The 71,910-nt window shown below is 37.9% G+C and overlaps 2 protein-coding genes across 3 annotated transcripts; one reads left to right on the forward strand and one right to left on the reverse strand.

Moving 5' to 3' along the window:
• The first annotated feature begins 2,618 nt into the window (after positions 1-2,618).
• RPRD1A (regulation of nuclear pre-mRNA domain containing 1A) lies at positions 2,619-45,735 on the forward strand. The gene is made up of 7 exons (XM_042869020.1): positions 2,619-2,815; positions 15,012-15,141; positions 15,832-15,938; positions 16,021-16,115; positions 17,509-17,635; positions 17,733-17,908; positions 43,624-45,735. Exons 1-7 carry the CDS (start codon positions 2,665-2,667, stop codon positions 43,771-43,773), a joined length of 936 nt encoding a protein of 311 aa, XP_042724954.1. The 5' UTR covers positions 2,619-2,664; the 3' UTR covers positions 43,774-45,735.
• Positions 45,736-51,694: 5,959 nt separating this feature from the next.
• Positions 51,695-56,638, reverse strand: CUNH18orf21 (chromosome unknown C18orf21 homolog). Of its 2 annotated transcripts, XM_042870197.1 has the most exons (5): positions 56,560-56,638; positions 56,455-56,477; positions 55,260-55,459; positions 52,322-52,530; positions 51,695-51,914 (listed from the first exon to the last, which is right to left on the reverse strand). In XM_042870197.1, the coding sequence occupies exons 1-5, from the start codon at positions 56,628-56,630 to the stop codon at positions 51,761-51,763; spliced, it is 657 nt and encodes a 218-aa protein (XP_042726131.1). In that variant the 5' UTR covers positions 56,631-56,638; the 3' UTR covers positions 51,695-51,760. The 2 variants fall into 2 exon arrangements, with proteins under 2 accessions (XP_042726131.1, XP_042726130.1); XM_042870196.1 differs by lacking the exons at positions 56,455-56,477; positions 56,560-56,638 and adding an exon at positions 56,245-56,448.
• Positions 56,639-71,910: the final 15,272 nt, after the last annotated feature.

The raw sequence follows: 71,910 nt of genomic DNA on the forward strand, positions 1-71,910 counted from the left end.
GCTGAGATTTTCAAAACTCCACAGCAAACCAACCTGTAAATACTGCCTGTCTGAGATTCACTTTACTTTGTGTAAATCTCATGGCAAATTTCCATGCACTGTCTGGGTAAGCATGGCTTTCAAAATTAGATTACTGATGCAAGCATTTATGATTACAAATTTAATATGTGCTATGAAGATTTATGAGGAAATTAAAATCTCAGCTTTGCTGTACAGTACAAGTTATATCATGAACAGATTATAAATCACTCCCTTGGCGTTTAAATATATTCATTCACAGAATAAATACCTATCTCCGGGGATTCATTCCTGTTTTTTTTTTTCTTATCTTTCCTGCTTTAACTTCTAAATTTTACAGTTTGTTGCCAAGTACTTTTTAAACCAGTCTTGTAGGTGAGAAAAATGCTTCTTGTTCCATAGTCATCCAAAAGTTTTTCCATTAATGTCAGAATACATGCCTCTCAAAAGCCATATTTGAATGGTAGGTACTAAATTACCATTCATATTTCATTTTTCTAATGCATGCACCTCTGTTAGCTCTGTATTAATTTTACTTCACTGGCCAGTTCTACTTGACCAGAGTGTCCTCTGCTGTACATTGCAAAAATAGCAGTGTATTAGAATTTCTTCCATTATTGGTGATCAAGATGAAGTAAACTGAGAGAATATGAGGCTAATTGGAGATCTCTCATCACTTAACTTTCTTTAAGTGCATTTCTTTAAAATTCCTCCTAGTTCCTCAGTCATCCATGCCACAGATACATCTGGTTTTTCTTTGTGGACAGAATTAATGTGAAAACCTCCTAACACCCCCCATTCACAATTATTTTGTTGTTGTTGTTGTTGTTGTTTGAAATGGAATATTTCACCAAGAACCAATATTAGGAAAATTACCTGAAAGCAATCGTCTGGGCCATCGTCTGAATGTCAGACATGAGATAGAGAGAAAATCTTGTTAAATTTTAAAATATAGGATTTATTTTTTTTTTAACTAGCTTTCTGCTGTTTAGTGATGACAAACTGGATGTGTGAAAGGAACATTCTGTTTAAAGAGTGGTGTCCCAATAGTAAGTTATATGCATGTTAAACATGTATGAGCTTAAGTGCATTACTGCTCTTAGAAGAAACTTTTCCTAATATCCAACCTGAATCTCTCCTGGTGCAACTTAAGGCCATTACCTCTCATTCCATCACTGTTACCAGGGAGAAGAGTCTGACCCCCACCTCATCACAACCTCCTATCAGGTTATTGTAGAGAGTGCTAAGGTCTCCACTGAGTCTCCTCTTCTTCAGACTCAACAATCCCAGTTTCCTCAGCAGCTCCCTATAAGACTTATGCTCCAGACCTTTCACAGCTTCACTGCCTTTATCTGGATGTGCTCCAGGGCCTCAGTGTCTTTCTTGTAGTGAGAGGCCCAAAACTGAGCACAGTACTGACGGTGCAGCCTCACCAGTCCAGAGTACAGACGGATGATTGCTTCCATGCTCCTGCTGGCACCGCTGTTTCTGATACAAGCTAGGATGCCATGGGTCTTCTTGGCCATGTGGAAACAATGATTCCATTGGAACCCGGAAGCAGCTGGCTGTTGACTAACACCCCAGATCTTTTTTCCCCATATAGCTTTCCAACTGCTCTGCTCCAAGCCTGTTGCAATGCATGGGGTCATTGTGGCTGAAGTGCAGGACTCCGTACTTGTTAAAGCTCATACATTTGGACTCAGCCCATTGATCCAGACTGTCCAAATCCTTGCTGGGCCTTCCTACGCTCAGGCAAATCACACCCTGGTGTCACCCCACACACTATGTGTGCACTCAAACTCCTTGTCCATGCCGTCAATAAAGATATTCGACAGGACTGGCCCCAGTACCAACCCCCCAGTGGAACACCACTAGTGACCGGCTGTCAGCTGCATTTGGATAGTGGAATCCCATCAGAAGATAGTTAATGCCAGAGACTTATACAAAATAAAACAACGCACACAAGAAAGAAGCCACAAAATTTTAAAGCGTGAGGCCAGACTGATTTGTGAAGGCTGTATTGCAAACACGAAATACTATGTGCCCTGCATCACAACGAGCTTCTTAACCTGTGAGGTTTAAGAAGCTGGTATGTCCAGTTTGCCTCGGGCCTTATTTGGGTCAGTTTTTTGTTATTTCCCAGAACCAAAAGAAGACCTTCCCAACTTTTTTTTTTTTTTTTTTTTCACTCCTTTGCTTTCCACATGTCAGAGCCCTCAGGCCTTGTCAGAACATCTCCCTAAAAGAGACCACTCAGCCACGCAAGGAACCCAGCCTCGCTGGAGAAAGTCCACGGGCAGCGGCGGTCCCGCACTGAAGCTGCTCGAAAAGCTCGGTCAGCCATCACGATCCGAGAGGGGCGGGAGCTGCTCAGCGCCCACCCCCAACAGCCGCCTCTCGGACCTCTGCCGGAAGTGAGGGAAGAAGGAGAAGGGGGGCGGAACCGGGCGGCTCTCCGGGAGGTTCAGCCGCCGCCATTTTGCAGCGCCGGGCCGTCGGACCGCGCGGAAGTGGCGGCCGGCGAGGCGGGAAGGGACGGGGCTCGGCCGGCTCCTCCCCCGCTGGGGCGGAGAGGCGGGGACTGAGCGGGGCCGGGCAGCGCCGCAGCCGCGCTGGTGGGGGTGGCAGGGCCGAGCGGGGCTCGGAATGTCGGCGTTCTCGGAGGCGGCGCTGGAGCGGAAGCTGTCGGAGCTGAGCAACTCGCAGCAGAGCGTGCAGACCCTGAGCCTGTGGCTCATCCATCATCGCAAGCACTCGGCGCTCATCGTCAGCGTGTGGGAGCGGGAGCTGCGAAAAGGTGAGGCTCCGCTGCGGGGTGGGGCCTCCCCCGGGGAGGCGGCTGTGGAAGGAGCGGGCCGGCCTCGGGGCGCGGCTGCCCGGGGAGGGAGTCGGGCTGCATCGGCCCTCGAGCCCGGGATGGAGGCACGGGGAGAGAAAGGGCGGGCCCGGTGTCTGGGGAGAGCGGAGCTGCAGGGGCGGGTGTGAGCCTCGGGGTGTCAGCGTGCTGGGAGGTGCTGCTCCTCTCTTTTTTCTTCCCCTCCCTTTCCTCCTCCCTCCCTCGGCGAGTTGTTTCTTAGGAGGCCGATGGTTGGCTTCCTCCTCTTACAGAGCAATAGAAGGCAGTGAGAAAAGGGAAAAAGGTGGTATGCGAGGGGTTTAAATACTGGTAGTTAAGGTGCCAGGTCTTGAGTACTCTTTCATCATTAATAACGCCGGTAACTACTGTCTCTTCGTCCCCTTACACCAGCAACTATTCATGTCGGGTAGATGAAGATGGATGTAGCAGTTTAATGTGTCCTAAAGGATACTTTATTGCCAGCTGGATAGTACTGATGCTAACCTAATAGATGTGTTTATTTCTTTAACTGTATTAAATATTTGGTGTCCAGCGTGCAGCCTTAGTTATTTTAATGGTTTTCGTTTTAACAGCAGAGAGCTTTCCGTTCTTTCTGGGGTTGAAATGAAAAAATTGCATGGGAGGCCATTGACCCTCCTAGAAAATAACTTGATCTCAGTTCCTTTAAATATAAGTAAGTCACTTGCAAGAAGCGTGCCTGGCTTTAGAAGATGTTACTGTCTTCCAGTAGCTCACCTTGGATTCTGTTGTTATATAGATCTTTAAAGGGAAAAGTAGGTGGGTAGGTTTTCAAGTAAAGAGGAAAAATAAAGCAAAGTCACAATAGAACTTATGGAAAAGAAACCACTACCTTAGTTTTGAGCATCTAACAGGGCTGATTGACCTGCAGAAATGATATGTATTAGAATACAAAAAGTGGCTGGTTCATCATTACTTCTCATTTAGAGCACGTAACTTCATAGCAGAGTAACTGAACTACCCTTAAAATAATATCTTGAGTATGCAGCAATACTTAACTTTGGAATATAGTATGGAAATAGATTATTATCAGTTCTGTAGGTTTTCAAATGGCTACTGTATTCTTATTTAGGATAGGCTTTTCTGATGAAATGTTGCTTTTTTGAGTTTTTAATCCTGCATTTTTTTTTTCTGTTGTGTTACTGGATATCTTAATCCATAAATTGAATTATTTGAGTCTGTTACAAATGAATTCCTGAAAAGAAATGCATATTTGTTGGAAGAAAAAAAAAACATTTTCAGTGTTTCACTTCGGAAGTGTTTTCTTCATGTTCTGAGAACAAATGAATGAATCTTACATTTCCCAGGGGTCTAGACAAACAGTTTCAATGTCTGGTGCTCTAAAAGATACCAAAAATGTGCCTTAAACTAATCAGCATTCAGCTAGAGGTTTCATTGTTTGTCTTGATAGTGTGCACAGTACTAGCTCATAAAATGCTCCACTCTCAACTTCAGCATTAGTATGATTTTCCTGTTATTTGTGTGATTGAAGAAACAAAATGCTCAGAACATGGCTAAATGCTTAGAGATGTCATTAAGAGACAAGATAACGATCTTCTTAAAGCAAAGTATTCCCGTGAGCTCTTTTCTTAGCTTTCAGTATCTGGCTTCTACTTGTAAGTCTGTTTTGAAGATGTAGGTCAGGAGCTTCAGAGATGCATAGCTGCTATGAGGGCTGTTCCAAAAGCAGCGCCTCCAACTGCATTATGTTGGCCCACAGCGTCAGAGGTGGATGTTGATAGTATGGCAGTAGATGTTGAACCTTCCCACCAATGTTCTGTTAAACTTAATTGCTGTATGACAGATGGCAGCAGAGGGGCAGTCTGAGAAAATGGTGTCTGTAATGGAAGTGCACCTGAAGCAAAGATGCGTCCTTGTATTCCTCCACATGGACAGAATTGCACCTACTAACATTCATTGGCACTTGCTGAACATTGATGGAGACCATTCTGTAGATGTGAGCGCAGTGAGGCAGAGGGTGGTACGTTTCAGTAGTGGCATCAGTGATGTGAAAGACAAGCCACACGCAGCTGTCACACCACAAATGAAGAGCATCTTGGTCAGCTCATCCATGCAAATCAACAGATTACAACCAGGGAACTGTGAACAAAGCTGAATATCAGCTTCAATGTATTAGAGGTGGCAGTGTTGGAATATTGTGAAGTTTGTGCCTAGTGGGTCCCTTGAATGCTCAGTTTCCTACATTGCATCATTACCGGTGAGGTGACGTGGTGTCACCTCCATGAGCTGGAGTCAAAATGGCAATTGATGGCGACATGGAATTCCGCATCAAAGAAGTAGTTAAAGATGCAGCTCTTAGCAGGTGAAGTGATTTGTACCATTTTTTGGGATGGGAAAGGTGTGATACTTTTGAATTTCATGGAACCTGGACGGACTATCAAATCTGACTGCTACATTGTGATGCTGTTTAAGGGAGAAGGCACCAACTTCTAGAGCCTGGCCAGAGGAGAAGACAACCTTTTTGTTGCAACCAATTTGAAGATTGTGGAGCATGTTGCCAGTCTTGGCTGGGCTGTCCTGTCGCACCCACAATATCATCTGGATTTGGCGCCTTCCGACTTTCATCTATTTGGGCTAATGAAACATGGGCTGCATATGGAGAATGGAGAACTTTCCTAGCAATGACACCATCATAGCAGCTGTGAAACAGTGGGTCGCCTCCACTGGTGCAGATTTTTACAAGTGTGGCACTTTGCTGGCAAAAATGCATAGCTAATGGTGATGGCTGTGTTGAAAAATAGTGTTTTGTAGGTGAAAGTTTTCTCTGTCAGTTACTGTTATCATGCTCTATTTATCTGTTGTAGTTCCCATGGAAATAAATAGGAGGCATTACTTTTGAAGCGACCTATGTATAGTTATCTTTATCGTCCATTTGCTGAAGTGTCATTCAGCTTTTGCTGCTTCAAACACAATTTTTCTGATGATTTCTTTGGAAGCCAGCCTTCATGGGTGTGTGAAAAGCATGTCATAACCTTGCTCTGCAGAAAAAAGCTCCTTTCAAGGTCCTGGTCATCTTCTGTGCCATTAAGCTGTATGTAAAGTGTTTCTTTCATATGTTTCACACTCATGTGAAGCTAGCTTGGCTAAAGCATCACAAAGTTGAGTGCTGGCAGTGATGCCATGAGTAAGTTTAATGCTCCTGACTTGCCCATTCTTCAAGTCATAGAAGTGTGCTTTCTGTCCTATCAGAGTAAGTTGGGCTCTATGTGGGGAACGTGAACACAGATAATTGGTATTGTCTGTTACTGTTGTCACTGTTTTGTCCTGGATGTGAAAGTCAGACCTTGCCTTTTTTGGATTTTATTTCCTTCAGTTGTATCACCTTTTTTAAATTACTGCTCCCTTCTTCAGATCTGCCTTCAAGTCTGTCTCCTTTCAGGCTGGAGAAAGATCATACTACAACATTGCACAGTTGACTGTATTGAACAGAATACAGTGCATTAGTTATTTTTTCCAGATGCTTTCATTTTGTTTAGAAGTCCTTGTTTCAGATGAGATTGCTTGAACTTCTTTAAGATACTCATTAAAACAACTACTAGGTTCATCATTCTTTCATTCCTAAAATTTGGTGCTAATTTTTTTACTTTCAAAACAGTTGTTGCCTTTACATCATGTTGCAGTGGAGGTGAAGAGATGGCATTTCTAATGTGCATCTAACTTAGGCAACACAGATGCTGGACAACCCTCTGCTAAATCATGTCCCTGTGCACCATATCCAAACGGTTTTTAAACACATCCAGGGATGGTGACTCAACCACCTCTCTGGAAGAGCCTATTCCAGTGCTTAACAATCCTTTTGTGTAAAGAAATGTTTTCTAATATCCAACCTAAACTTACCCTGGCACAATTTGAGGCTATTTCCCCTCATCCTGTCACCAGTGAGAAGAGACCAACCCCGCTCTCACTCTAAGCACCTGTCAGATATTTGAAGAGAGCAATAAAGTCTCCCCTCAGCCTCCTCTTCCCTAGTTTCCAAGGCCTTAATGTAGGGGGTGGGGCATTGCTGTTTAATGGCTGACTTCTAATGTATGCTAATGAAAGTAACTTTGTCACTTAGAATGAAGCTGTGGCAGAGCTGCTGCCCAGCCTGAGATACTAAGTACTCCTGATTCTTCATCTGCTTGAAACTACTCAGGTGTGACTCTGGGTACAATGCATTTTAGTACAGGAGTGCCCACCTTCTTGCTTCCCTGGACCATATTGAGTGAAGAGGAATTAGGCTGCATATGAAATATATGATATAGTTAATGTATATAATGTATATGGTTGGACTGATCTTGTAAGTCTTTTCCAACCTTGGTGTTTCTGTGATTCTGTGTGATACAAGTAACAACTTTTATTTTTTGTATTTATTATTAAAAGATAACAAAAAGAAGGCAACAAAAAACATAAAACTTGGTGAGTTGGACGTGCGTATTTTAGTGTATGTAGTGTTTCTTTTTTCTTTCCAGCTATGCAGTGTATTAACTGTCTTATTTTTGTGGTTAATGGAAGATAGATCCTTTAGTTCATTGACAAATAAAATAATAAGTATACACCAAATGTGTTTGACTTTAATTACAACTGTTACAACAAAGATTTTTCCTATTTTGACAGAAAGCAGGGGTCTTCAGACAACAGTTTTTCTTCTCTGCTAGTGGTTAAACTTTGTTTAATTTTTGTTGAAGGTTTCATGCACCGTGTGGCTTTCCTGTGCTCAAGATGTAACAAAAACACTAATTTACTTCTAAATAGGTAACTTCCCTGGAAAGCTGGTGGCCACGCAAGTGATACTGAGGATCGTATCACAACTTCAGGCTTTTGGCTGTTAGCACTGGATTACTCTGCTAGACTGGATCATGAGTCTGAATTGTTTTGAATTTCATTGTTGATTTATGTAATAAACATATTGATGATGAGGATACTTTTCCAGTACTGCGTTTCTGACATGTTTTACTGATGTCAAAATCTGTTACGCAGTTTGGATTTCTATTGCAGATTATTCTTTGTCCCCTATACCTCACCACCCTCTCTATAAAAGACTTTTTTCCTTGTGTCCAACTTAAATCTACCCTCTTAAAAATGGCTTGAAGCCATTTCTCCTTGTTCTCCACAGACCCTGCTGAAGAGTCTGTCCTCTTCTTTCCTGTGGCCCTCCCTTTAGATACTGAAAGGCCACTATCTTGACAGTTGAATTTAGTTGAGTCTTAAGCTTGCTTTTAGTTATGTAGGACTAGTTAATTATAATTATATTAATCATAATGTGAATGCATCAACCAAAACTGAAATGCAAATAATGGACCCGTTAAACCTGTAGATGTTATGTGCTCTTAAAGGGATTGTCTTACAGGATGTTGTTTAACTACATAGTGGCAATGCACATATACTACTGTTGTTTAAGCCTGCAGCTACTGATTGCCTGCTGAAAAAACCCCTAGGAGCATTTTAAAGAGGCTCTTCTGAATGGGAGACAAAAACTTTTTTTTTTTTGTATTTGCAGATCAGATATATTTTCTTGTATCAGTTCTTTCCAGATTTCAGGATTCTTGGCACCTGTAGATGGTTGGTTGTATGGTTATTATTATTATTTTTTTTTTTAATTGGAACTTCAATTCCATAATTCAGTATCAGGTTTCTAGGGAGTGGTAAGTACTTGTTCAGTACGCTCGCTCTCGTGCTTGTGGAAATTGCTAAAGGTTTGACTTTGGAGGAAACAACCATGGTGCTTCTTATTTCATGCTCCAGTTAGTTACATTTAATACCTTCTTTACTGTAAACTCATTTTCTTTTAGCTTTTCTAAGTTCAGTTATGTCACACTCGATATTTACATCCTAATGATTTCTTAATAGATTTGTTGCATATTGTCCTTAATTTCACGTTCAGATATCTGTTTCCTGAGAGCGAGAGCCTGACAGGGCATCTCTTAGATCAGTCAATCTCAGAAATAGGTGCTGAAACTTCACATTAGCAACTGATTTTTTGTTTTGGCTGTCAGCTCTTTCACAACCTGATCTTTGTCTTCACTGCAAAGCTTATCCAGGTTCTAAGAACCATTGTATATCTTCTTTGAGACAGCTGAAGCTTATGCTGGTACGTAGGGTTATATTTTTATCATTTGAACAGCAGGTAAAATGATAGTCAAGTTATGTTATATAGTTATATAACTCAAGATAGTTATGCTCAAGCTCTTTTCTGTGTGTGCGATGAAGTCGTTCAGTGGTGTAAGAAGCAAATATTTTTGCTTATTTCTAATTTTTACTTTTGTATTTGTCTGCAGCTGCTGCTAGGACATATGCTTGTGTTCGGACCCTCGCTCGTTCTAGCTGTTGGCATTGATGCAGTGTATTTTTCTGAACCTTGTATCTGTTGTAGCAGTTGCTCAATGCTCCAGAAAATTGTAAGGTAGAAGATCATGGTGTGCAGATTGAGAAGGCCGAGCAACACTGAAAGTATGTTTGAAGGTTGTGCTATATCTGCATTGCTGCGATACTGCTTTGGAGCAGGAGCACAAGTGAAAGTGATGAAAATGCGTTGCCTTGCAGAGGTGAAGTAAACTTCAGTAAACAGGTTCCTGATTTTAAGGTTGTTATTTTCTATAGTAGGTAATATAGTTTTTCTTCCAAAAGAGGGAATCTTCTGATGGCTTTGAAGGTGTTTTACTTAATGGTGGCATTGTTGTCATCAGTTAATGTAGCACCCCTAAGAAAATAAACAGATTTCTTTTTTTCTTTCTGTTTAAAAAAAAAAAAAAAAATCAAAAAACAAAGCATTATGGCTGGCTGATTTTACTAGTTTAATAGGTGTTTTTGAGAAGGATAATAAGATATTTAAGGTGGGATACTTGTGGGAATCCAAACAAAGCTTCTCTTCTTTACAAAAAGGATCAGAGATTGGCTAGAAGCAGATATTCAAGGTGAATGCATGTTGCTAAGTTAGAAAATGGTATTTGCTACGTATGTGCTTTATAAAAATAATGTGTTCATGTGCAGTAGATTGGTAGTGTAGGAAGCTTTCTCATATTTCGTTGTATAATGCAACTTGTCTGGCTGAATATCTTCTACTAGCATTTAAGAATGTAATGTGTACAAGCATATATTTACAACTGCACCATTTGTATCCTGATATCTTCACTGAACCTGCCTGGCTTTTGTAATTCTGGTTCTGAATATGTAATTTCAGTGATTAAAAAAAAATAAAATAAAATAAAAATATGAATTTCCCTATCCTAAAACTGTTGATTTACCTCCATTTTGACATTGTCCCAGCCAGGCAGTGAAGGAATTAACTTGATTCTTATATTCAGGCAATTCAAGATATACAAAGTGCTACAGGAACATTTCTGCAGAATGACTGTGTTGGAATGGTTTATTTGGTTTGTGACTGTCTCTCTTGTGTCTCTGTTGTAATTGAATGCTGGTGGCCTCTTTCCCAGCTATGACTGTAGGCTGTTTCCTTTCACTATTAGCCTCCAAACCCAAAACTAGATACCTGGACCATCAAACCTTGGACATGCATTGTGTAGGTAATATCCACTTAGAAAAGGAAGGACAATGATTCTTAAACCTTGATCATGTTCAACAGGAGAATTATATGAGTTTGCAGTATTGCACACTTGCTTAAACTTTTTCATTATAATGAATTTTCAGTTTATGCGCTGGTCTTATAACAGCACTTCTGTGGGTTACCTTATCTTTAAATGTTCTTTTCTGATGATGGCCTCTTGAATTACTTTTTACAGATGTGCATTCAATCATGGCTCCAGAAAGTGCTGCCTTAGTCAGCTTGCTTGAATACTCAGGTTAGTTCACAGTGAGGTTGCACTCAAGTTTCAGTGCTGTTTAATTTGAAAAGATAAGCTGGTACAAAAAGCTTGAATGATTGTCAGGTATGTAGGAAGATGTCATTCATACTCTCATGAAAAGATACAAAGTATGTTATGACACAGGAAATGACCTGGGGATTTGGGGAGAAGTGCTGACATTGTTACACTCTGCTGCATATCTGTGGACTAACGTAATTCAAAAGAAATTAAATGAAATTCTTATCTAAAACTGTATTAGAGGACTTCAGAAAAAAAAAAAAAAAAGTGGCTAGAGCTGTTAATTGATGTGGGCTTTTAGCTTACTGTTTCTCTTTTTCTCAAAACCTCTTGTTAAATATTATTTTCAGTTGAGGTCAGTTGACATAGCAAAACCATTAACGTTTTCAGATGGGTCAGTGGTCCATTAACTTGTAATGCATTTTAAGTGAAAATCTGTGCTGCCTACATGCTTTTTCTTTTTTTTTTTTTTTTTTTTTTTTCTTTTTTTTTTTTTTATTATTATTTGGATATTTTTTTCTGATATGTCTGGGGCGGCACATACTGATGGATGTACTGGAAGGAGTCCAGTAGGGTGCCATCAAGGTGATCAGGGGAGTGAACACCTTCCCTGGGTGTAGAGAGTGAGGGAGTTGGGACTGTTCAGCTTGAGAAGAGGAGCCTCAGGGAATTCCATCAGTGTCTAAAAGGCCTAAAGGGGCTGGTGCATGGAAGATGGAGCCAGGCTCTTTTAAGTGGTGCCCCGCACCAGGAGAAGAGACAACAGGTAGAAATTGAAACACATGAGGTTCTCTCTGAGCATGAGGCACTTCTGTGCTGTGTGGGTGCCATAGCACTGGCACAGGTTTCCCAGAGAGGCTGTAGATTCTCCTCCTTGAAGATTTTCAGAAGTATCCTGGACATGGGCCTGATCACTGTGCTCTGGATAGCCCTGCTAGAGCAGAGGTTGGAGCAGGTGGACCCAGAGGGCCCTGCCAACCTCAGCCATGCTGTGAGTCTCTGAAGTATCTTTCAGTTCTAGGGAAGCAGGGGTAAAACAGCATGAAACAAATGGGTCTGTTTCTAGTAATCTTCATTGGAGCTCAGTTTCCAGTGCTGGAAGGTAAACCTGGAGAAGACAGATAAGTGTAATTATTGATGACCAGAGTTAACCTAAGTGGACGTGGCCATCATACTGCCTTACTGGGTAAATTCCTTCCCAGAGTACTGGTTTCTTGCACTGAAGTGATGGCTCTTGGGCATCACAGTTCTCCGTATTGTGGGCTCAAGCATGCAATGCCAGGGGATCTTTGTTGAACTGGAAGAGAGCCAGGAGACCCTAAGCAAGATTAAGAAGTACGTGTTCCTAAGAGGCATAGATCACCCAAAGTTAAAACTTGGTAATGAAGATGCAAAGTCTCTCTGGGGTTGCTGCCTTATTATCTTAGTTGCAGGTGAAATATCATGAGTATCTGCAGAGTATTCAGTGCAATTAAGTGTAAGGTATATTTTTGAAGCAGGCTGCCAGGTGTTGACTCTCATAAGTGTCATTATGAATGCTTTAAGAGAAATCTACTCTTATACCAGCCAGCGCTATGGGCCTGTTAAAAGATATCAGAATCTGGTGCTTCTGTGAGCTGCTTTGGTGACTGTGGAAGGGGGAAGGTGTTAAATCTGAGATAAGTAGAAGAGTTATGTGAACACTGCACAGAGTTTCTGAAAATTGCAATCAGTCCAACCTGCATTCATAATAATTTAATGTTTGCAGACTGTACTGTTAGTGTACCAATGACTCTATGGGCTAGTTACTTTTAGCACTGTATAGTCTAGCATTATATACCATGCAGTCCTCCCTTAGCCTAAGATCATACACAGCTTTCTTTCATTTCCTTTTAACAGTGCTTTTTTCTACTAACTTTGCCTGGCACTGAGGACGCTTCTTTTTGTTTAAATATGCAAACTGCTCTGTGATCCATCTTGGTATATCAAGTCCCAGGGTGTAAAGTTATCATCACTGTTGCTGAAGAGAGATGCTTTAAACAGAATTTTTTAGAATAGGTCTAGTCTGGGATTTAATTTTGTATTTTAGGCTTCAGTAGTTGATTTACTGTCATGGTAGCAATAGAACACCTTGTTTTTCTCAGCTGAGAATTGTCAACCCCATTTGCGTATTTGTGTGTGAGGCAGAGTGATAGTAGGCCAGTATGTAACTCCTGAAGATTTAGAAGTTGAAAGGAACCCTTCTAGAGGTAGGTATACATTTTAAGCCTTCAGTTTTGTACATAGCATTCTTACAACAGGAAGAATTAGATTTTACTTTGCAATACTTCTTATGAACGTAAAGGTGGAATTCATAAAGGCTGGGTTTCTATGCAAAGCCAGAGCAGGCTTAACAGTGTTTTAAGGATCTTTGTTTACTTAATATATATCTGTTACAATTAAGCAGCAGAGAGAGACTGAAAAAGTAACTAGAGGAAACAAACTTGAAAGTGAAATTGAGTTTTAGCATGCTCTTTGCAAACACTATGCACTGGTCTGCTTATTGTAGAGAACAAAGTATGGTCTTTTTGAGAATTGCAGCCACTTGATTTCAAAGCACTGCATGCATCTCCAGTCTTTCTTTCATGACTCAGGTGATTTGGTTACTTGCTGAAGGCAAGAAGGTGAGATCTGTCACAAATAAGTTGCAACACTGAGGACTGAAACATCGTTTTTTCTATGAAAGGGGCAGACAAGGTCCTAACCTTCCTGCAGTTCAGAGCTTGTAGTATATGGTGAGCTATCTCCTTCATTAGAATTGTAGTCCTAATTCTTAGTTCCTTTGAGAAACTGGGGGGAACTGGGGTCAGCTCTAAGAAGTGATTTATTTTGTTGCAGCTGTAAGACAAACTGTTTTTTCTAAGACTCCCTTTTTGAATAGTTCAAATCTTTCTAGGTGTTAGAACTGTGATTTACCTGCAACATAGATAGAAGATGTGTTACTGTATTTCCAGATAGGTGCTTTTTTACTTTTAATACAGTTTTTTAGTTTTTTTTTTTTTCTCCAAGGTGTCCAAATTTCTATTTTCTTGGACAGACACGTCCACCAAGTTTATAGGAAACGATCAATATTCTATGCAGAAATCCCTCACAGGAGTCTTGCTGTAGTGCAGAATTCCACTTAGAGTAGAATTATCTCGGCATTGATTTTGTGTATGTGTGTAAAATGTGTGGTTCTCTGGTTTGTTTGAGAGATTGGAATGAAGACTAGCAAAATAAAATTGTCCTGGGAACTGAATGGGAGTTCAAAAGAATAAATATAAAAATTTCTAGATTGTTTTTTACAACTGTGCTTGAAAGGGTAGAAACTATTAAATCTTTTCCTTCTTCAAGAGAAACTACCTTTTAAAGAGAGAGCATGCATACTAAGTTTGTATGGTAGTTACAGATATTAAAGAGTTTTCTGTTATTAACACAAGATTAGAAGAATTGAAATAAGACTTGCAGTTCTGAAGAAATCCAAAAACTCATGAAAATTAGATCAGGTGTGATGGTAAATTAAAATAACTGAATAAAGATGGAAAATACATGAGGTGGAAGCTTTCATTCTATTGCAGATTGATGAGATAGGGGTGAAATGCTTAAAGTGCTTGGAAAGAGAGCTACAGCAGTCAGAAAGCAATTTTTGAAAATGTTTTCATGAGGTTACAGCTGCATGCACCTAAATGTTTTAGTGATCAGGCAGTGAGTGGAGTATCAAAGTAGCATGGAGAACTTGATTAAAAATTGACTATTCAGTTTGCTCAAACATGAAAATGAGGAATTGTCATATAAGACTGAGTGAAGTTCAAACCAGAAATGTGGTGTTCATGTGAGTGATAGTGGATCTGTACAGCTCCTTGTTAGAGGGCTTCAGTGGGAGTGAGAAACTCATGTTGTCTCTAAGGTGAACTGAAGTTCTTGGAAGAAATCGATGAAGGCTTCCAAATAATCCATGTACATCAGGCTCAGGAAAATACCTGAAAGCCTGAAGAACACTTTTTTTATATACTTGCTTCTGGAAATAGAGCTAGAGGGAACTTGTGTCACAAAGGAAGAGGAAGAATGTGAGCTAACAGTTGTGCAGAAGAAAAAAAAAAAATAATGTATGACCAAGATCTCTGTGCATTTATAAATACAAAATTGAAATGAAATATTGTGATAATGAGAGTAGGAAAAAGACCATTTAATTTGGCTTTTGCAATTATATAGCAAAGGAAGAACAGATGTTCTGGATAAACTGGTGTTTCTAATTATGTATTTCTAATATTCTGTTTTATTTATTGTTCTCTTTTTATTAGCAAAACCAAATAGGAAGCTGACATTCCTGTACTTGGCCAATGATGTCATACAGAACAGCAAAAGGAAAGGACCGGAATTTACAAAAGACTTTGCTCCAGTAATAGTGGAGGCTTTTAAGCATGTTTCAAGGTAGAGTATGCTGTTATGTGTAGTGCCCTTCATTGTATTTTAGCAGATTAGTTTTCCGTTCATCCATCTAACCCAAGTAGTCCTTGTCTGCTAATGCTGTACTTGGAAGTCTCGTTAATACTTCTAGTGTTCTTTTGATCTTGAGTAGTCTTAATGCTGTTAGATAAAGTTATGTAGTAAACTCATCTGTGTTTAATCATTTTTCCCTCAGAAAACTTAGAAGTGCCTTATTTTAAGATTTTCTGTCTGCATTTATATGCTATATCAATCTGGTATGTCTCATTACTGGTGTTTGTGATTTTATTTTTTTTTTTTCAGCTGGCTATTCTTGTTGTATTAGAACAATGGTAGAACTTAGGTACAGCATTATTTTCATATAGTGCTCTAGAGCAGTTAATAAAAAAAAATGCAGTGCAGCTTTTGCATAATGGGAATGCAGACATACAATGGATTGAGCAAACTAAAATAGAAACAGGGGATTGGGCACTCAGTTTTTGTTGCTGTTGGTGCCCTTGCTGAAACACCTTGAACTGGTCTTTTTTGTAAACTGGGGCTTCGATATTTTCTGATGTTATTGAACTTTTCATACTTTAAGGTATGCCAAGATCCTTCTGTGAAAGATAATCATACTGTAGTGCAACTGTGATGTATTTTCACCTTGTGTTCATTTTTCTTTTTTTCTTGTTACAGTGAGTCTGATGAAAGTTGTAAAAAGCACCTTGGCCGAGTGCTCTCTATCTGGGAAGAAAGGTCTGTTTATGAAAATGATGTATTAGAACAACTTAGGCAAGCTTTGTGTAAGTATTTTGTTTACTTATGAAAATACAGCACCTTGTTTGACGAGTCAGAGAAATCAAATTTCAGTTTGTTTTCATTTAGATGGAGACAGAAAGGTGAAGAAGCGTACGTATGAACAAATAAAAATTGATGAAAATAACTGTTCACCTCGAAGTTCTCCTACTGACCCTCCACAGGTAAAACAACATTTTTAAAATTCTGTTTTTGCATATAGTTTTGTAGATAATTTTTCAGGTGCTCTTATTTTTGGATGGCCTCTGCTTTTCCTTTTAATAAGTTACTTCTATGGACAGGGATGACCGCACCCCTTTCTTTAGTGAAAGTGGCTGAACTACATCCCAATAGCATACAAGATTTCCCCAGTCTATGGTTAGTTGTATTTTATGACCCGTATTAGCTTTTAGCTTTGTAAGGAGAAACTGCTGTGCTTTTTACCTGTCCATGCAACCTTGAGGCAAGATGAATCTTACTGGCTACATCAGTTTGTTTCCTGACGATACCTCTTGCTGGAAGTCTTCGTTCTTCTGTGGAAAAGGTAGCTTAACATTTACACTGATTTTTTTTCTTAGGAGTATAAAGGAACCATTGGCTCTGTAACATCTTCTAACATTGAAGCTTCTGAAAAGTAATGTAAAAATTAGCCTGTTACTTGCTATCCCTTTGTGAAGTGTAATCCACCAAAGGTTGTGGACTGTGTTTAACTTCAGGCCTCATGAAACTTCTTTCTTGAAGTACTTCAGGTTACAAGTTGGAGCTGAGATATTGAACGTGCTGTTACTTCAATAAGATAGACACAAAAACAAAAAAAATGTGTGAACTGTATACCATACTCCGCCCATTTTAGAATTTTAGCATTAGCTTTGATAATGTTTTAGGTTCTCTTTTGATTTCTGGTGTGGCAATAAATAACACGTGTAATTGGAATAAGATTTGTAGCATTTAACAATAAAATATCTTTCAGTGTTGCAGTCATGATGCTTGAGTAGGTTCTTTTCTATTTTGCCTGACTTTCTTTTTTGCTCTGACTTTTAAAATTTGTTTTTTGTTTTTTGGTTTTTTTTTTTTTTTTTTTGCTACTGTCTCATTTCAAAAGGTTTTTGTTATAGCAAGGAATGACTCCTGAAATAATCGTGATTTAGTGTGTTTCTATTTAACAGCTTACTTCCAAAAGAAGTTTGCTGATCTAGTCTGGAGTAGTGAGGTAAAAGTATAAGAAAATAGTTTTTAAAATGTGTATAAAATAAAAGGTACTGTAAAATAATAATTACTGTCAAAAATAAAATATAAGTAGACCTATGCCAAGAACTTCAATGAAAAATCTGTTTTAGAAAAGTGACCTATAAAAGTAAGGAATGCTGCAACATTTGTTTGATTTTTTTTTTTTTTTTTTTTTTTTTTTTTTTTTTTTTTTTTTTTTTTTGTCTGAAAGGGAATAGAGTGTTGATATGATGCTGATATAAATGCTTTTAAAAACACTGTTAAATTGATTCCATAACCTTGTTGTGAAATACTGTTTTATAGTAGGATTTCTTTATTTAAACTAGTCTTCAATCTTGCATGCTTTTTCAGACCATGGATCTCATTAGAGCATTGCAAGAACTAGAAAATGCTGCTTCTGGGGATGCAGCAGTTCATCAGAGGATAGCTTCTTTGCCTTTAGAGGTCCAAGATGTGTCCCTGTTAGACAGGATAACAGGTGAGGGCTGAGGGTCCAGTAACTGAAATGCTCTTATGCAAACTCAATGACATAGAATGGAGTCATGCTTTACCTGTTTCTCTCTGCTTACTTTTAGACAAGGAATCTGGAGAGCAACTTTCCAAAATGGTAGACGATGCATGTATGTTGCTGGCGGATTACAATGGCAGGTTGGCAGCTGAAATAGATGATAGGAAACAGCTAACTCGAATGTTGTCAGACTTTCTACGATGTCAAAAAGAATTTCTTGCAGAGAAGGAACATAAGCTGGAAGTGCGTATTGTTTTGTTTTAGTCCATTCTTTTGACAAAGCTTGATCTTGCAAATGTTTCTAGCTTGCCTAAACAACTTTTCTCTTCAAAGGTAAATACCAGCTAGATCTTTGTTTCCAGCACGTTCTTAACAAGATTTCTTTGGCACTCACATTCTAACTTTATTAAATCAGCAGAACAGTAGGTAATATTACAGTTGTGATCATTTCAGTGTTTGTCTTTGTTTTTTAGCATGTTCAGTCTGCGTGATAAGTAAAGGCTTAGTTTTATTTGTGCAGGTTGAAAGTCTTATCCTTAGCAGTACAAACTTAATTCTTCACAGAATACGATTTTTCTTGTTCTTCTCATTGTTGTAAGTTTTAGCTATGTATTATAGGCTTATTTTCCTTTTTGTGAAGAGGATTGATCTTTCTGATAATTGTGTGTTTGTGACGTTGCTTACAGAATAAGAATTTAATTACTGGATTCAGCGTAACTTTTTAACCTGACTCAAAGATACATTAGCAAAAAACACTTCTAGGTTTTGCAGCATCAATTACAGCTGGCTGTCAGCATTTCAGCTGCAGGGGGCAGTAGAATAGGACAAATAAGTAATAAAAGAAGGGTAAAGATTGAACAGATCAATGTGAATGGATGATCCGAAGTTATTCCAGTGCTTACTGTTACCAGTCACCAGTTTTCCTTACCTACTGTGTAATAACTGTCAAGACTGCTGGTGCATTCTACACCTTTCATAAATAGGTCATAATTTCATGTCTGTTCCTTCCTCAAATCCATTATCTGAAATTTGAGATGTAGGTTCAAGCCCTAACTTGGATGTTACAGCAGTAAAATTGAAACTGCATCATTTTGCAAGGGGAAGTAGCTGTACAGTTGTAATGTCCTGTAATTGTTGCATATGCATGTAGTCCTTATGTGGTACACAAATTAATTGCTTTTCAGGTCTCATGTGTAACAGGCCTATTATGAAAGATTTCTTCACACTGGTTTCTTCACTGTTTTGTAACATTATAACTTGAACTCAAGTTTTGTAGTGTCTTGGTTCAGGAAAAACACTGTTGGTGATGCGTCTGAAGTTGTCTTTCCTAGAGTACTGTTTCCTGACCTTTGCTCTTGTGCCTCACAGAAAAGCAATTGATGAAGGTTTTTCCTGTCAGCTTCACTGTATTTGTCCTTACCTGAGGGAAGAATATCAACCAACTTCATGTAAGATAGATGGTATGCATGATAGTTTTAACTACAGTAGCAAATGATCCAGCTGGTCAATGGAACCTGAAAGAACAGGAAACCTTAAGCTTTTCATCACCTGCTCTATCTTCCATGTGTGTATATAATGTGTTTGAAGGACACAGTCCCACTGTAGTACTTTGGGAACAATCGTCGTCTTTTTGTAGATTGTTACCTGCAATTACACCTATTTAGGTATAGGCTACTGATTTAGTGAATTGCTTGAAAGGTAGTGACTTTAGTCCTTCAGACAAGTTGATACTTCTGTGGAAGCCAGATAATTAAGAATTGCAAATGGAGTGCAACTTTGAACATGTTTCACTCTTGTTGGCAGTTTTCAACAAATACAAAATGGTTTAACTTCCCAATATTGCTAGGTCAGTGAGTTCACATAAGAAAAGTAGCTTTAAGAAAAGTAGTCATAGTTCATTACTAGTACCCATGCTGCCAAGGTCTTTAAACTGAGTTGCTTGGCAAAATTATTTAAATAGCTAAAGAATCTTATTCCAATACAGCACACTTTTAGTTTTGGACTGGTTTCAGTGGCCTTTCCTTACAAAGGAGGAAATAGTAGTCTACAATGTTTTGTTTTGTTTTGTTTTTAAACAAATGAAGTTCTAGGATGCTGAGGTATACTCTAAGAATGTTTTTAGACTGATCATTGTGGTATAAATACAAGCGACTAAAAAAAAAAAACCACCTGAAAAAGGTAGTGTTATCTTAAGGTGCTAATAAAAAAGCTGAGAGATAGGAAAAACACAACAAATCTTAGAAATTGAACTTCTAAACTTGTGTTGAGGTGAGTGAAGTGACTTCTTTTATACTCACTACCAGTAGTGCCTTTTAGTTTGTAAACTGCAGGCTGATTAACATTCTGAAGCTTTGAAGACATGTTGATTTTGCATTTCATGATAATGTCCATAGTCAGTGGACTGAATTTCTCTTTTTGTATTCTCTTTAAGGAGTGGATATTTTCTGGTGTAAATACCAATTGCCTGCAGCTAGATGTGTTCATTTTATCAAGCAAGGACTGTATTTTTGCAGTCTTAGGAAGCACCATATCTCATACTGAGCCTTATTTTTTGGCTTGAGATGTGAAATAGCACTGGAAAAAGGGAGTTGTTTGAGAACATATTTGCTGAACTGTGTGTTTGTAGACTTTGACTTCCAAGCTGAATTTCTGATGAAAGTCGTCTGTTCTAGACAAGGACAGTTCTTTTGTTAATCTTCTGACTATTGATATTCTTTTGAGCATAACATGCTTTCTGGGTAGTAACATAGGAAGCAGTTAATTCTTGATGAATTAGTATTATCTATCTGTCAGTATTTTTGAGATCCTACCCAACTGCTGTGTCCAACACCCAGTTGTGTTTACAAACAAGTGGTTATATTATTTTTGATTTCTAGAAATGTCACCTGCTGTTGACTTGGTTTAAAAGTATTTAGTTTAGCATTTCCAGAGAACCTTCACTGTCTTCAAATTTTGGACTAGGGCTTTTTAAACCTAAATTTGCAGGTTTTTTTGTTAACATTCTGAAGCAAATTTACAGGTAAGTAACTTGTAGTAACCAAGCTTTGCATGAGTACAGGAAATTTTGACAACAAATAAATACATGGGCTGTCATGTGTGCATGAAAAGTTAACCATACTGCTTAGTAGGTGAATTTCATAACTCTACTGTGGGTAAGTAGTATTGTTTTTAACTCTTAAGTCATTTTTCTTTAACATCTGTCTAGCTTCTGTTGCAGGTGGTGTCCCTGGACCTATCTTCTAATGATGTCACCATCCCTTAGTATACACATCCTGCTAAAAATAAATTTAAGAATTAAAATCTTGTATTGTCTGTTGTTTTTGGAAACTAAAGGGGAGGACTTCTTTAACTGCTCATGCTAAACCTCTGCTATTGTTGTCTATCTTCTCACAAACATTACTGAATTTATACCTGGTCACAAACAATACTGAACTTAGGCGTGAGATGGATAAGTAGTTATCAGAGCCATTCTTTTTTCTTGAAGACCAAAGCTTTCACATGGTTGTTCCTGAAATTTGGAAGTTTGGTTAAATCATTTGAAGTCCCAGATGCAGAAATCTGAATGTGGCTTGTGTTGAAATCACCTTTACCCAAAGCAAAGTGCTGTGAAAACGGGACTTTCAGACTTCAGCTTTTTAACCTACACCGTTACTTACTTGACTTAATTGAACATTAGAAATAAGTGATGGATATAGAGCTTATTCATCATAAGCACAGTAAAGAACGTTCATTTTATTGTTGGAAATTATTTTGTATGTAGCAGAAAAGGTGTATTTTACAATTGCTTTTATGCCCCTTCTGGAAACTCCCCCAAATTTAGGATTCTTCTAAAGATTCTTCACCTTCGTTTTGTAAGATTTTTTTTTTTTTTTTTTTTTTTTTTTCTTCTTTTTAATGAAGTAAAAAGAAGGTTCAGGGTGCTGTAATTTTATCTGGACCAGGCTGCCCAGGGAGGCTGTGGAGTCTCCTTCTCTGGTGATACTCAAGACCTGCCTGGACACCTACTTGTGCAACCTGCTGTAGGGAACCTGCTTTGGCAGGGGGGTTGGACTCGATGATCTCTGAAGGTCCCTTCCAACCCCTACGATTCTGTGATTCTGTGATCTAGAAATTTGCATAAGATTTATAGACAGGTGTTATTATTCCTGAACTTAAAAATGAAAATTCTTGCAGAAAGAGTCTGTAAGAACTTTTTTTTTTTTTTTTTTTTCAGAGCTTTGAGGACTAATATTTCCTATTTTCTACTTGTTTGATTCACTCCTCCCTTCCTGCCTCCTTGTTGAGCCCCTGTACTGCCCTGTTCCCTTTCCCTGGCATTTGAACAGAAGTGTTTGTTAGTCCATCGACCTCACTGAAGCCTGGGAAGGAGCTATTTATGTTGAGCAGGAACAGAGAAGGAGCAATACGGAACCTAATGCCTAGGTGCCCTCGTTTCCATGTGGTTTTGGAAAAAAATTGTCCTATAGACATTCTGAATGTAACATGGCCTTAGAAATACAAGGGTGTCAAGATTGATTGATTTTACTGTTGCTTTGCTTTTGCGTTTTCTACAATGTCATTGATTACAGAGTAGATAGACTCTTACTAGATTTCAAATAACATTTTTGATAATGCAAAATCTTCTATGATGCAGGCATTAGCAGAAAGTAACACCTTTTTTCTTAAAAAAAAAAAAAAATGAGAGGAGGCTATCTTGTTTTTTTTTTTTTTTTTTTTTGTTTAGAAATACAACATTGCAACACTTAGCATATTCTGGATGACTGAGATTTTTTTTTTTTTCATAAGGTTTGTGGCTGCTTACATCTTAAATTTGGAAATATTCTTACGAAATCCAAGTTGTTATGGAGGAAGTGCTCTGCTGGGAGGCCTTCTGTGTTTCAGCAGATTACATTTAATTAAGATGTCTGATTTTGTTTTCTTGCATTCCTTATTTTTTACAGTATGTAAACAGTATTCACATTCTTACACTCACACATCTGTTTATAATTGTGGTTACTTAGCATATAATATGCTCAATTATTTGCACTTTTATTTTATGATTGAGCTTTATAGCTCAGTATAACTTGTCTTCTTGGGAAATTTAATTTTGTTGTTGAATTTTATGGGTAAAATGTAGCTTTGGAGTAAAAGGATTTTTTTGCTCTCTTCGTTTCCAGGTTAATGGTTAATGGCAAAAAAACATTAAGCTATGAATTTAAGGGTAGTAGTGGTGTATTATAACAGACTTTGGTTTTCAGGTTTGTTTGTTGTTTTTTTTTTTCCTTAGTGCAAGACTGGTCTACTGATTTCTTCTACTGTGGCTTTAGTTAACATTAGGGGCATCACAGGATCTTGTGCTTTTTTTTTTTTCCTCATACTTACTTAGTACCTTTTGTATATAAGCTTGTTTCTTTCTGCGTTAAATGAACTTAGAATGCCACGTTCAATCATACACTTTTCACACTTTTCTACACTGCTTTTTGTTCTAGGGTGGAATCTTCTCTGCAGCATTGTAGATGATCTGTAAATTCCTAACTGTGGCAGAACTGCAGTGTCTCGAGTTAATCTTGAATTAGAACTGAACTGTGCTGTAACGGTTATTAATAATGCAGTGATTACAGAGCTATTAGTTGGGAAATATTAGGAATTTATCAAGGTGTATCCATACTAATCAGGACTGTTTTGAGTATTCTAGATCATCTGATACTTTCTTGGAAACAAGTCTCTGTGTAAGTAGTGATAGACAGATGTTCTCTGCTGTGGTCTGTTTTGACATTTTCAATCATATTCATTTCTGTTCAGGGTTGAAGCTCAAGGAATTTAATCTGGCTTGAGAATGCCTTCAGTTCAGGATTGTACACGATTTCTGCAGAAAGAGATAATTGAATGGAGGAGAATGGGATGTTGGACCCCTTTGTAAAAGCAAAGAGGCTTCATCAGATTTTCTTTGATGTTGGCCCAGAAAATAGTCTTCACTGTAATTTATTTGTTTTGTCTTTTGAGGAATGTTTGTAGCCATGATCCATCAGGAGAAGATTGTAGAGCAAGGATCTCTAATAAATAGATTCACTTTATTCTAGTTCTCCTTATAGGCTGTACAAAATGAAATTGGATTCAGAAACAGACTACTGTGTTTAGAGACTTCTGTAGGCCAGTTCAATGCCCTTCATACATTCACCTTGACTGTTTGAGACACTTCATGAAACGTAAATGTTTTGAAGTTCTAGTCATCTTAAAGTTTAGTTAAACAATGCAAGTCCTTTACTGAATATAGCCACTGATGGTCAGAGAAAAATAAAATCCAGTGAGCTTATTGGCTTGTATTACCAGAAGGTGATTGGAAAGAATTCAGCAATTGCTACAGTACCCAAAGTTTACTTGAAGTTAAAATATTTGAAGGAAATGGTTTAAAGCAAGATAGACACATCTGTTATATATGGAAGAAGTAGCTAAGCATGTTTACAAAATTGCTCTTTTTTTTTTTTTTAATGTAGTTGTTTGTATGTTTCCATAAGCATTTTATGTCTCTACCCAAAAGCAGCAGGATAAAGTTGAAGAAGTGAGATTTTGTAGAACTAATTTACTGGATTGGAGTGGAGAACAGCAGCTCTTAGGTCCAATACAACAAAGTCAAGTTTGTTGGTGATTTTTCTTTCTTTGCTGAACCCATTTTATGAGAATGATATTTATTTGTATCATTTCTTAAAGCAAGCCTACAAGTGTTCTGTGCTTGACTAATGAGTATCAATATATTTTATAGTAGCTAGCAACTGGAGTCTCAGATAGATGGTACGTAATTTCCCAGTTTGTATCTAAAGGAGTGTTAGATTTCAGAGTTTCTTTATTCTCAGCACGACAGAAACATTTGAAGATTTCTGCTTTATCAGTTAATTTACCAGTGGTTTGAGTAAAGATCCTGGCTTTTCAAACAGATTGGGCAAGTTTTAGATTACACTTTGCTTATTCCTGTAAAATAAGGATAACTTTTTACTGCATGTTTTAAGGCATTGCTTATCACATTATTCCAAAATCGAAGTACATTAAATGATAAAAATGTTATAACTTCTGTATTCAGGAAACTTTTATTTAATCTATTTACTATTTGTGAAGGGTGGATTTTTTAAATGTCACTCCGCAGCATACCCTTAACTCTTCATTTAATGAAAAACAAAGTAAAACTACACAGATACTTATGATCTGGGGGATCTTTTGAATTCTTCTCTGTAAACCTCCAGGGGAAAGATACTGGTTGTATCTAGGTGAGACTTGCTGCTGTTAATGAGTCCTTTAGACAGTGCTCCTGGCTGTTGTAAGCCAAAACCAAAATGAATTAATCTGTTTATGTCATCTTCAGAAGAACAGGTTTTACAGGTACATAATGGATTATTTTTTATGCAAACAAACATCAAGAGAGAATTGGAAAGTGGTAATGGAATAATCAGTGCAATATGCTTTATCTGGAAGTACTTGAGGTTTTTGAAGGACAGCTGGAAACTGGACAGTGACTTTTGGGTGATTTCTTCAGTAGATGTTCTTTGCATTGACCAGACATGTTGCTTTGCTGAAAGAAAAAAATCTGGATTTAAGAAACGTTGAAACTGTAGCACCTGTTTCTGTCAGTGCTGATCATGTTGTGCTTTCTTTTTTTTTTTTCCCGTAAAGGTGTAGTCTTAACTGGAGGTCTTAACTTTTGTTGCAGTTTAAACTAGTTAGTTCCCCCCTCTGCCCCAATGTTTTTAGCAATAGAACTATTAAATTTTAAGGACAGTTATTCTCTTTATTTTGAAAACAAAGTCAACAGGACTATAAAACTGGCTTGTATACTTCCCCCACCCCTTCCCAACCCAGCTGAAATCTGCTTTTGGAATTGCTGATGCAACTGCAAGTTAAAAGAAACATTAGAGTACATCAGAATGACAGGTTGCTGTGTTAGAGGAGGAGGGGGGAAACTCAATGCTAAATGAGATTACACGGCATCCTTTCTCACTTGATTTGTCAGCTAAAAAGGAAATATTTATAAACTTTCTTCAAGAGAGAAACTTTGAATGGGGAGGAAAAAGGAAGGGAAACTTTGAGAAAACTAATCCACAGTTTGAGATGATAGCATATACGTATAAGCAAGCTGGTTAGAAATCTGTTTCTTTCACTAATGTCTTTTGGTACTTCCATTTAATGAGAAGATAAGTCATTGTGTAGCTTCTGTAGGTTCTGCTGTGCTATTTAGAGGGAATTGTGTCCTAAATAAAGCCAGTGTCATTAGGCTGATACTCGGGAATCCTGCTTGGAAATTTTTTCTGCCATCATTAGACATAGAAACCTTATAATAAAACCTTTGTCCTAACAAGCTTCTATATTGTTCAAAGGGAGCACTGTTCCCAAGTCACTCTTTAATATGACCTATACCTGTATCTCACTGCACTTCTGGTAACAATCTGGTTGTAAAGGCTGATGAGAAATACTACTAGATCTGACAGAAAAAAAAAAGATAGATGGTTAGAACATCAGCATGCCTTTTGTCAGCTTTGTTGAAATAACACAAAGCAGACTTCATTCAATCTCAGGTACAAACTTCAGATGTTTCCTCTTAAAGACAGTATGTCTTTAGGTACAAAAAGGGTTTTGCATAAAATCTAATACAGAACTTAATAGCACTCAATGTTTGCGGACAGGGCTAACACTTTTCTGAAGAATTTGAATGTGTGCAGCAAGGAACTAGTCTACTAGTGGACAACAGCTACATGCATATTAACATTTTAAAGAAATCTGCATCTGCTCTGGGTCTTGTTTATAGTGCTAATATTTATCGCTGTCTTCACAAACACATAAGGAATTAATCCATTGTCTTCCCTAATTGTAGGCAGCAGTGAACATCTTCAAAGCTCATAATTAAATACATCTTGTAACATGAAATAATTTACTATTCAGTGTCAGTTTAGACAGTTCTTACAGGAAGAAATGGTGACTAGTACAAATAAATTTGTAGGTACAGGTGTTGTCTTATGACAAAAACTGATTAGAATTTAAATATATATATATATTGTTCTGGAATGCTTCTGAATGTTGTGGTGTGTAAGGACTGCAGTTTCCATGAGTTTTCTTAAACCCAGAGCTTGAATTGAAATTGTAGATCAATTCATCAGTTATCTGTAAAATCTCACTTAAAAAATAATAATAATAAAAAATCATATGACTAAGATAAGGACCATTAAGCATTCTGATGAGAAATTTCTTTTAGTTCATAACTGAACTGTTTTTAAGCAGGCATCAAAACAATTTTGTTTCCTTGCCTCAAATTCTTGACCATATGTAATGGTACTAATAGTTTGTGACCATGTCATACATCCTGCTTAAAGAAGCTGTTTATGAGGCTTTGAACCTCATCTAGTGGGAAGTGTTTCTGCGACAGGGAGTTGGAACCAGGTGATCTTCAAGCTCCTTTTCAATGCAAACCATTCTATGATTACAGTCTCTAGTCTGTACCCTCTTTTCAAATACCAGCCGATTGTCTGAAGGACAATACCTTCAGCTTTTCCATTAATAATGGCCACGTCTATATATGCACTTCTCTAAAAACAAAATAGCTACTCATAATGAGACAGAATTAGCCAACAGGTAGTTCAGGTAGTTTAACTGCATCATGATAGGGAGATTGTCTTGTTAGACCAGTAGTTTTCCACTGTGCTTTTAAGAAACCTATGCTAACTGTTTAAGTAGCAGGTTGTGTAGTTGGTAACTTCTCGGTCTTTTCACTGGAAGCTAAATGGAAAGGGCAGAAATACTGTTTAGGTTCAAATAAACTGAATTTTACAGATCAAAACCATCATATTTATATGTCTAAGTAAGTGTATTTCACCTGTGCCATTTTACTTAAAATTCACATGTAATCAGTTCTGGTTCTTAAGGAGAATTCAAAGAATAGTACTGATAAAGTGGGTCGATTCATGGGGCGTTAAACTGAGAAAGCCAGCTGAGAGACAATGAAAACTGTTAATTATGATTCTCTTGGCTTGGCTGTTGCTGAAAGAAATCAAGTTTTTAAGATGTCTCTGTCTTTCTGTTAAAGTGTGTAGGTAAAATAACATTTTGAAGAATCTTCCATTTCATCTTGTCACTAGTAGCTTCTGGAGTTTAAGATTGGCTTTAGGTTGAGGACAGTTTAAAAACTCCAGCATTGACTATTGACTTTTTCTTGAAGCTGAATTCGTACACTTTGGACTGTGTAACCAAATGTTAAAACATCAATTTCAGCAGCAGTGAAGAAACAATGTAATCCACATTCGTTGTACTTGCCCCAGTTAGTGTCTCAGCTTGATAGCTATGGAAAGAGAGGTGGGAAATTCTGTCATAGGAGTGATCTTTTTCACTTGGTAGGGTTGTGAAGTGATCCTTTCACTTTCCTTAAAGTTTAATACCAGACCAAAATAAAGAGGAAAAAAACCTTCTGCATTTAGGTTAAAACAGTTGATGTTTTTTAGTTCTGACGAAGGAATGGTGAATTAGTCTGCTTTGGAGTTGTTGAAGCTTTTCCCCTGTCAAGATCTGGAAAGCTGTGGACTAAAAATGATGGAAGTGAAAAGTAGAATACAGGGAAACAACTTCTGATGACATACAAATTCTGTAAAGGATAATAGAAGTCTGTATGGTGTCTTGGAATTACATTCTGGTATGTAGTATGAAAATGTATCTCCAGGATAAAAAGTGCATTAAGCTGACTCATGTAGAGAGAACAAAATACTTTTTTCTAACACTTCCCAGCTGGTGCTGGCAGTGATTAGTGGAAAAAGGGAGCATGTTGCAATTACAGTAGGCTTGTTAGTATTGTTTTTATCTGACTTCTCAGGAGATGAGACTAAAGCAGTCATGCTGTCAGTCCATCATCTTTTATTGGCCTGGGAAACAAATTTAAAAATAACTTATTTCCTTAGGTTTGGTAGATTTATTTTTGTAGGTGGCTACCGAAGGATTATTTTAGTAGTGTTTTTCCTTCTATCTGCTGTCCAGTCATTGTGTGTAGCTTGGAACCAGCCATAAGCTCCACTACTTTTTGCCAAAACAATGAATTGGGGGATATATATTAGGGGTGTTTAGGATGGGGAGGGAAGAGTTGGAAGGGCACACTGTCTGGGAGTTACGGTGAGATGGAAAGCTGAGCTAACTGGTATGGGATTGAGGGGATTAGCTGCTTATTTTTAGAAATCAAACACCATCATTGTTCACTGAACAATTTTCTACCCCATGCTGTCCCATTTTGTATAGTGCTACAGAGGGTGAAAATATTTGCATGTGATAATAGAGCTGAAAAAGAAAATACTTCTCTGAAATTGTTAATCTGAAGAGACTGTTTTGAGCTTCTCTGCTTTATTTTTGCTAGCTTTGCTTCACTATTAGATGAAATCTTGTTTTTGCAAAAGCACCTAATTATTTTTTGTCATCTGTGAAATGGATCTCTTGACGTGTTCTCAGTGTTTTTGGTAACTTGAAAGTAAGTTATGAATTCAAACTAATATAAAAAACTGTTCACGTAGTTACCAAGTACCCTGATATGTCAGGAAAATAAAGAAAAATCTGCTACCATTCCTTTCTCCAAATGAAGAAGAGCTTCAGTGTTTGAAATGGGTTGTTACATACTTAAATGAGAATATCTGGAACACTTTACTATTGAAATATTAAGGAATTTTCAGTGACTTGTTCCTTGCACTATTACACCACCCACCCATTTTAACCTCCCCCCAGAAAAACAGCGACAAGAATTCAAAACAAAGTAAACACAAAGAAGCTTTGTGGGATGATCAGAACGTTGTTTTTGAGATGCGTAGACAGAGGAGGAAGGTAACAGGCTTCTTAGGCAGAAAATTTAGTGAAGAACATGAGCTATACATTTTACATTTTTGTTAGCAAACAAGACAAAGACTATGAAGACATAACATTGGCAACATTTTCTGAATTTCCAGCAACAGATTAGTTTCTTGGTGCAGATGTGATCAGTTATCTGCATAGCAGGATTTGTTTGCCATGGCTACAGCTTTGTAAGTGAGGAAACGGTTTTGAAGTTGTGTAGCCATCATGTGCAGTGGTTTTAAAGCCCTGCTGCATGCATTGTTTGGCTGGGGAAACATGTAATGGCTACTTTGTTAGTCATTATATTGTCTGAGAAAGAGTGTCACATTTTCGAAGACGTGAACTGGAAACCATTAGTATATGTTTGGGTTTTGAGTTCACCATTGAAAAGATTTTTGAAGTAACTTCTGAAAGCAATGCATTAGCAGTATATAAAAAACAGCAATAGAACAAGAAGGTTGGAGAAGGAAGATTTACATCTGACTGTTACAGCTCAAGTAGGTGCTTCCTTTACTCTAGTTCCTCAGATTTAGACTCGTAGTACCCTTTTCCATTCTTAATTGCATTTTGTTGTTGTAAACAGCATCCTTTCTTAAATCACTGACTTTCAGATAAGATTAGTTTTATTCTGGCCCAAATACTTATGAGACAGCAAAGAAGGTTAATTTTTGTAGTCGTTGTTCAAGAGTTCTGCCTATAAATGAGTTATTGATTTGTATGTGAAGTTTTGAGCTACTAACTTCTTTAAATTGAGCCTTTGAGCTATCCTAATCTGGATAAATGTATAAGCCCTTCAGATTATGAAGACAGGTTAAAGCAGAAGATGTATTAGATGATAGAACTCCCCTAAGTGTTACACTGTAATGCTGCAAACAAAATTTTAATGTAACTTAAATCTAGGCTGCTAGTAAGCACAGTAGGAGGAATTATTTTGCAAGGACAAAAAATAAAAATTCAGTAGCACCCCACATCACATCATAATTCACTGTGTGTGGTTTGTCCCATTGTTACTTCTTTTTTCCTCTAGTCGCTTTGCTCTCTCACCATGCTGGGGTCAGTAAGAAAATGCTGAACTCCTCTTCCTTCACCCTTCCTATCTTGGCTTTGGCTGTCTTCATACATACCAGGACTCAACTGTGAGGCTGAATCAGATGCTGTTTGTTTCTTAAGGGATCACAGGATCAAGATGAAATCTGGTTTAAGTTTCTCAGATATTCTAGAAGCATCATACAGTCTCCCGTTTAAAGTAGCCTGTTTTCAGATGGAGATGGAGATGATGATTAACGTCCATCAGCCTTTATGATCTGTGGTCAGAAAGTGATGGTCATCTCTAACCTCAGAATATTTAATAGTTAGTAAAGCAAGCTGTGACATCATTATGCCAATTTCTTTCCTAAGTGCTTGGCCCACCAGATTCTATTAATCATTTGATATTAAAAAAAAAAAAAAAAAAAAAAAGCCACAGAACTTTATTTTAACAGATAGTTAATAGGAAACTTCTGGCCACATCTTTATAGTTTTTCATTTATTTATGATTACATAATAACCAGTATAAGGAATGGATGCTGCATTTACCAGTAAATCACCTCTCCCTTTTCTCCCATTTTCTACTTTCTGTCCTAGGAAAACTATATTTTTGATGGCAGAGGAGATGGCTTTATTTTTTTTATTTGTTTGTTTTTAGAGGAATATATTTTAGCAACCTTTGGTTTTAAACAGTTTTGATAGATAAACTGCCACTGTCATAGTATTACATACACTATTTAGCAAAAGCAATTTAGAAAGCCAGATTTTTCTTGTGCTTGCTCTTTCAGGCCACTTAGTGAAACAAGTGTCATTTCCAGTAGAGAAATCCATCATTTAGTATAGGGAGATACTAGGTACAAATCCTATGGAGGGAACTAAGCTTTGTGTATACTTACTAATTTGTTTCATAACACAGCTATAGCAATATTTGAAGATGCAGGAGTGGCAAGTTCTGGTTTAAAATGTTCTTATCTGTGGAAGAAAACAGATGTTCTTGCTAAGTCAATTTATTTCAAAGCCTTTTTATCCTGAGGCTGAAAGACAGTGGAATAAAGTGCAAGTGCTGTTGTGGGTGCAAACACAAAGCATAAAGTACAGTCACTATGCATACTGGGTTGTTCTTGGGGGAGCTGTACAACCTGGCCATGCTCCACCATCTCAGAAGCTACTGCAGTTTCATCCAGTGTACATCTGCTTCTTTTTCAGACTTGTTATATTCAAGAACTTTTATTTCCTCGTTTTCTGCATTTCTTACTGTCCCATAGTGCTATCTTAGAATACAGATGTCAGGAAAAGGTTTAGTGGGGCTAAGGGACCTTCCAGAAAGTAATCTTTAACTCTCTACTCCTTTGTTTTGGTTTCCTGACTCTTCTACAATTAATAGGGACTGTCAGTGAATTCTCTCAGTACAGGAGGAGAAGGTCATCCTTCTACCACTGAAAATGCAACAGATAGCTTCTTCTACAGACATTTTATACTGTCCTTAGAATTTCTGGAAACAAAGAACCTTGATAATGTTTTGTTTTTGTTTTTTTTTTTTTCCTTCCTGGATGATTCATGTTTTCTGCCTTGTGCTGAGAAAAACATCAAAGTTAATTTTGTGGAACGCAGATCTTTCTTTATTCCCAAGCCCACAGTCCATTAGAATTGTTATTGTTAATACTAATTCTTGAGTCCTGCAGGAATCCTGTATTATCAGGCTAATCAGTGCTTGTAGGTTTGGATTTCAAAGTCTTATGCAACTGCTTTTCAAGCCAGGTTTTCAAATCCTAAGTTTCAAGATAAAGAAGCTTACTGTCACTGTGCTAACTAGGAGTATCTCATTTTTTTCATTCCCATCCTCTGTGCTCTCTGCTTACATGTGTATAACTTGGCAGATATCCTAATCCCAAATCCTTGAAGCCATGCTGGAAAGCAGCCACCGTAGTCAGTGAAAATTAATGTTCTTTTCACGCATTGTGCTCACAGAGCATAATGCACAGCAGCAGTTGTAGGTTATAACTTTATGCTTCTGTTCAACGTTACGCAATAATTCTGATGCCTGCATGGGTATTGCCATATGCAAGCTCTAAAACAGTGCTGATGACTTTAACTTCAGTTTTGGAGTTACCTGCGAGTCATCGCTATGTTTTATCATCTTCTGGTGTCTGAAAAACTAACAGTTGGTTTAGACAGTAATTTAAAAATACCAGAAATTTACAGTAGTCGCTCTTAAAAAGCATGAGTAATGAAGACTGAGATGTACAGTGTAGGTTTTAGCCATCTGCAGTTATAAAATGTTCAAGCACCACATTAGCTTCATTCGATGCACCTGGCAAAGGCTCAGCATTTAAATATGTACATTCTTTTTAATTTCTAAAAAACAATTGTACTGTGGGTGAGAACAGTACTGTGCTGGTCTGACAGATCTGTGAGATCTGAACTTACATTAAAACTGTTTCCATGTGAGACACCTCTGCACTGTCTAGAAAATGTTTAACATCAAAATGATTTCTCTCCAGCTATTGCATACAGAATCATTTGCTTGCTCAAGCACACTGCTTCCTTTTTCATGGCATGTGTTGGTTCAGTGACGCTTTCTTGTGGTATTCTGTTAATCTAGCAGAAATATGCTCTGCATTTGTCTTGAATCTTTTTTGCAAAAACAGCAAGTTGCTTTCCGTGAACAGTGGCAGAAGTGTGTTTGTGTAGCTATAGCTGGTTCTTTTTAGCTGCAAGAGATGGGCAATATGCCCTCTTAATGCCAGCAGCAGCTGTGTGCCCTCTGGCTGCACTGGACTTGCTGGGCTTTTGCAGTGCTGGGGAGGTGAGCTCTCCATAGTGACTGAAGCCTCAACAAGCCTGCTCAGCCCCTTCTGCTCACTGTGCCTGTCTCACTTAGTTTTCCACTCTGAGATGGCTTCACAGGGTGCTGGTAGAGAAATCACCTTCTGCTTTACAAAGTGAGATTTCCCAAAATTGTTTTTTAATACATGGTGAATTCTGCAGTCATTCCTTAAGGTTGCATCTCTTGCTTAGGTGCAAGACTTTGTATTTTATTGTAGATCACTATTAAACAATTTTCTATGAATGTACCTTGGATTTAGAGCTGTTTGCTGTCTTGAATCAACTACACAAGGCCCTTTGCATGACGGTTACATTGCAGAGTGAAAGCAAAGTGGCATACCCATGCTTGATACCTGTACCTCAGAGCAGGCTGAAAAAGCCCAGAACGCATACATGTTTTTCTTCATAAGCAGTTTCTCTGTGCCGCAACTGATTGCATCCGACAGACCGCAAATGATAGAATGTGTTCTGGCAGGCTGGTTTTGCAGTGCCCTAGAGCCTCCCAGGGCAGCATGTGGCACAGAAGCCAGTGCTTATAGCTCTTGTCCAAAACATGGCCACAGGCTCAGACCTGCTAGTTTTGTTCTCTTCACCATCAGTAATGATCTGCTGACAGTTTCGCAGTCGTTGGATGTGAGGCTTAATTTATTATTTGATTTATTTATTTTTATTTCTTATTTATTTATCTTATTTCTTATCCCATATTCATGGGATATCTGAAAGTGTGTTCTTAGGGTCAGGCCAGTTTTAATTAGCTAGAGTGTAAGTAGAGAAGAAATGAACAAGTATTTAACAAAATCTCAAATTGTCCTACAACACATGTATTCATTTTGTCTTCTATTCAATTTGCCAGAGTGGTAAGCCTGTTCTGCAGCAAGAGTATTAGCTCTATCAAGCTGCAGCAATAGCCTATATTGCTATTTCAGTTCTTATTTTATCTGGGAATTTCAAGCAGCTTGAAATTCCAGAGAAATGAGACAAATGTAATTATTTGTTTTCTAGTCTGAATTTCAAATCTGATAAAACCCATATACTTGCCTACTTTCCTAAGGTATTGTAAGGAAAAACACAGTTTAGAGAATTTTTAATTCCTATTTTAGTATGTAGAAATGGAAGTAGAGCCAAAGATCTTCTGGAACATTTAATACAAATGAAAATAGTGTCAGGTTTGTGAGACTGAGTTTTCTATGAATAAGAAAGAAATTTGGATTGTTTGTCATGCAAAAAAAAAAAAAAAAAAAAAAATCTAGAGTAGAATACTAGGTGACTTGCACACTGATATGCAAGAAAGACTTTGCAAATCAAGGATTTTAAGCTATTTGCTACTTCTTGTAACTCACTGTTTTTGAACATCAAAATCAAGAGTCAAAAGTACATACAGGAAAGGAGCTGATAAAAATGTTTCAGAGTTCAGATGTTTTATTACCACCTACTGAATAATCAAGAATTGCAGTTAATAGAATCTATCAGAAAGATCAGAATTTTGAAACCTTTTAATGATTCTTCCTTGTTTCCCCCCATTCCAAAATTACATTTATTATAAATGGGATGTAGATGGAAAGAACTGGAGTACCTTTTCCAGTATTTGCTTTTTTCCTTTGTGAAACATCTGTTGATTTACTTGGGTTTTATTCGCAAGTTTCTTAGTAATAAAGTACTTAATTAACTATACTCTCCATGTGATCTGATCTTCAAAGGTTACTTCATCTGTGCTTGGATAAAAACCGAGACCTATAAAACAAAACCCATAAGTATCTTAGAGCTTTTACATGAGCAAGGGCAATCATTTTAAAGACGTTTTTAGTGAAGTACGGGTGGTTGGGATGGATGAAAGATGTTTTAATGAGTTAAGGCAGCAGAGATAGAAATGATCGCTAACCTTCAATGCACGTTTACTTCCATTGCTAGATCACAGAAAGATGTGCATTAGTGATATTATTTCTGGTTGTCAGCTTTGGGGAGGAAAATAGTTCGTAACGGACAAGAAAACAGTGTAAATAGTTTTCCTTGTTCTATTTGATGTTGTTTACTTGTTCTTTGTCCTGCTTTCTGATGGAACTTTTTCTTTTCTGATTGCTTATGATTTCTACTATGGCAATCTCTTTCTACAACCTCTTTATTATAAAATAAAAATGTAGTGATTTGACTAATTTGGAATTGGGTTAATAATGAAAAAAAAAAAAAAAAAAAAGAGTGGACGTGCCAAATTTGCTGCCTGACTACTATTCCCCCCCCCCGCCCCAATGGGAAATTTAATTTTTTGGGTTTTCTTGTAACTGCTCTGTGTTCTCAATTGATATCACTTCCCTTATGCACAACTTTCTTATATTTAGTATAACATATAAATGTCAGGATACCTACTGTTGGTGTGTTGTACTCTCAATCCAGCACTATCTTTCTTAACATTCCCATACCCATCACTGAGCACTGGATTTGAAGCATCTATTTCACACTCATAAAAATAGAAACAAAATTACCATGCAGTTTATCTTACATAGGCAATTATTGTCATTAGTCATGTAAACTACAGTTTCATTTCTGAAGTGATGCTGAGCACTTTCAATTACCATTAAAGGAAATCAGACTTGTGAATACTTGTCTCTCATCTGCAACTAAATCTTCCTTAGATTTCATACCTACAAAATGGATATATCTACCTACTTAATGAAATTGTGCAATGAATTTTTAAGTATAATATGAAATTGTCTAGCTGATCAAATCTACTGGTGTACGATCATTGGATGATCCCATGGTATCTCATGGTTTGAGATCCAGTCTTTAGAATCACTAAGAAATAGCCACATGCTCTTCAGATTGCATAAGAATAGTTTATGAAATGAGAAAATAAGTGGGAGATGAAAATAAGTAGTTTGCAGAGCTTGTTCCAAATGTCTTTTGCCCAGTTTATACAGATAGACCTGGTCAATAGTATTCGGCTCAATTACAGCAGAAAATTGAGGTCTTCCACCTGTTCTTTACACTTGAAATATGGTGGATTTTACATTGCAAGTCAGTAGAACACTTCTGATTCAAATATTTTTCATACCTCTTTTTCTTTTTTGCCTTGTTCACAGGTGAATGGCTTTATGCTACAGTTGGAAAAGGTGTGATATTGATCTGTTTTAAGCTTTTTGCTGCTCAGATTGAACTGCTACTACTACTACTTTGCCTTGCTGTAATAAATTCTTGATTTCATTACTTCTACTTTGTATGTATGCTTTTGAAAACAGAAAAGATAAGCCTGAAACATTTGTGTCCTGGCCAGTTACAGATAAAACTCCTACCTAGTGACCTGAAGTGCTGCTCTCCATCTCAGATTCACTTTTCACCTCTGAAAAAATTGCATGCATATTTTCAGTTGCCCATTTTTCTCTTTTAGAGACTAAACATCAAAGTCATGTATTTGCAGTTGGATGCTCACAGCACTGGTTTTAGAAAGATGAGATGCAAATGTGGAATCAAGTCAGAACACATCTTTGTAATGACCTGCACATGACGAAATGAGGGATCTGTGTGATACACAAATTTAGAAATGTACATTATGTACAGTAAATATTTGAGCCTGAAGACTTCACACGTTTGTTCCTAAATACATTAAATACATTGCTAAGGACATGTTTTTTTTCCAATAGACTGTAAAATTTTCTCATGCAGAGATTCCTTTGAAGTTGAACCCTGATATACTATAATTTCTTTCAGAGTATTTGTGAATAGGTGAAACTTTAAGAAGTTATCTTGAAGCCTGAGGCCACTTCATTTTTTATTTTATCATTTTCAGAACTTTTCTGTTTTATCTCTTGTGTGTCCTTATAGAGTATCAGCTTGAATATTTGAGCTCAGTTGCACTGAACTGTACCGAAGTGCCTGATTCCTTGCCATCAGAAGTTCTTATGAACTTTGTTCTATTAGACAAGATTTTAAGCTCATGAATTCAGAGTAATTTAAACATCTCTTGGAACTGTGTACCTTCAAGTTTATTATGATGGTTATATTTTAACGAGGTAAAAATCCCATATTGGATGACAACACAGAAAATTAATTTAACCTTTAAATTTAACCTTTTAGTATTGGATGTAAATATAAATCAAGTAGACGTAGTAATAATGCTTGTAAGTTAGCCTACAAGTCCCTGTTTTCTTTAACTTTCCCAAATACTGACAAACTTTTTGCTAGCACAGTTTTCAAGGATAAAGCTTAAGATGAGTTTGTAATGAAACAACCATTAAAAAATGACCTTTCCTTTGAGATGGCATTATTAATGTTCTTTCTCAAAGTATAATAGAGTGGGGAAACCATTCTTTTTATCAGGGGCAGCCATTTTATTATGCAAATAAAAATCAATGTGGATTTAATGAAATTACAAGCCACTGGAAAATAAATCTTTTAATATGTTTATCAGTGATTTTTTAGACATTATTGACCTCCACAAAGAGCTTTCTCACTAGAGAGTTTTTTTGTAGCTTGGGCAAAAGAAGACTTCTCATGTGATTGCAGCTGTAGAGAGCTGGTCTCTAGGCTGGCCGTGGACCAAGGGTGTGGTATGAGAGCAGAGAATTTCTTCCTTAGGTGGATTGTCAGTAGTTCCTGTGAGTTTGAGTAACAGGGAAGAGAAGCTGATGGGTTTGAGCACAGAACTTGGACAAGTGCCTCTAGAGCCTGGCACTGGGAGCCACATACTAAAGAATCAGGACTAGATGTTACAGTAAAGAATGAAATACAAAGCCTGGCCACGGAAGAAAAAAGAGATCAGCTCATTGAGAAGAGAGGCAGTGACTGACCAAGAAAACAAAGCGTCATGACAAAGCATCATCTGATGTAGATACTATGTAGGCAGAGAACGGACAGGCTGAATAAAGGACTGTGGAGAAATACATGGAACTGGAATCAGAAGCAGCCATGCCTACAGACCAAGCGGTAAGTGCAGACCAGGTCTGGAGAGAGAGGAATTCACGTATAGGAGGTGAATACAGTCATAACAGTGGATAAGAAAGGCATTGAACAGCCTTGTTGGACAGAAAGGTGTTCTGCGAAGAGTACTTGGGGAGCAGGGATAGAGACTAGGAGTAAAGACTGGAGTAAGTGGGGTCTGAGACCCAAGACTAGGCTGGAAGGAGATGAATAAAGAAGTTGTATTTTGAAGGAGTGAAAAAAGCAGTTTGTGACCACTGTGAAGGTCTTTGTGTTTCTGGTACTTAACCTTCAGATGGGAAATGTCTTGGTAAAATGTGCAGTTTGAAGATCTGTAGTGTATTCATTTGTCATCAAAAGTTGCTTAATGAAGCCCCTGAGATGGTCACTGATGTAGCTTGTGTGTTTCAGACTTCTGAGTTCACTCTTTCTTGTTGCTTCATTTGCAAACAAGCCAAGGAGTCTATAATATTTTAAGTTAATTTTAAAAATTTGCTTTGAAGTGTTAAATTCTTGGCAGTTTAAATTATTAAAAAACCCCTAGATACTGCAAATTAGAGGATGCATTACCAGCTCAAAGATGTTTCCTGAAGAACAAATTGTGTTTTGTAATGGTGAAGTATGCCTTTAGGAAACCTGTAAGAATATTAGTAAACCTGTATAGAGCAGAATTTGAATATCATACTTGAGACAATAGATAGAATACCATGAGATAACCAAAGCAGTCACTGCTGCTCATTGTTTCCGTGCTGTTTATTTTGCAGCAGATGTGGTAAGGCCTGATGGCAAACTGATGTGGATGCAAACTGGCAAGTGGGAGTTTACTTTCAGAAATCTGTTTTGAGCTAACAGGCAAAAATGGTAATTGTAATGGAAGATTATCCAAGACAGTCCTATGTGATTTGTTAAAACTTTAGCTTGTGTGTGGTGCATACAGATTTATTCAGACTCTGTTCAGTGTTTTAAATGTTGTTATTTTAGTATATTGTTCATCCTTAACAAAGAAGCTGAACTTTTAATCATATTAGTGTGTGATGTGAGCCATGTTGTGTTTTTAAGGACAGCACAGAATTTAGCTGTGCTCTTATATTTTCTGGAGTGATAGCAAGGCTTACCTGGCACCTCTAAGTCTACTTGTGCTTTCTTGCGCAAAAAGCTCCAACTGGGGGTGGCATTAACCTATACATAACTGCTGTGTGTCTTAACATTGAGATATCAGGACGTACTTGCCTTTGTCTGAACCTTTGCAGGTTGTTAGCAATGCGCACAGCCTGTGAGCAGCCTTTGTTCCATGGTACAAGGCCTGTGTCTGCACCTGAGCTTGAGAGGTTGGAACCGGCCTTGAAAGTCAGTGGTCTCAAACCAATGTGCCCACCACCACAGAAACATATGTATTCTCATGCCCAAAACTTCTGGTAACTCTTTTTAGCCTGTTTAGGTTTGTTTTTTGCCCTTTGTTTTATGAGTGTTGATTTGCACCTTATCTGCTGTGTTTTTTCACTTGCTTGCTTGTTTTTTCCTATGACCAGCAAGAGTGCAGATAAACTATTTGTGTTTTCTTCGAATCTTTTATTCCTTCTTTGGAGTCAGGCATGGTGAGAATTTTTGTTTGTTTGCTTTTCTTTCCCTTTTAATGTATTTGCTGCCACACAGTATTTTGATGCACACAGCAGCAGTCGTGATCAGATGGGAGATTAGGGTCATTTTAATGTTGAGAAGGGAACGCATTGCCATTACTTTCCAAGTAGCACGTCTTTAGCTGGAGCACATCTCTTAAGGTAATTGCAGAAACTCTATATTTTTCAACCTATTTCAGTTGGCCTTCCCACATTTTTATTTTTCATAATGTTAGTATCTGATTAATCTAAAATTACTTGGCTTTCTTGCCTGCTTGTTTTTTTTTTTTTTTTTTTTTTTAATTTTTTTTATTTTCTCTCAGTAGGGAAATGCTGTTAGTCTAGATGTTGGATCCGTATATTCTTAGCATTAGATTCACAAAATACTCAATTCCATACTCAATGCTGTCAAGTAATGGAGACTGTAGGAGTCTGTGGAATTCTAATTAGCAAAACAAGTTGTTCTCATTATCTCATTAATTTATTTCATGACTGGAAGTACCACAAATTATTGCTTGAAAGTAAGCTTAGCTTAGGCCATTGAAGAAATTGAAGGTAATTTAATTCTATACATCAAGTTGTGCATATATCCTAAGAACAAAATTGTCCATAGACAGCCAGTGATGGAAAATATGCACTGTGCCAGAAGAAAACATTCTGCTTCTGTCTGTTCTTGACTGTTTGAAGTAAATAGCTTGAATCTTGCCTCATTCACATAGAGGTAATTTGAAGTATATGTTGAAATCAACATAATGAAAATGAAACTGAAGTTCTCCATGAGGATTTCTGTAGCTGGGAGTATCAGCAGTATGGGTAAATTGTTGCTCAGTTGTGTAGCATTCAGCATTTCCAACAGTATCAAAAGAACCCTACTTATTCTCATTCCTGGTCTACTGCTTCAATTGCCAAGACAAACTCTCAGCAGATATATCTAGGAATATGGATTTATATACACATGCATAATATCATAATATTGTTATAAAAACATAAGGCTTGTATTTGCAACTGGTACTTTTGTTGAGTACTTAATGCTTTCCCACAGTCCAGGACTACACAGGTAATACCAGGACTATATCAGCAAACTTCAAATTATATAAGCAAACTCTTTCTGAATTAATGATTTTATCTAGAACTTAACTCTGCAAAGAAACTCCTTCAAAAATATTTCAGAACTACTGGGTCATGCTTTTAAAATTATCCCTCTTTTGAACCTGCTCTTCATTCATGAAAACTGGTCATCTTCAGTGATTTCTAGAATAGTTTTGGAAGGGCAAACAAGAAATGTGCCTTGGAGGAGGTGAATAATATTTCTACCCCAGAGGGAAATTGTCAAATATATGTAATTTGTAGTCACAGATCTGACATGGTTTGCGTTACCAGAACTGTATTAAAATTGTATTTACTAGCTTTTCGGTACATTAGTAATGTAATGAAATCTAAAGCCCTATTTATTTTTTTATATATGCTAGTCTTGTAGTATTGCTGTGTCTTTGACCAAGGTTTCTCAGTGGTTTCTATATCTAGGAAGGCATGAGTGTGTTTTCACTCCCTGGAAGTGTGTGTTGCTAAAGGTGTTAGCCAGGGAAGAAGTCTGGGTTAGTACACAGGAGGACTGAATTAATGAGATTGAGATGGGAATTTGCCATCAGTTATATCGATGGAGCTGATTTTCACTAGGCAGTAGGTCTTAGGTGAAATGTATATGGAAAATGCTGGATGTCAGAAATGTGATGTTTACTATGAAAATAATTTATTTTTGGCAAAAGGCAAGTTTAATGGAGTCAAGCAAGCGGTAATCTAATTTAAGGCACATTTCAGGTTTTGTAGTAAAATCCTGAGAGAATATAGCTGCTAAGTTTGATTGGTGCATATTTGCCAACCATCATGCTTTGAACTTAAAGAGGGGTGCAAATTTGCTGTTTCCCAGTTCTGTGTGGAAAGAGTGTACTCAGTCGAGATTCAGCAGAATCAGACAGCACTCACGGGAATTAAGTGCTGGAATTATTTTGTAGTTAATATTTTATTATTATTATTATTATTACTAATTTTAAGCTTATTGAGCATTTTGATTCTGCTCAGAGTTCCACTCATCTTCTCTGTACTGCAGGATATCTTTGTCAACTGAGCCCAGTAAAATATTCATTGCCTTTGGGTATGACTGTGAGGACGCAGTGTCAGGATACAGTCCTTTATTTCCAACCCCACTTGCTAAAATCACTTACACCAGTGAGGATGTTTTGGATAAATGAGAAAAAGTAATTGTTTTCCTAGGAACAATAGGCTTGGAATTATAAGGTATTTTTTATCATCTGCACTGTGAAAAAATGCTGTTTTGCCGTGGATACAGTCACCAAATGTTTAAAGTTCTGCAGGCTGTGCATCTTTGTTTTTTTTCATTGTATTTATTAACCCATAGGACTGATCTGCATGTAATTACTAATTTTTAAACCTTGGTGACATCAAGGAATTTATTTAGTTCTGGAACACTTTGTTCTTTCTATGTGGAGTTTTAATTTTATTTTCTATTTATTTTAAGAAGTTCATTACATTCTCATTAAGAATTTAAGATTTTTTGTGGTTCTATTACTGCCCTTGGGAAGAGGGCCACACAGCCACTTACAGCAGCAAACTTTCTATTTATGTGTATTGGAGCTTGTCCAGGAATTTGATCGTGCTCAATTATGTAACATCTGTACTTCTATATGGGTTCTACACTACCAAAAGGTCTTTTTTTGTCCTTTCGTTTTATTTCAGTCTATTAGCAGTGTAGGCAAATGTTTAAATTTGTGTTTAACTATTTCTTGTTATTCCCAGCTATTTCTTAACTGCAGCAAATTTTGTGAGCAGATTAGAAAGCACTACATTTCATATGTTATAACATACAGTATATTTTCATGCTTTGCTTGCTAATGCTTAGTGTCTCCAGTGAAAAATTTTTGCAGGTCTTTCAACTGTAAATGATCCTATAAACAGCAATCTGATCTTCTTACATTTTGGAATAACTGTTTTTAATTTCATATGTGCTGCTGGTCTTCCCCATTATATCTAGTATAGGTAAGCACTAACTGTATTAAAGTGCACTGCTTTACAGTGTTAAATACTTTATCTTGAATAATGTTGTTTCATGTAAAAAGTGCCTCCTAATCATGTATGAGTTACAAGTGATTTGATCTGTGTTTCAGTACAGTGTGAAGTCCTCAATTTCCAATTCATGAGGTTTCTGAAAATTCAGGGTTAGATTCATAAAATCAGTGAAACAATATATTTATTATGAATGTTAACACCAAATATTTATGAATGGTCAGATTGGTGGGGCTTGTCGTGGTCAGATGGTATTTGGTGTCTTTGTTTTTTTCATCAGTACAAAGTGGAAGTAACTTCTTTGACATCAGTGAGTTTATCCTCCCGTACTCTGTGAGCATTAGTAGAATATGTATGTGTTCTATCCTTAATGGAGTTTCTAAGAATAATCCCATTCTACTAGTTGCATGGAAAGGTGTGTAATTGTGTTAATTACGATTGTTTTCCTTGTTTAATGTTTATGAACTTACAATATTCAAACCATAGTTACCCTCTCAAAGTCAGATGCCAGAGCTGATGGCTCCACCTCCCAAATAATCCAGTTTTCTGGGTTCTCTCCTATGTAAGGATATTGAGTCATCTAACTTGCTTAAGGAATACTTTAATTTGGAAAATGCCAAAAGCAGTAAAAACAAGGGATGGTATTTGTAGATGAATCTCTTGATGAATTCTTCTACATTACAGGAATACAAACGCAAGCTAGCCAGAGTGTCCCAGGTACGGAAGGAACTCAGAACACGTATCCAGAACCTGCCTGACCTCTCTCGACTTCCCAACGTCACGGGCAGCCACGTACACCTGCCGTTTGCAGGAGACATCTACAGTGATGACTGATTGCAGGAATGCCCTTACGTAACCTCTACTTTTCCGTGAAATGAGGGGTAGGTCAGACTGATTGGTACTCTTGTAGTATTATTTTTGTATATTGTTGGAGAGTGTCAGTAAAAATACTCTAATAATTTATTTAAAAAAAATGATTTAAAAAGCTGATTTGTTTACTATTTTATTGGCAAGTGAACATGAGGGTACATTTATAGAAAGTGGCATCTGCATCTATTATATTAAAGAATGGGTAACTATCTTATCTTTTGTACAGATTTTGGTTGGGTGCCCTGTAAAAAAAAAAAAAAAAAGAAAAAAAAGAAAAAAAAACTTGGTAAGATTTTTTCCTATGTACCCTATATTTAATGTAGATCAATATGTAATCAGAGCATACTTCTAACTTGAAATGTTTCAGTTGCTAGTGAGGGAGTGAAACATGGAAACCACAAGCTTATGTTTGCAAGATTAATGCAATTTAATGCAAAGTTGAAAGTAATCTTACTGTCCATTATAGTTAAACTACCCAGTCTGAAAATAAGTCAGGTGGTTTATTTTGATGTAAATGTTAGTAATCAATTTTCTATTGGAAAACATTAATCATGTTACACTGAGTAGATCTTTAAATGACTCAAAATGTTGCAATGTGTTAGTATCATTCAAAAGTCAGCAAAAGAAACTATACAATTGACCATTTTAATTAGATTTCAAAATTGGAACTTTTCTTTTTACAGCTTCTTAGTTTCTAAATTGAGGAACCGTTCAATTATACTCTGATCCCTTTCTGGAACACCTGTCTCAGACTAAAAAGGTTAATTCCAGAGAGGTGAAACCATTTTACAACTTTAATTAAATTGGAAGGTCATTCTGTGAACTATCCCAATTGTTAAATGCCCGTTACTAAATCTGACACTGCTATGCCCCATTTATACATGCAGCAGAACTACACAGTCAAGTGGTAAGCTGTATGGAAGCTCTAGGCCAAGCCACCCTCTTCCAGTGAGAAACCCCAGGGTCAGCATAGGCTTCCATTCTCCGATCTCCACTTCTCCAGCAAAGATTTCTAGATCTTGATGGTCTTTTCTCACAAGGAAGAGAGGAGATGGTTCAGGCCAGTGTTTGAGTTGAACTATGGAAAATTAATGCGGAGTGTGTTTTTTAAAACAACAAACACAACCGACCAACCTTTTGCCTGTCACAATTGTGTCACTCATCTATAGGCATTCAAGCTTGTGAAAATTCCTTGTTTCAGTAAGATGCACCAGCTTTTAACTTCACTTAAGAATCCAAAGATATAGACAGGCATGTAGAGGACTGACAGGAAAGTTACGTTTTCCAGTCATCTGGAGTTAGACACTTAGTTGAGGAATGATTCAAAAAATGCCTACCCGTATCCTTTGGCATTTAGATGACCTTAAAAACCTAGTCTGCAAGTGTTTTGAGTTTGATGGATCATCTGAATATTCATTAATAACATTTTGTTCATAGATTTCCTCGTTTGCATCAGTTGAGTTCAGAGTTCACAGGCTTACCACTCTCTTCTACATGAAAGCAATCTTTAAGAAGTAATCTCTTTTTCCTTTTCAAAAACTGCAACGATTCAGAATAGTCATGGAATTAAGTTTTTGATGCTGGGCCAATCCCTAGAATGTTCTATGTGTGGAATAACATTTCTTTTTAAAATATTTACACCTGCACATAAATACCCCAGTCCAATTAACTTTTCTCATGGAAGATATGAATTAGACTTCAGTTAAATAAGAAAAAAAGGGAGAAAAAAAAAAAAAAAAAACAACACAAACCAACAAGCTCTTGACCAAGCATTCCACAGCACGCAATGTAAGAATATTAATGTCATCACAAATTCTAACTGCTGACAGGAAGGAATGCTGAAAGTAGCTCATGTGGGCTCACCGATTGTCCAAAATTTGTAAGTTAACTATCATTAATCCAGAAAAGTGTTTCTTTAGTTTAGATCTAATATGTGAAATTAAGTAACACTTATTGCCATCTTTTCAGCTTACATTTATGGTGAGAAAATGAACATGCAGGTAATATTTATGCAGCTTTAATATTTTTGTTGCAGTTAAAACCGAGCTTGTAAATTTTAGAAGTCTGTGTATGTGCATTACAGCTGTGGTTCAAGTTCAGCTTTGCTAAAGAACAGCATTGAATTTATTACAAGTATTAAAATAATACAACCCACTAAGAACTATAAAACAAATCATAGAACAGGAAGGATAAATAGTGAGTTCACTGTTGAATCCCATCTGTGGAAATCATTTGTACCCAGAGGTGATGACAAGTGCGGTGCCATGGCTTGCTAGAGCCCATTGAAGGATCTAAGTCATGGATACTCAAAACCACAGGGAATATATTAAACTTAAACTATCTATTCTAATGAACTACTTTGAATGGGAAACTGGTACTGTCTGAAATAGCTATGAGTAAAACATAAATTGGTGAAAAGTCAACATTTGGGAAATTTTCTGTATTGTTGTTGTTGTTGTTGAAAATAAATTTCACACCAGTTTCTGCTTATAATCACAATCATATTCCATATCTTTTTAAGAGTATGTTGATTATTTTCCATTCCAAAGCTGACTTCCAAAGCTTCACAGGAATACAAAGGCAATTATGACTTTCAAGTAAGATTCAGCTGTCTTAATTGTTAGGGAACTCTTATGATAGTCGTAATTGGGGCTTCAAATTAAATTAAAAAAAAAAACAGACTTATTTACTAAATGATTTCTTGAAGTCTTGGAAAGACCTGAAATTTGCTGCTCTGCCTTTGAGGCTTTTCCTTAACTTGTAAATCTTAGGTTCTTGGAGGCAGAACTTTTTCTATTTGATGCTCCATGGAGGGATCCTTAGCTGCCTTTCCCACTCCTCTGTATGAAACACTGCTCATCACACCAGGACTCTTACTACCTTAATTAAAATTTAATAATGAAGTAGAATGCTGAATTTCCTTGACTTCTCAAGAGAATTTAAAAAGCTACAACACTTACTTCACTAGGTTTGTTTTCCTGTTTGTAGTGTTATCTTTGTAATAATGTTGCTTATCTGAAGATAATGCAGAACTGATAAAAGAATTAGGAAAAATCTCAACCTCTTTTTCATTGTATATATGTTTTAATTTTGAGAGAGTGTTATTTTATGTACATATTTTTCTTTATTTTACTGTGTTAATTGTTTACTTCAAGGAGTATTTCATAGTAGTACTTTTGGAAATTATCCCTCAAAATTTGTTTGGAAAAGAGGACTTACCAAAGGTAAACGTCACTCTTACAGCAGGTGTCTCATGTTAGTGGCTGAATGGTATATGTTGGTGGTTTTTTTTATTATTACTTCTACGGGAAAGGCATTGTGTATCAACTAGTTAGAAGATTTATATTGTACTGCAATAGTATATTAGGAGATAACATGGTATGATACAAATGCAGCCCTGTAGTCTCAAGATACCTCCAAATTCTCAGGTTCCAAAGCTTGTTGTGTATACTTCTGACATCTCAGGAAGAAAAGAGGCTGGGTGGGGAAAGTGAGTGCCTAGAAGCTAAAAGGGGAAGAAAATGCCTGAGTAGGAATGAGAAGCAAAACAAATGTCAGTGCTTATAAAAAATGGAAATCACAGTGTGAAACTGAGCAGCACAATGTTTTTTACCTGTTGATGGGATTGTATAATGGAACTACTCTGGGAGCGTTACCACACTGTGAAACATGTGGGTGCACCCTGCCCATCTCTTCTAATGTGGTATGACTCTACTCTCACCAGAATGCCCACCCTACAAAAGGCACAAATATGAAATGTCTGAACATGTTTCATTTAATAATAAATCCTAATAATCAGATTATTTGCTTCACTATATTGCACTTTTATTGAGCATTCTTTGAAAAAAAAAGCAAAGGCAATCCTGCAGCTCTTTGCCGTATGAGAATGCTCACCTTGGAGGTCACTGGGACTGCTTGTGTATTTCTAGTCTTTGCAGGTTCATGCTGTATTTTTGCAAAATGTTTTGGCTACCAAGAACATTACCCCACTTCTCTGGTTTTAGAAGTAAATGTGAAACCCTTAATTACAACAGTTATGGTTCTTAGAAACTGTGTTTCATTGCTCCTTTTGAAAATTATATACTGTGGTAACATTAGCTTGTCCGTCTCACTCAGTTAATGTTTGTGGTAATACATTGAAGCACCTTGGCTAATCCCTATGAACACAAGCCAAATTTCCTGCTTATTATGTATTTTATGTGAGTAGTCTTCTGAATGTCAAACAGAGATCTTTCATTATATTAAATATACATTCCTGTTTTCCTGAAGTTTTAAAAGATAATGTTTTAGGATTTTAACAAACTAATATTCTCTCCCTTGCCAGTGGCTGCTCAGTCTGGTCATTTAGTGATTGCCCCAATTACATGTCTAGGATGCAGTAGTCCCCTGCACAGATGAATATGGAGATCACGTGTAGACTTGATTGCCCCTCTGCAGAGGAGCGCTATTTCAACCTGCTGAAATGTGAGCAAATAGATTCATGTTTTTTCTTCTTTGGAAGGATTGGTGAAATAGGAAACCAGCACATCTAAAATTTGGCTGCTACGTTTACAAATATTTAGGGCCAGTTCTGCTCATTGCTCATGCATATAACAACAGCTACTATTCCTGCAGATAAAGAAAGCAATTCAAATGTAATGTCTAAATAAAATGGAATATATATATTTTTTCATAAATGACCAGTTTTGTCTCAACTCCTATTTCAGTGTGTCATTTATCTTAAGTAGATCTCTTCCATCATGTTATTTAGAAATCTAATTCTGATTTCATCTTTACAGCATTTAAAGTATCCTACTAAGCATGATTTTGTGGGAATTTGCAGAAGTTCAATAGCACTCTTGTTACTTATTTGCAACAGAAATAGACACGTTTGTTAAAAGCTAAGCAGAAAAGTTCAAAATGTAAAGATGTTTCATTATTGTGTTCTTCTGACAGATTGTGTAATCCTTGTGTAATTTATGTCCTTAAAATAACACCTGTATCTATGCTCTTTCATATTTAATAAAATAAAACATTGTTGTAAAATATCTTTGAAATCACTGCTTTTTTCTTGCCTATTCAAACTCATTTTATGTAGTGGCAATTCTGCTGCCTATACTTAAGAGGAAACCAAAACCACATAGTCATGCTAAGGAAATAATTAATATTAACTTTGAAGCTCATCACTCTCTGTATTTTTAGTTTGTAAAGTAAGCTAAAAATTTTCAATGAGAAGAAGCAGTATATTAAGAAGTCTGGGATCCGATTTCTAAAACTGCGATTGTTTTTAAAAGAAATGCTGCTGATGGACCATCTGGCTTGGTCAAACTTTGTCTCTTCGAAGTGGGGACTGGGTGTGAGGTACTATTTGTGCTATGACAGTTTGGGACTCCCAATATATAAAAACGGGAAAATGACTCAAAATGATGTTCCAAAATAAATAAGCTTCAGTTGAGTTGTTTATATCAAGCCACGTTTTGTAACATTTTCAGTATGTGGTATTATCATGCTTCTAGTATCAAAGATAACAAAGTACCCAAAGGTGTATGCCAAATTCTGAATCTTCTTGGCTTTGCTTTACAAAGTCTTGGCAAAGTGCTGGTCTCACTGAAATCAGTGTCGTTTCCTCACTGCAGAGATGTTCTTCCAGCTGTGCATAGGTAAATGAGTAACACTGCATGGCAGGCATTTAACAGGGAAGCTCAGTAATAGTCTGTTGCAGCCAACAATTAACCTTCAGTGTTTCAAGTAATGTAATACACTCTGATGTGTGCACCAGATGGATGTCTGTACACATGTATATACACACAGTGGATGTGTTATATGGGTAATCATATACTTACGTACACGGCATATGTAGGTGTGTTTTCCAATATGTGGATTCTGTAGTAGTCCAGGAACAGAAAAAAAAATGCATTAGACACTTAAAATAACATAAAAAGCAATTCAGATGATAGAGAACATCAAAACAGTTTCTGCCCAGTATTTTGAAGTGTATTTGCAAAATAAAGAATGGCATGTACTTTACCATGGAAAAAAAATTAAGTAAGAAAAAGTAAGTTTGTTATCTTGTAATACTGACTCCTTGTAAGAATGCATTTGAACTTTTCTGACTACTCTGATTGTCACACAGATATGACTCAGAGCACGTAGAGGAACTAACAGTTGTGCCTTGAACTGGTGACTGAGCACCTGGTGAAGGAGTGTGGCTGGCCCAGGGGGGCACAGCCAAATTGTTTGCACCTGTTCCCCCTGTAAGCAGAAGGGGTGGAGCCACCCTAGGCTTACATAAGGGCCAGCCATGTAGGGTAGAGCTTCTCTTGAATCTGGGTTGCTTTCTGAGCAGAGGTGCTGCATGGCCAGACAGCCACTTGAGTGTTGGGTGAGTTCTGTTCTTCTTTGTGTATGTGGCTGCTGGCCTACCCACAAATACTTTGCCTGGTATCCCTAAGAACCTGTCAGAAGCAATTTTGCTTCTTCATAAGCAGAATAGAACATACAGTTCTACACCTGCTGTGAGTAATACCCAAAGCTTGGTGCCTGACATCCACCTTACGCCTTTTTGGCATAGAAAGATTAATCCAAATGGTGCTGTGGACAGATCACCATTACTAGTAGGACCATATTAGTCATGACATCAGAGTAGGTCTTCCTTGCTTTTATCCAAAATCTATTGTACTGGCTAGAAAAAAAATAGTGGTTTTTGTACTCTAAGACCATTCAATGTTGTATAAAAAGCACAGTTAGAAGGGACAGTTAGCAGATACTCTTCAAAGATGCACTCCTGATTTGACCTGAAACAGCATCTTGTAGTAGAGTAGATAGATGGATGCCCACACATTTTTGCATAAGCCTTATAGGAAGCAGAACAGTAGTTTAAGTCATGTGCACAATAAAATTTAAAAAAAAAAAAAAAAAAAAAAAAAAAAAAAAAAGTTTATTTACAAGATCTATTTTACAAACATTTCTTTTTTTGGAAATACAAATTCTCCATCAACAAGATGGAAGTATTTTTACATGGGATTGGATTACAAACATAGTAACAATGGATGGATTAATGCGAAGCTCTTCATGCAAAAAGTGCTAACTTGTCTGTGTTTTGATCTAAAAATTGAGTTACTTTGATCCTACAATTAAGTAAGAAACTGACTGAAGTGAACCTTTCAGAACTACTGTGTAAAAGCATAGGAAATCCAGAAAGGTCACATACTGATCTTTGAGACTGTCAGTAGAATTTGCAATGTGCTGTTCTCCCCTGCCAGGAATTGCTTTTAAGTCTGCCAATATACTTGCTTGTCCTGTTTCTCAAATAGTGTTCCCTGAATCCTAAATACTTAAAGGGAATAATAATTATGAAAAAAAAATCCACAGAACTTTAAAAACAAGAACCAAAGTGTTTTTAACTGAGTCTTTTTTTCAGAGAGGAAACCATAAGCACAACCATAAGGCTGTAAAATCACTCCTGAATAGTGACTGTTTATTGTCCTTTCTCCTCTCTGTGCAGAACCGAACACGTAGAATTAGGCAGTGGAGGCTGCTTTAACCTTGACAATCTTCTACTCGCATCGTAATGTTTTAGTACAGGGTGCGACTGCTGTGCAAGGCAAACCTACTTTTTCAGACAAAAGTTCAGGAAGCAGTAACTGTGAAGCCTACTGCCTGGCAAAACTGAAAGACATAAGACAGTCTCTCCTTAGCTGTTTTTAGAAGAGACAAAAACAACCCATTTTGGTAGCATTAGACCAGTCAGAAAGGAAACATTCTGCATTTTTCATGACCATTGCTACTCTCATAGCAGTAACAGTTTAGTGTGGAGCTGTGAGTAGGTAAGGAGAATAACCTGCAGCACAGTGCAGCCTCAGCAAGCTCTGTGTTCCCCACCAGGAAGGCCAAATCACAGACAACGTTCATGAGAAAATCACCAGTCATTTATTAAAATCAGAACACTGCTGTAATTATTATTACTCTGAAATTAAAGTGAAGTCAGGAAGGTTTTCAAATCCACCTTCTGGCTTTTCTCTTTTTCTTCTAGGTTAAGCATCCGTTTTAGCTTAGTAAAGTGAAATTTGGAGTTTCTGGGAGTCCTGGAAATGGAACTGGTTGTCACCTGTCCGGATACACAAGTTCTGAAAAAAATTAAGACACAAATATCTTACAAGGTGAGAAAATGTAATTAATATTGACTACCTATAAATAATTAATATTGAGTAGCTGGATAAATGTAATATTAATTTTTTGAATGTAAATAGTGTATTTTCATATGAAGGCGAGCAGTTGGAAGTATAGTTTTGTTATGCAAATTTCAAGCTGGACCTTCCACATTGATGACAAAAACACAGTTGTGCATTCTTGTGGTCACTTTTCATCAGAATCCTTAAGAACTGTGAAGTCAAGATGGATCTCCTTAACGGACATCTAGTAATCAATTAAAAGTTTAAGTGACAGACATAGAATCAGTACATGACTTCTTTCCCAACAAGATGTATAACATTCTATTCAGTCAGGCACCAGTTAAAATAGATGAAATAGATACCTGTGGAGTGATGAAGGAGTGTTCCCTTTGGATCCCAACCTACTGTAGCTTGCAGGTGTCATTTTGTTTGCAGACTGGATTTTTACATCTGGTGTCTTCAGGCTAGATTCAGTAGTTGGCGTGCCTGAGTTGCAGGTCTTGGTAGCCAGAAAATCCCTGCTTTTACCATAATGTCTTGTTGTTTTGTTGCATGAGTTACAAGTAACAAGCTATGGAGAAAATAAAGTATCAACCAGTCTTTTCCCTTTTAGTTTTCAAAGCCATTTTAAGAATTATTCAAACTGTTCTCCAATTATCAGAACATACTTGCTAAAGTGAAACACAGAGATATTTAAAAGACACTATTTATACTTAATGCTTTCATTCAGACTTCCTAAGCCAAACACATCCCATTGATTTATCTAGAGATGACTCCAATCCCAGAACAAAAAACAACACAACACAAAACACCATACATCCAGTTCACGTGCTATCTTAAATATATATTAGTATTATTCACATTTTGCTGAAAAATGACATATAAATTGATCAAAATTTATTGGCATGTTCTACATCTATTGAAGTTCTATTACACAATCTTCAAAGTCTAGAGACAAAATATTTAACTTACTGAACTCTCAAAAATAGACATCTACAACAATAATAACAGCAAGAGGAAGCTTCCTAATAAGGCAAAAATACTTATTGCAATAAATAGGAAGTTTTATCCATCTTGCGTGTGTTTACTATAAGGACCCTCCAGCAGCACAGCGTGTGGCAGAGGTGCAGCAGAACAGATAACATCAGAGAGTCTCAGAGACTGCCAGACATTCCTAATACTGCTTACTACCATGGCAACCCCTCTTATTAAGGAACATGAGAGTAATACATTCAGGCAAGTTTTTGAGGCACATAGTTACACTGACTGAAAAACACTGGATGTTTCTAAATGCTTATGAAGAATTTAATGGAAAAATGCCCAAGTGAAGTGTTTTCAGGTAAGTGTTTTGAGTATGTCTGTACTGTCAGACTAACAAACTAAAAAAAGAGAGTTAATCAACTAATACAGCTCAGGTCTGATGTATTTTTAGCTCTCCTGAAATTCAGAGGAGAAAAAAACAACACGGCATCTCATGTTCATTTAGTACTCTATGGAATATAACTGCAGGTGAGTGCCTAACATGCAGGAATCAGTGGGTTACCATAGCAGAGCACAGCTGCTTTGCATTTCCTAAAGAGCACACACAGTTAACTCCCAAAAGGTATCATGGGCACAACCTGTGATGCTGTTGCTTGGATTAATTCTCAGTCATACTTGAATTCTCATTTTCACAAGGCTCAGGTATAAGATTACAGGGATCTACATTGCTAATTTTGAAAGCTGTCAGTTTCTGTCAGTATTTTAAATACTTAATACCAGAAAGACTCAAATCATAATCCACAGCACAAATGCAAACAGAACCTAGCAGAACACAAGTGCAGCAAATTGTAATTAACTTCCAAGATTAGAATATTATCCAGTGTTTAAAGTGTCCCTATTTAAAACTGAATCTTAAACTAGTCATATGAATGCACAACACATCCTAAGAATCTCTCCAGCTATGGAATAAATTTAAGAGCCCACAGTAATTCCTTAGGATGCTGTTTATCAACTGTTTAAAGATCTGAATGCACACTAAACGTTTGTGATCCCGTAGCAAAGAAATAAAGCTTCCAGCTCCTCAGAATAACCTTTTTCTTCTCTTTTTGCTGGTCAACTATGATGTAAAATTTGGGAAGAGTAACAATAAGGGTGCCTATCTGAAGTGCCCTGTTAGCCATGAGATCTGGTGACATCTATGGTATTTCCTCAGTTTGTGTTAATGACTCTTTAATAATTTTTGATTTAGCAAATTTTACTCCCAAAACCTGCAGGCTCTCTTCAAAGAAAGTGCCAAATGTGCCACAGCAGGGTGCTGCCTTGCTTACTAAAGCATCCATTCACAAATTATTTAAACAACATTAAATGCATGTTACCATTCTTCAAAGCATTACATCTTACAATCTTCAGTAATTTTAGGAAAAAGAACTGAAGCTCCACAAGCAACGTTAACTGCTTTAAATTCCATATGTGATTTAGTTTTGAAAGACCTCCTATACATTTTAATACCCAGCCACACTTAAAAAATTCTTTGTGTTTAAAACATAACAATGATCTTTTGTAGGCACGATCACGACATAAATGATGCCAAGCTTGTACATGAGCATGACTGATAAAACTAAAAAAAACTGACAATCTGTCACTTAAACCCTTCATCAGAGCTGAAACAAAGGTAATAAATGTCAAACTGTATCACTCTGGCAAAACCAGCCTTGCTTCAGTCAATGGCGTGTTGTTCTTCTCAGATATGTTTCGGGAGATTCTTAGGAATAGATTTCTAAGAATTCTAATAGATTCTTAGCATCTGCACTGCTGTATTGAGGCTCTGCATCTACTGGAGTTGCATGGCCCCAGTTTTACAAGTAGGAAAAAATAAAATACAAAACCAACAGTCAAAAATCTGCCACTTATGCAAAGTTATGCAAATGATACAGTAGCTGATAGTTAAAATGCTGGAGCTTCCAAGGAAGAAATCATTGAATTGTCAGCAAGATCTCAAGACATCTGCACAAAGATCACAAGAAATATGGAGCTGTTTGCATAGATTCTCTGATGAAAGGGGAGGAGGATGGGAGAGAGAAGAAAATATTTCTGCTTTTATCATTGTCCCCTTGATCTATTGTAAAGGGTAGATTTCATTTTGATTGTGAACATGAACAGAATCTATTCCAAAAGGAAAAGAAAAATTACATGCTTGTGAAAAAGAAATATGTGTGAGTTACACCTCTAAGAGAAAATTTTTCATATCTTCTTTTTTATGCAACTAAAAGGTTTCAAAGAAATCTCTAATATGTGGCAGTTTGAAGTAAATACCCTTACCAGAACACTCTTGGAGTCCCTGTACTTTTTCAAAAGCTTTATCTGTTTCATATTGAGTTTGTAATTCTTTGCCTCTCGTTTAAGAATTTTCTCAATCTGTGGGGTCACTTTCATCTTTGGCTTGAGCCGCACCCGGTAGCTGTCAGGAACCAGGAACTGGAAGCAGTAAGGACATACCCTCTCTTTTCCAAATTCTTCATCTACAGATAAACAAAGTTACAAGAGTAAAACTTAAGTAATTATGTTCTGTAGACAAACACTAAAAAGGGTACACTTTCATTTTTACAGTACCTAAGTAGTTGTGTTTTTACTGTATTTTTCATCTGGAACGTGAGGGCATGCTGAGCATAAGTAAGTTTTAACGAAGTTCTAAACCACAGCCTCCCCTGCAAGGACAGGCGAGAGAGCTGGGACTTTTCAGCCTGATGAAGACCTTTTTATAAGGGCACGTAGCAAGACAACGGGAAATGGTTTTAAACTGGCAGAGGTTAGATTTAGACTAGATATCAGGAAGAAATTCTTTACTGTGAGGGTGGTGAGACACTGAAACAGGTTGCCCAGTGAGGCTGTGGAACTTGGAAGGCTGTGAGACTTGGAAGATAACTTTAAAGGCCATCTGATTCAACTCCCCTGCAAAGAACAGGGACATCTCCAGCAGATCAAGGTGCTCAGAGCCCCATCCATCCTGACCTTGAATGTCTTCAGGGATGGGCATCAGCCACTTCTCTGGGCAACCTGTGCCACTGCTTTGCTATCTTTATTGTAAATAAATAAAATTTCATTACATTCAGTCTAAACCTTCCTTCTTTTAGTTTCAAACCCTTTCCCCTTTTCCTATGCCAACAGACCATGCTAAAGAATCTGTCCCCTTTTTTCCTACAGCTCCAAGTGCAAGAAGGTGATAGTACCTCAGATTGGATTGAAAACTCAGTAATAGTAATAATAATAATACAGACTGTTAAATCTGAGGAGAGTGTTGCTGCACCTGCCTCAGCATTTCCTGCTGCCAGAGCTGCACTCAAGCAACAAAACACCTGCATAGCAAGCGCATCATTCCTAACGCAGGCCCTGAATGTGCTGTGAGGACAGAGCAGAAGCGATGGGAATACGGAGAAAAGGGGGAAGTCAGTCCCCATCCGCAACGCTACGCTTGCGCTGTCCGCACACCGCCGTCTGGCCCGTGTCCCTCACTCGCCTCGGCAGCTGCTCAGCGTCCACCTGTGGGGAAAACACACACAGTCAGGCCGGCTCCACCCGCCCCCCTTCCCGTCGCAAACCCCAGCCCGCTCCGGCCGCTCACAGCAGGAACCGCGCCTCGCCCGGGCAGGTGCCCGCCAGCTGCCTCGCGGCCGCCTCCAAGAACCGCGGCATCACGCCGCCCGCCCCGCCGGAAGCCGATGCCCGGCAGCTCCGGCGGCGCGCTGTGCAGCGCTTCGGTGAGCCTGGCGGATACCGCGGCTGCAGCTCCGTGGTTCCGGGCCCGAAGCGGCGGGCTGTACGGCCTAGGCCCGGGTTTAAAACGCATTAAAAAGCATTAAAACGCTTTGGCTTTTCCGTGTTTGATTGTGCTTTATTAATTCCCTCGGCCCCGTTCGTTTGCCGACATGCTTTTACTTTGATCTGTTGGTAATGGTGCTCACTTAGGCATTCATCTGAGCAGGCTTCAGGATACTATCGAGGAATGTGAATAAATATAATTATTTCTTATTTTCCAACACTGAGTAGCTGAGAGCTTTAGAAGAGGGGAGAAAAAAAGAATTATCTGTGCTTTCTGTAAGAGGAGAGCTTTACAGTACAGTCAATAACTCGAGTTGGTAATGACATGTTCATAATGATGACAATTAGAGTCCCTGCTGCCTTTATTTTTGATTTAATATAAAATTGGGGATGGACTTTTTGACATTACTTCCACTACTTGTTCAGCCTGGAGAAGAGAAGGCTGTGAGGAAACCTCATTGCAGCCTTCCAGAATTTAAAAGGAGATTATAAACAGGAGGAGAATAATCGACTTGTTTCTTGGATAGATAGTGATAGGACAAGGGGGAATGGTTTTAAACTCAGGGAGGGAAGGTTTAGACTGGATGTCAGGGGGAAGTTCTTTACAGAGAGGGTGGTGACGTGCTGGAACAGGCTGCCCAGAGAGGCTGTGGATGCTCCATCCCTGGAGGTGTTCAAGATGAGTTTGGATGGAGCCCTGGGCAGCCTGGTCTAGTACCAGATCTGGAGGTTGGTGGCTCAGGGGAGTTGAAAACTGGTGATCCTTGAGGTTCTTTCCAATCCAAGCCATTCTATGCTTACGTGTTTCTTGTCACAGAGTTGATGACAGTTTCGGTGTCCTGACTTTCCTGAGCCACAGAGTGGGAATGTCTCATAACACCTGTGTAAAACCCAACCTTCATATATAGCTAATAGACTGTGGGCAAATAAAATACACCAAATTAATAGAAATGGGGGGAAATCGGAAGAAAAGAAAAAGTCTTTTTGAAACTCAGATAATGAAAAATAATAGCATCACTTGGTTCAGGTGCTGCTCTGCCTTGGCTAACAAGCAATGTGCCACAGTACTTAAGCACAGACTGATACAACACAAAGGGTTCACTTGTATATCTTTTCCTGTACCTGCTCTTGCCCTCTTCTTATCCTTTCTTTTTGCTTCCCCTCTGTCTCTTCCAGTCTCTCTGAAACACAAATAAATTTTATTCTTCTGCTCCTCCAATTGGGCTCAGCCATTCCCTTTCTCCCTCTAGTTCACTCTGTGTTATAGATGATCTTTGTCGTAAAAGCAGTGCAAACAGCATCTCCCAGTGCCATCCCCATTCCGTGTTGCTTGTCCTAATGCATGCCTCGTGAGATGGAAACTGTGTTCCTCACGTTAGGTGTGATGCTGAATGTGCTACACCAATAATGCTGGAACCAGGGGGCAATAGCAATGGACAGCTTAGGGGCTCTCTCTGGGTCTGATCCTGCACAATTCCCCCCAGAAGTCAGTATTTCTGTGCACCCAATGCTGCCAGAGCCACATCCTTAAATTCCTCAGCTCCCTGCTGGAGTATTAGTGGAATCAGAGGGGAGAATTCACCCACATCTCAAGGCAGGCTCAATTCGTCTCTACCTTATCCTGGCTTGTGATCACCAAGAGCACATTAGCAGACCTATGCCGCTAACTGCTTCCTGCTGCTGTTTGGTGTTCTGTAGTTAGCACGGCTGACAGTCAAGCTGTAAATCTTGCTCGGTGTTCTGTAACAGAGGAAAAAACAGAATGATTTGTGTTGACTTTGGGACATCGTGCATCATTATTGATCGGAGGGAGGCAGTGAGAAAAGCATGCCGTCTATCTGTTGCTCGCTGCTCGTCCCGGAAGGTGGTGGTAGCTGGTAGTCAGTAGAGGGCAATAGAGAAATACGGTTCGTGGTACCTAAAGGATTTGAAACAGTGATTATGTGTTTACCAAAAAAAAAAAAAAGAAAAAAAAAAGAAAAAAAAAAAAAGAAAAAGAAAAAGAAAAAGAAGAAGAGCCGGGAGGATAGGTTGTTCAGTTTACTACTGGAGACCTGACTGTGACAGAGTGTCGGGAAAGCATTTTTAAGGGAGGAAGGAATTGCTACGGCAGCATCTCCGAGTCTCTCCTTTTTCTCCTCAGAGTTACATAGGATAACTTGGCTAGAACTTACTGATGACTGCACGGTCAGCGGAGCTGGGAATGGGAAATGCAGGAAGGCACTCTTTGGCAGGAGCAGAAGAGGAGGCATTTCAAAGATCCTGCAGGTGACCGAGGTGAGCAAACTAACAGCTTCTCTTTGAGTGAGACCGTAGGTGTTCAATCAGCCGTGTAAAGTCATGAGCAAACGGAGCAACTGACATTATGAGAGAATTTTGTTTTTTATGGCACGCTGGTATAAGACTTGTTTTATCTTGGAAAAAAAGCAGACAGTGATGCTTCGGGGATAAGCACTTGTGAGCATATGGTATTTTGCTTAAACCGGTGGCTTGTTCTGTGTGCAACATTTTTTATTAGCACTGTTTGAAACACGGTTATCATTTTACAGTGTTTGTGGACTATACTTCCTAGATTCTAGCTTGCAGGGAAATACATAAAGGATAATATGAGACTATTTTTGCTCCTTTTAGAGGGGATTTTTAATAAGCTTTTGGAAAAATGTGACTTGGAGATTTAGAGAAATTTATTAAGAGATTTTGAATGCATGGTGAGAATGCTTTCAGATTTTCCAAAGGCTATATTGTCAGAAGGATAGTGAGAAGTGATAGCAAAGACTAAAGACTATAGCAGTAACAAAAAGAGTTAATCCACAGAAATAAGCAGGCTAATGGAAGGTCTGGGAGGCAGGAAAAAAAAAAAAACAAAAAAACCAACAACAAATGACTAAGTTAAGAATTAAGCATACGAAATACTTTTCTGTTGCCAAGATCTCAGCTGGTGTCACCATAACACTTGGAAATTATCCTCAGGATGCTAGGAGCCATTAAAGCAGTACAGATTATCGGAGGATAAACTTCCACTTCAGCTGCCACTGGTACCAGAAGTGACCAATAAGAAACACGTGAGAAATGAAAGATGAAGAATTGGAGCATTGACATTCTGGGGATATCACAGAGCAAGTGCAAGGGTATGTAGAGGTCAGTCAGACAGTACCTATCTGAAATAAGGCAGGATGATATATAAAAGAGGTAAATCATATTCTAAAAACATACTATGAGCTTCGGAAAGCTAATTAAGGGAAATACTATCTTCTGTTGTTCCTGAACCAGAATTTATTTTGTAAGTGTCGTGATAGGTAAGGAAATGACACGGTGATTTGTCTGTGTTTTGTGTGTCAAAACGTGTAAAAGATTAACGTGTTGATTGTTTGTTTATTCATTGTTTAGAATGCAGCTTCCTTAGAGCATGTGCCTGATGCAAGGGAAAGATAACATATATAGAACTTGTCACTATTTTCTGTGGGTTGGCAACATCCATCTGACAGGGGAGGGACTCAATGAATATCATAATCCCCTCTGTTTTGAAACCTACAAGTTCCAAGTCCAATCTCCATTTTTTTTCTTTTCCTATTCCATTTCCAGTGCTCTAGATTTTCTTGTGAACCTACATATATGTTCTCTGGAGAGATAATAGAAATTAGCAATGGTCTTGAGCAAAAACCCCAGAGAGAAGGATAACTGCAGTTTGAGGAAATCCATATTTGTGTACCAACCTCTCTTTAAAGCAGTCTGTGGTGGGAGTGATTAGTTCCTGACCTAAAATGACAAGCTCTGGGACATTCTCTTACAGCTGATAACTATTTTCAGCATAATTAACACAATTACTTGGTGGCGGTTGCTGAAGAGTTTTCTCTTGGGTTGTTGCATAACAGGTGTGACCAAAGGAATTCTTATAGTGGGGAGCCACACGGATTGGTGGCTGGGATTGAAAAAATGGAAGATGATAGTGCTTTTTTTGTGTGACTTTGTGGTACATGTGAAGCCTTTTTCAGATCAGCTTATGAGGGTGCCATGCCCACACTAAGGACCAGGCTTTGAATGGCAGGCTGCAGATGTGCGAGGAGCCTTGCTGTGTGGAAGTCATGGGACAGGCCATGGTCTGGATGCAGTGTCTTCGATGATGTAAAAAAAGTAAAAAGATGCACCTTTGCCAGTCCTGTGTGAGACTTCTTGTTACCTTTAGGGATAAGAAATTATTTCTTCATCTTCATTTACAAAACAGTCGTCTAAAAGAGTTGACATTTCAAGCAGAAGTTCCACTTGCAAGAAAAGGTGTTGCTAATATGTTAATTATCATGTTAGCCTGCTTGCTTACTGAGACATGAAATGGTCCCTACTGTTAGGAACATCACTGCGCACAAGAGTTTGTCCCAAGCTCTCCAGGTCATTTACTGCTGTGCTGCAGAACAACCCAGGGCTGCTACTTCAGCCTTTTGCCAAAATAGGAACGCTTTGTTTTCTGATGAGTCATCTGAGTTTCACTCAGATCCTGTAAGATTCCACCACCCTGTTCTTCCTTGCTGTGCAGTCCAGTCCCTTCCCTAGAGGCCTGCTTTCCTGGCCAAGAGATTGATGGCACTCTCTCCAGCAACTGTTGGCTCCCTTCCTTAATTAATCTTGAGGGGACTGCTCATGAAAGATACGGGGCTTTTCCTCTCTCACTGGAGTAGGGCATGCAGCATTCCTGGCCTGCAGTATGGCAGAGCAGTGCTGGCAACTGAGCTGGAGTTTGCTACACACTGTGCTAAATGCTATCTGCTTTGAGTCAGTTGGGGAATTAGGTCAACCAAAAGGAGCAGCTGTAGGCGTTTTCCAAATTGGCTGTGTTTACTGATGAACAACACAGAAGAACTATCTGTTTCAGGAGAAAAGTCTTCCTATCTTGTGGTTGTTCGTTTTGTTTTTTTTTTTTTTTCTTCTGGTGCAGGATGGGAAGAAGGGAAGTCTTCATTTTTATTTTTTTTTTCACTTTGTTTCCTTTCTATTGTGAGTCACTTGTTCTAAGGTGGCACAAGTCTGAGCAGGAGGCTGATCCGACAGCCTCTAGATGTTTCCATCCTTAACCTGTAATTTTCAACACTCATGCTGTAATTTCTGACTCTTCCCGACTACACATTGCCAAGGAGAGGGAAAAAAAAAAAAGGTATTTTATGTTGGTTTTTTTTCCTGAGTAATATTTTATTTATTTAAAAGTGAACATGAGATAACAAAAAACAGGTACTTCAAATAGATAGCTGTGCCATATAATGGCTATGTATAGCAGTCAGGTCTAGGTGTTTGTATGTTTTTTTAGAAAACTCTCAGGTTCAGGGTGATTAACAGAAATGTTGTTATGCAGAAATTTAGCCAGCTGAGGGATAAACAGTTAGAAGGCTATGTTCCCTGCTGCAATAGAAAAATGGCTTCTCACGCCTATTTATAGCATTCAAAGTTGGTTTAATATCTGAGAAGCTGCCATTGGTGCTTGTTCTTCCAGTTTTATTCTTGGAGAGTCGGATAGCAAAAAAGGATGGAATATTTACTGCTAGAGTATGTGGAGTGTTCTGAACTTGAAAGATTCCTAGCAGTTTTCGTGTAATCAGTTTCGACTGAGTTCATTCAAATTTAAACTGTTTGCCCAGCTGACATCCTCGATTCATCATCCTAGCTGAGACGAGATCTTCAAGTCATTTACAAAATCTAAACAAACCTATCTGCCATTAGCTTCAATCATAAAGGTGATAAATATGCAGAAAACTTAAATCTTTAGAGATGACAAAGATGGATATAGTTAAGACACAAGGGAGGTAACAGAGAATACTGAACTGATGCTTTGAGTGAACTTTAAACCAGAGTTTCACAGCCAAATGCGAGTGGGTGATGCATTGCTCCTTATTTCCTTCAAAGCTGCTGCTGAAGCGCAGTGGTAGCACAGCATATTTTATCTGCACTGGAAAGGCAGCACATGGGTCTTCATTGCTATTGATGTGGCACCACCACCTAAACTTATTTCTCTCTTAAAGGAAAAACTAAAATGAGAAGGAGAACTTCATGAGCCTGAAGAATCTAAAGAGGAAGAACTCCACATGATAGTAATTCAATCATTCCCTGCAATATTATTGTCCTGACTGCTGACAGAATATGTCTTCAGTGAGGCCTGTAACGCAGCTGTATAGTTCTCAAGTGTGGAAAGGAGCTCACCTTTCTAAAGTTGCCTGCATGCAGTGCCCTCACCCTTACTGTGTTCCTTCAAAGTTTGTGCTGAAAACAAAAAAGCAAGGGATAGATGGTGCAATTTTGTCCACAGCCCCAGAGCTCTCTGCTTCACCATCCCAAGTCAGAAGTAGTCCTATGCGCACACATTAATCAAAAACTGCCATCAGAGTTGTCATTAACACATGGGAAGGGGCTGATTCAATCTCAATCTTCTTCAGAAGGCTCATAGCCGCATGTTTTTTTTTTATGTTCTTTTCATTATTATTAGATAAGGCTAAAAGCAGTATTCATGCATGGTCTGCATCAGACTCCTGAAAAGTCCTTTTTGCCCACTGTGAGGAAAGGACCTATTTTCCTTCTTTTGAAAAGTCATTTTAAAGTGACCTGCCTGATGGTGTGGTAGGAATAGCCGGCTTTGACAAACGTACTTAGTTTGTGCAAATGAAAATTATTTTTTCCTTACTATGTCCTTAAGCAATGTCTTTTCTGATGAAAATGTTTGTTTTGTTGGTCCCACTCTTCCTCCTAAGCTAGTCTGATAGTTCTGCATCCCTTAGAACTGGTTAGAAAAATAAAGCTGCTTATCATAAGAGAATAAGTAAAAGAAAGCACAGTGGAAAGCCTAAAGGAATAAAGGTCCAGATAGAGATATACTCACAGGCCCATTTGTCAGAGTGCCTGGTGGCTCTCTGCTGCTCTTCCGTTTGCTCTGCTGGTTAATCATTTGCTTGAGTGCCCAGGTACCATGGTGAGGGACACAACACCAGTGCCACAGACTCAGCATGCAGCATATTCATTAAAACATTATTTTTGAAAGGAAACCCAAAATAAACACAGCTTATGAAAATCCTTAGCATAGCAAACATTGCAATTTACTTTCCTCTCTAACAATACAGATTAACATCTTAGCATATAGGCTTCTTGCTCCCATTTCATGGTTTTTTTTCCTTATGTTTGATAATCAGAGTTTTCCCATGAAAATTTAAGTAGTCTGAAAGGCTTCAAACTTCTTCCGTATGTCAAGTATAGTACTTTTGTGCACTGGCCTTTCTGTGTAGCTATTGTGATATTTGTTCCATTGCCATCAGTATTCAAACCAGAGAAAGAGCCTTGGAATAAGGGCTGCAAACATCTTTGGTGTATTAAACACCAAGAGTTAGCTAGTGAGACCTATGTGAAGCAAGGTTGAAACTTTGAAAGTCCCAGCTAGCAACTAAGTAAAATGAATGATGGAATGCCAACTGACCAACTCTTCCTCCTTCTCCAAATATGAAGCCTTCTGCCTGAAAAGCTCCTATGAAGCATTTCTTTTGTAGTGTCACGTTTTCAGATCTAATCCTCACACAGACCTCAGTTGCTGCTGTTTCTTTTTATAGAGCCATGCTATTTATGGGTCTGTTTGAATATTTATGGTGGCCACCACTGGAAAGTTAGTACTGAGCAATAGTTTCCTACAGAGGATGTTATGCATTAGTATCCCTCCAAGATAAGTGCATAAAATATAAAAACAAATTTACATCTTTATCATGATTACCTTATGAGTATTCTCTTGCTTCTGGTATTTTGCTCACTTGCTTCACTTTTCTCTGAATGCTGTGTGTGGAGCTGGTTGAACTGGCAGTATGTGAGCCAGCATGTAATGTGCCCAGAAGACAGGCTGAGCAATAGAGGAAGGAACCAGAGATACATGTAAGGTATGCATCGACTGGAGCTCAGTAATTGTTCCTCAGACTCCATGACCATAAAAGCTAGCTTTAATTTTTGTTGCAGCTCTCAGGAAATGGGAAGGACATCCTTTCTCTTCTGTATTTCCCTTACATGATAAAAAAGTGCCAAACATTTTGTTCAGGCCTATCTTACCATCTGCTCTGTCAGCAATTATCTCACCAATTGGTGTGGGCCAAGTTCCATTAATATCTAGCAAAAGCACACAGAAAAGCTCAAATCTCAGACAGTAAGGCAGAGATGTTGGTTCTGTTTGTGTGCCTGACATGGGGTAGGAAGAGCCTGTGATGCACCGTTTGCCTACAGTTGGAGACATAAACAGTTTGCCATTTGAGTCAACCATCTTAGAGATACCAACACCAAAAGACTACAGTAATGACAATCCTCATATCTCCATCCTTCTGCTGTATAAAAATTTTCCACCTTGGCACAACACTTCAACTTTCTATGGATTCACAGATCCTTATAAACCCTACAGGTGCAGGGACTCTGCTCTGGTCTAGCATTTTACTGGAGAGAAAAAATAGCCCTTGAGGAAAGCAGAGGATAGTCATTCCTTGCATTCTGTGTTTCTGCAGGCTGCAGGAGATTGAAGGTAGAATTACTCCCCTCTCCTAATAGAAAATTGGGCCTGACTGCACAGGAAGGCACCAAACAAGTTGGACACTAATACTGTAGGGTATCAAAGTAATAACACCTTAACAATTCTGGTGCTTGTAGTATGATAGCAAAACTGAGCTTTGGCATCAGAATCTGAGAACTGAGCTTTGGTATCAGACCACTGCTATTGTTATGACAAATGTCTACAGTGCAGTTTTCCTAAAAAAGGCTTTTGTTGCTGTGATGTTGCCAGCCATACAGGCACTCCTTCCTGCCACCCACATCTTTTTCATTATTCTGATGTAATTTTTTGGTGTTTCTTTGCAACAAATCTGAGGGCTATTCAGTATGCTCACAGGTACAGTTCAATTAATTCCCTCATCCTTTCCTTCTGGAAGGTGTTCCATTTTTGAGAACCACTTTAGGAACCCCTGCAAGTTGAGCCTGGATAAAGGTGTCTCTTCCTGCCAGCAGATTTGTGTGCTCATATTTTCCATGGCCTATTATCAGGAACTTGGCAGGCCTTTGCAATCTTTCCTAGGTATACAGTTCTCAGTTAATCACCATTATTTTGTGGGCTGAAGTGAAAATAAACCTGAACTGAGAATGCTGAGCTGAACTCAAATCCAGTCTTCTCCAAGCCTAGAGCTGGGAGTTTTAATTTGGCCCTTAATGGGCTATGATCCAGTTACAGAATTAGGTTTTGAGCCAGAAGGACATCTAAGTTCTGTGACATTTATATAAATATGCCAGCTTAGTGTTCATCATGTGTTTACAGCCTGCTATTTTTTTCTAACTAGTGGCATTTTCCTTTTTAGCTACAGTGAGAGAAGCCATATTTTTTTACTATTGATGTCACTTTGATCCCATATGATGGTGACAAAATCTGAAGATGTAAAAGCACAGTAAACTCTCAGATACAACTATCCAATGTGATGAACAGAAGTGTTTATATGAGTTCAAACATTTGTTATTCACTTTTCCATCCTCAAACAGTAGTTTCAGCTTAAGACAGTAGGCCCAAATCAAACTGAGTTTAAGTTTTCCAAATGCCTTGTTAACAGGCATTGATACACCTGCAATTAAGTGCAGATAAGGAAAGGAAAACAATAACCTGGGCTAGAGCTGAAAGAGTCAATAAAGAACTAAGAAAAAGCTGCTGAAGTTGCATTTAGTTTTCCAGTTTCTTTTCTGTTTGCCAGTTCTCTACATAAGTGCAAAAACAAAAAACAAACAAACAAACAAAACCATATAAAAATAAAAGTGTATTCTAAAGATCAATAGAAGGATTAGAGCGTGTAATACTAACTTTGGAAAACTGCAACTCTATTTCTGACATAATCTTTAACCACATCATTTGTGGTTAAGAGAAAACTCCATTATTTTTGTGGGTTGCTGGAAAGATAGATGTGATTCTCACTTGATTCTTTCTCATCCTGACAGGTTGAGTTGGAAATTTTTAGTTTCAAAGAATGTAAATATGTCTGAGTGAGTTCATATGGAGCAGATGGGTTTTCAGGAAAAAGCATCCAATTTGATAGACTTCCAGAAAAAAAAAAACTCACAAAACTGGCAAAACTGACTAAGTGCCTTTGTTGTGAATGTTTGCTGGTCCCACTGAAGTTGATGCTACTTTGGGAACTGACTTCAGTTGAGATCAAGGTTTTGGTTATAGGCTTGTGTGAGTGTTGCAAATGAAGGTACTGAGCATTAAAGCTGTGTCAGCTTCTCAGCAATGAACTGATGTTCTTTTTGGCTTAAGTTCAACGTTCTTTGAATGAGGAGCTTTGATTTACATTAAGTGTTTCTCAGCTATCCTTGTGGGGATATGAAGCTGCTGTCTTGTTACTGTTTGTGAAGCCACCAAAGAAATAAGCAAAAAGGAAAGAAAAAAAAAAAAAAAAAAAAAAAAAAAAAAAAAAAAAAAAGAAAAGAAAAAAATATATAACCAATCAAACAAGCCAGAAAACACAGGTGTAAGTCTGGTGGCTGCTGTTGAATGTGCTTGTCCTTCCCCTGTGCAGCTGCAAAACTGTCAGCTTTCCAGGTGAGTCACCTTTATAGCTCTCTTTCAGACTGTTACCAATCTTGCTTCACATATTGGCCAACAACTGTGTCCTAAACTGTGCTTACACCTGTTTCCTCTTCCTTGGGAATAAACAGTTATGTCTGAAAAGGGAATTGACAAAAGACAAAGATCCACGCCCAACCTAGCCCAGTGATATGAATGAAATCACATTTTCTTGATGCTTGTAGAATGAAAGTGGAAGCTGTTACCATGGAAATTGTCAATTTCTGACAGAAGTTTTGAGGAGGCAGAATAACACCACTAATCTAAGAGTCTGCAGTCAAGACAAAAGGTTAAAGTTGGAGATGCACTAATTAGGAGATAGCTGTGTCCTTGTTAATGTGAGGATGGATACAAAGGAATTCTGTTTAGTAAAATGCTGTTGCCCGGCCTAATCACTGGAACCTATTGTTTTGGATACAGAACACTGATTAGATTAATCCCCAGTACAAATCTGCTTATTTGTGTTAAAATAGGTATACATTTAATGGATTAAAATAGGTACTATATGCTGGGAAGGTTCTTTCAAACACTTGGTTAAAAAAACAAACAACTTTTTAAGGGTTAAGTGTTCTCATCCCCTTTTTAGATACATTTTCCTAGGCTTTGTTCTATATTTTGCAAGCAATTATGTCTTCTCTGTCCTTTTCTCTGTCCTCAACACATTTTCTGAGGTGCTGAAATTACTATGGTTCTTCAGATTTCTCTTTAAATATGCTAAAATTGTTATCAGCAAACAGAGAGAAGGCTTTGTTATTTCCGCTGCGCTTCCTCTGTTGATTGACTGTGCCATGACAAAGTGAATAATATAGCAAAATCATCATCAACAAACAGGAATTTTTTGAGCTAGATTCTCTCTGTTCTTACCAAGTACCATATATTCCCTGTCTTCAGAATGGCTGCATTTCTCCATAAGAGCTAGAAGTATGGCAACATACTACTTTTAATTTTCTCTGCTTTAGAGCACTGAAATGCCATCTGAGGAACTGTTAAAGCATCTAATAAAAAATTTAAAATAATTCCACAATTTGCCCTGGATTATTTCACAAAAGGCTTAATTATTCTTCATTAAAACTCCTGTTGATTAAATTTGTGTGAGCTCTAGCTACTCAAATAGTCTTGGGCCCAGCGTTCTTCTATTTATTTATTTTCACTTACAACTTAGGCTGTATTATTGCAAAAGCCTTTGTCTGTGTAATTAGTTTTACATGGATTTCTTAATGAAGACAGTACGTGAAAATGGAATATAGTAAATGTTGTTAGATATGTCAAAATGACACCAGCAGCACCTCAAGGCAGTAAACATATTGCCATGACATTATCTTTGGAAGAGCTAAGGGACATTTTGTGACTTGTGGATACAGACAATGCATCTAGACAGTTATAAAGGGTGTCATTGTCATAACATGTGGTATTTCCAACTAAATATCAAGCTCCAGATTGAAGGCTGTAGTTTTGCTCTAACTCTTCAAGCTTGAAGACTGTTGGAGAAACTCACAGCCATATTGCCAGGCACCTTCTTTACGGCCTAAATGAATTTATGGCTTGTATAGTGCTATTTTTCTTTCCCATGCTATCTCTACTCTTTATATTCAATTGCACTTTTCCCAGATGTATTTATCCTCCTCAAACCATTTCTTTTCCATTTCCTTTGCATTTGTATCGCTGGACAACTATAGACTAAAAAACTTGGCTCTGTTAGCATCTTTGGATGGAGTATCACCATTCAGTCACTCATTTTAGAAGCTCTCCTCTGCATTGTTCTCCATCTGAGATCATCTTTCTTGAATGTGTGTAGGATGCCAGGTGTGGCATGACCACACTTCGGACATTATCAGTAATGTCTCCTAGGTTCTATTGAAAGTCTCCCTCCTCGTGCCTAAAAGTCCTACATGTCTTTGTCACAAGAGCATCATGTTACCCATTTAATCATCCTCATTTAGTTCTGCCTGGTCATCTCCTCACTTGCAATTGAACTTTCTGCATACAGCCCTCCTGATTGATTGCCCCATTTCTATGGCTCTCTTCTTCAAGTTGTTTTATTTGTGTAGTGTCACTACTCTCCTGCACTGAAAGTACAAGAGTACCCAGGTAGAAGAGCTCCTGGATCTCAAAGATTGACATCTGTAAAAGGACAGCGGAGGAGCCCCAGGATGAATCCTGAAGATCCTCACTGCCAGACCTTCATGTATTTTGTTTGATGTATCCCTTTTTTAATAGCACTTACTTGTTATTTCTTCTCTTTTAGCTGTTTTATAATCACTGAGTAAGTCTCTTCCTTACTCTTTAGATTCTTTGGTAGTGTCTAACTGTGTCAGATCTAATGGATGACAGCCCTGCCCACTACAAAGGAGATGAATCTGGAGGACTGTTAAGGTTCCCTGCAAGCCATTCTATGATTCTCTGAAAATATGTTTTAAGCCTTGCATACTGCTGAGGTCAAATGTAATAAGTTGTCGTGTTCTGTCTGCTGCCTTCTCTTATTTTTCTTGCAATTTCTCTTTTAATGTAAAGAAACTATCTTTACTGTTTTTCAGTTTCACTTCCAATGTGATGATGCCATTAAAGATATATGCCACTGGATCAGCACTACCTGTGTCAGAATTTTTTAGAACTCATGGACAATGATCATAGAATCACAGAATGGCTTGTGTTGAAAGGGACCTCAAGAATCATGAAGCTCCAGGCCCCCTGCTGCAGGCAGGGCTGCCAACCTCCTCATTTAATACTAGAACAGGCTGTCCAGGGCCCCATCCAACCTGGCCTTGAACATTTTCAGGGATGGGGCATCCACAGCCTTTCTGGGCAGAAGTTTAACCACACTGCAAGCTTGGTGCATTTTACTTTTCAAATTACGTTTCTTTGTTAGCTGTGGTGATTTCTATTTACATACCCATATCTATTCACCTTGTTTTTGTCTTTAAATCCAACTTAATTATTTTTATTGAAAAAATATGGAGAAATACTTATTCAGAGCCTTTCCTTATCTTGTGTTTAGTGTCTGCTCCATCTTTCCTCCATAGTGGCACAGCATTTTTCCTTGTCTTTTTTATTTAACTGACCGAGAGCCTTTTAATATTTGTTTTCATATCCTTTGTGAGATCTAACTCAGTTGGGTTCTCGGTAGATCAAACTTTATCTTCTTACTTCCTGACCTCTCAGATGTTTTCAGCTTGTGGAAAGTACGTTTGGCATTCTGTACGGACTCTACTTATTTCCAGTACCTTCTTTTGAAACAGTTATTCAATGAGGTTATGTGTGGGATCTCTTCGCATAAGGTCCTGTTAGCTGCTGGCAGCCCCTTTTAAAAGCTACTTGTTCAATTTACTGTCTCTTTTCTCAATTACAATATAGACATAATGAGAAATCTTGAATGTCTTTTTTATTGCCCTTTTACAATGTGAGCGCAGTTCTTAAGTTCATATGCCAACCTTGCTTCTCTCTTGCATAAATAATCCTACTAATATCATAATTAAAACTATGAAGGTTATTTGTGTGAGAAAAAAAGATCTACATTCCTCCAAGTACCTTCACCACGTGCAGTATTTTCTCACAGCAGTGACTTTTTCAGCTGAACTGCAAAAGCTGTCAAAGAAGTGCACATGTAGTATCATAAGAAGAACAGAATATTTTGAAAGGTGAGACTGATGGGAAAACAGTTCCACCAATGGATGCAGAGAGTCTTCCAAGTGTTTAGAATGTCTCTAATAGCCTTTTAATCACTTGACTCAGGTTTTACATTATATTATTGGATTTTCTTCTAGCATTCTGGTGATTTCCAAATGTACAATTAGAGTACTGAGTGCTCAGGAAAGCGGTCTTTAGCAGAACTTAATTGTTATATGGAAAAAGATCAGAAAATCAAATCATGGATGGAGTGAGAAGAGTCCTCTGCAGCTCGTCTGGCCCAACCCTTGCTCCAGCAGGAACACCCAGAGCAGGTTGCCCAGGCTTATGTCCAGTTGGCTTTTGAAGATCTCCAAGGAGATCTTCAAAACTCCACAGCTTGTGCCAGTGCTCTGTCACACACACAGCACAGAAGTCAGTGGGTGGTCTCCTGTGTTCCAGTTTGTGCCTGAGGCCTCATGAATTGGCACTAGGCATCACTGAAGAGTGCCTCGCTGTTTTCATTGAATTATCCCTTTAGGTATAGACATTAATAAGGTAACTATTTATTACCTGGAGTTTTGTTAAGTCTCAAGATATGTCATTGCTGAGTTTCATGAATACTGGAAAAACATAATCAGCAGCAGACTCTGCCCCAGAAAGCTTGCAGGTGAAACAGTTAAAACACATCCAAGACTAAAGAGAGCCAACATTTTTTACAGTCACTGTAAAATGTGGGAAATGAGCTAAAGTCACCCATTTAGGGTGTGACCAGCACCTGAACTCTGCCTCCTTGTCTTCTCAATCTCTCAATTGCAGGAACCTTTTTTCCCAGTTTTGTCCACTATAATCATTAACAGGAGTAGGAAATTTCAGCATAGTTCTGGGAATGAAAAGAGACAAAATTTCATTTATTTTCCTACTGTTTCACTTACTTGAATAATCTGTCACAGTATGACA

The sequence above is a fragment of the Lagopus leucura genome, unplaced genomic scaffold (assembly GCF_019238085.1).
Source record: "Lagopus leucura isolate 7727_CA_CO unplaced genomic scaffold, USGS_WTPT01 Super-Scaffold_100002, whole genome shotgun sequence".
Taxonomy (NCBI): Eukaryota; Metazoa; Chordata; class Aves; order Galliformes; family Phasianidae; genus Lagopus; species Lagopus leucura.

Excerpts from the sequence above, each read along its gene's own strand:
- CUNH18orf21 (XM_042870196.1), bottom strand. The coding sequence starts at position 56,395 with ATGGGGACTGACTTCCCCCTTTTCTCCGTATTCCCATCGCTTCTGCTC. Across the intron at positions 55,460-56,244 it reads AGCAGGAAATGCTGAGGCAG|ATGAAGAATTTGGAAAAGAG; the intron begins GTGCAGCAACAC and ends GTTTATCTGTAG. Across the intron at positions 52,531-55,259 it reads GGGACTCCAAGAGTGTTCTG|CTTGTTACTTGTAACTCATG; the intron begins GTAAGGGTATTT and ends TTTTCTCCATAG.
- RPRD1A (XM_042869020.1), top strand. The coding sequence starts at position 2,665 with ATGTCGGCGTTCTCGGAGGCGGCGCTGGAGCGGAAGCTGTCGGAGCTG. Across the intron at positions 15,939-16,020 it reads ACAACTTAGGCAAGCTTTGT|ATGGAGACAGAAAGGTGAAG; the intron begins GTAAGTATTTTG and ends GTTTTCATTTAG. Across the intron at positions 17,636-17,732 it reads CCTGTTAGACAGGATAACAG|ACAAGGAATCTGGAGAGCAA; the intron begins GTGAGGGCTGAG and ends GCTTACTTTTAG.